The sequence below is a fragment of the Protopterus annectens genome, chromosome 3.part1 (genome assembly GCF_019279795.1).
Source record: "Protopterus annectens isolate FY-2018-M chromosome 3.part1, PAN1.0, whole genome shotgun sequence".
NCBI classification, from domain to species: domain Eukaryota; kingdom Metazoa; phylum Chordata; order Ceratodontiformes; family Protopteridae; genus Protopterus; species Protopterus annectens.
In genome coordinates this window covers 1,352,726,238-1,352,798,326 of record NC_056732.1, presented here as the reverse complement: position 1 = coordinate 1,352,798,326, position 72,089 = coordinate 1,352,726,238, and the positions used below count along the sequence as shown (strand labels likewise).

Sequence of the window (72,089 nt, the reverse complement as noted above, 5' to 3'; positions counted from 1 at the left end):
ACTGTTAACTAAACTTAAGCCCACCAAATTAGCAGCAGACAACCTCCCAAGTGAATACCTACAAATCACAGCTGATGCTCTGGCCTACCCAGTATCCATCTTGATTAACCAATCTCTGTCAAAGTTACATTCCCACACTGTGGAAAGTATCACATACAAGTCCCCTCCACAGAACTAACCAATTACCGCCCCATAGCTATTCTCTCTCCACTCTCCAAAATACTAGAGAGATGCATACACTCTCAGGTCTCAGACTACCTCCTTACTAACAACCTCCTTTCCAATACTCAGCATGGTTTCTGACCAAACCATACACCACCACTGCCTTACTCTCCTTTACTAACACTATCCTTCAGCATAAAAACAATGGCTATCTCTCCTCTGCTACTTTCCTAGACCTATCTAAAGCATTTGACATGGTCCCACACAAACAACTTATTTCTGTCCTCAATAACCTATCCTTCTCACAATCAGTCACCATCTGGTTTCAGAGTTACCTGTCTGACTGCCAACAATCCGTTGTATGGCAGAATGACATATCTCCCCAACTACCTGTCTCCATAGGGGTTCCCCAAGGATCCATCCTTGGACCCCTACTCTTCTCTGTTTTCACCAATAATCTAGCCTCTGCCACCAAACATGGCACACTCATACAATACGCAGATGACTCAACCATCATCTGCTCAGCCCAGTCCCTACCCAAACTGAAAATAGTCACACAGGAAAAGCCTTTTCCTCTGTTGAAACTTGGTTATCCGATGCCCAATTAATACTCAACCCAAACAAAACGAAACTACTCATCTTCCAACCCACCAAACATACTCAAAACAACATCATATCAAAAGACAACACCACTATATACCCAACTGAACACACCAAATTGCTAGGAGTGGAAATAGACAAACTAAAATTTGACATTCACATATCCATGACCATAAAAAAAGTCCACAAAAAACTAGGAGCGTTATACAGAAATAAGCAACTTCTCACCAAAGGAGCAAAGATTTCAACAGCAAATTCCCACCTTATCTCCACCCTACTTTATGCCTTTCCAATTTATACCAACCTAAGGCAATGCAATCTAAACAAGCTAGAGACCTGCTACAACAAAATCGCCAAATTCGCCACAGGGGCATCCTACCGTAGTCACCGCTATCTCTCACTTGCTGAACTGGGCTGGCTTGAACTCCCTCACCTCCTTCAATGGTATCAACTCTCACTCGCCCACAAACTAGTAAACCATCCACTAAATGTCCCATCCCTCCAGAATCTACTCCAACCCTATTGCACCACCAGACCACTAAGATCCAGCAACAAAAATCACTTGCAGATCACTAAAGCCAATAACTCTGCTGGTGAAGCACTATTCTCTTGCACCATAGCCAAATTATGGAACTCCCTCCACCCACAATTACCTCCATACCATCATGCACCCACTTCAAAACTTTACTAAAAGCGCACCTAAAAACATGCTGGCTATGTCCTTGCAACTCCCACTCTATCACCCACCCCATCCAACCACTACCTTTCTTTCCACTCCACTAACTACCTTGATTATAGCAAGCTCAGATGCTCATAAGCCTAGTACTTATTATACAGCAAGAACTTCTTATTGTAACTTTTGTTAATGTCTGTTATGTACTTCAGAGATAAAGATTCTAGTTGTCTACTGATGTACTATGTTCTTCATCTGTAAATATGTTGTAAGTATTTGCTATGTAAATTGCTAATCGCTATGTAATCCAATGCGACTACTGTCTGTTTATTTTAACTGTGGAGCTTTCCTCCCTGGGCCTCCGCTGAAAATGGACCTACATCCAGTCGGACACTCCCTGTCAACAATTATGAATAAATAAATAAATAAAATAAACAGTTTTTAAGACTGGGTTCATTTCAATATTAGATACAAAGCAGGAACCTCTGACAGATAAAGATGGGTGAAGTTCAAAGCTGTAAATATTTAGTATGCTGTTAGGAAGCTATAGAATTCTTAAACTTCTGTTTTGCATATCAGCAGCCCCAGAGGTCTTTTATAGAGGTGTTGCACAGGTAAGTAAAGTCTTGAAAATTGCTATGCACAAACCTGATCATCTACAAGTGTGATCTAAGACACAATATGTTCAAATGCCAAATCCACAAGACAAGCACGTATTACAAAGGTTACAAGAAAGAAAGCAGTATGTTGCAAAGTTTTAGCTTAATATGTCTGACATAGCTATACTTCTAAAACTTAAATATACTGATCCCAAGGATATTGCCAATATCATGGCATATAGATTCAGTGCCAACTTCACCCTCCTCTCACCCCCTAAATGGCCGATCTCAATAATGGAAGATTGCCAAATTCTGGTAATAACGGCCACACAGGTTAAAAAACGCACTCTCCAAAGCTAAGAATACAGCATCCATGAGACCAGATGACATCCCGGGATGTGCACTACATGAACTACAAAATGAACAGGCATCTCATCCAAGTGTCATGTTTAATCATACCCTCACCTCCAGATTCGTGCCCACTTGAGTGGCGCACAGCTAGTTATCCCACTCCACAAGGGGGGGATCCACCTTGGATCCCGGGAACTACCACCCCATCAGTCTGATGAGCCTGATCTGCAAGGCCATGGAACGTATTATCATGGAACTTATAAACAAAGACATTGGCAACCTTAAAACACTGGACCCCACCCAGTTTGGGTTCGTGAAGGGCCGATCTTGTCTCCTGAACCTTATTGACTTCTTTGAATCAGTCTCCAGAGCCATGGACGAGGGTAAGGCAGTCCACACAGCCTATATGGACCTCGCCAAGGCCTTTGACACCATCTCCCACTCTGGAATCATAGATAAACTTACTAAGCTGGGCATTAATTCCTACGTCACTTGATGGGTTGCCAACTGGCTAACTGACAGAACCCACATTGTAGAAGTAGCTGACTCCAAATCCATCTCCAGACAAGTGGAGTACCTCAGGGTTCAGTCCTGGGACCTCTCTTGTTTGGCATCTACTTCTCTGAAGTACAGGCCAACACTAAGGGACTCTGGCTAACAAAGTTTGCAGATGACTGCAAACTGCGAGCCATTATTGAATCCCAAAATGATGTGGATACTCTACAAAAGGACCTTACAGAAACAAATGCTTGGTGCCAGAGCCATGGGCTCAAGCTCTATGCCAAGAAATGTATAGTTATCCCCTTTGGGAAAAAAACATGTACCCGTGAATTATCACATAGGTGGCAGTACACTAAACACTGAAAGTGTGATAAGAGACTTGGGGACACAGGTGGACAGTGGTCTCACCTTCAATAACCACATCGCCACAACAGTCAAGAATTCCTTCTATGTGGCACACCTCATCACTAAGAGCTTTTCATCCAGAAAAAAGGAGGTCACTGTCCCACTGTACTCATCCCTCATTAGACCCATTATAGAATACAATGCCACATTTGGTATGTACCTCTCAAGATATCTACAACAACTGGAAAGGCCGCAGAAATACCTCACTACATGAATCACAGTCCTAAAGAAGATGCCCTATGCTGACAGCCTTAAAAAACTCCAGCTATACTCTGTCGCATATCGTCTACTCTGAGGCGAGCTCTGCTTAACATACAAGGCCATGTCAAACCCAGAGCGGATGGACATGCTACATTTAAAGAAATCCCAATCCCTCAAAGCCACACACTCCAGGGATCTAAATCTTGTCATCACAATAAACAAAACATGCTGGAGGGATAGGTTCCTGACCCAGAGACTCCCCAGACTCTGGAACAGACTGCCCGTACATGTCAAGCAGAGCACCTCTTTGGCCCTCTTCAAAAGGAACCTTGATGACTGGATGGGAGAAAGGAAATTCACCCCGGGGATCACGTCAGTCGCCCTGCTAGAAAGGGGTCCAGGGAAGTATTTAGTGTGGGATGAAATAGTCAGGGAATTGTTACGGCTAGGTTTGTATAGGCCCTAGGTCCGATAGCCTAGTACCAACCTATGAACCGTTATATGAACATTTTGTCTAGGAATGGGCATTTGAGCAGGGAAAAATAATTATTTATAAGGGCCATCTCCATGGCAGAAAGGGAAAAATCCATAAATATGCTCTAGGTGACTTGAATTTGATTTAGTGGACTGATGCCTGTAGAAGCCTACTGGGAATGTGCAAATCAGCAGACACTGTCAGGTCACCGATCCTCAGGGGACAAACTGGTGACAACAGCAAGACAGCTAAGTGTTTACCTAGTACATTTCCAAGCCAGCTGAAGACATTCTGGCATTATCCTTTTGCACTGCAGTCAAAGGAAAATTGAGATGCAGAGGCATGCTTCCATCTGGGAGGCAGCAACTGTGGTCACACAGGAAACACTGAGAAGGTAGGCCACTCCCAAGGACCAGAAAAAGCAGGACTGCTCTCTCTCACTAGACTTTTGACAGACAATGGAGGGTTCATAGGGATTCCTAGGCCATGTCTCTCACCAAGCTCCAAACACCTGTGTCTTATGCCCCCAGAACAAATTAGCCAACTGGGTGAAGGTGCTGGTGCTATCAGGCAATTTCCTGGATTGAAAAATACATAAGCCAATTCTGCAGAAAGCAGATGTCAGACAGGATGGTATAGGAGTTGTGCTACTACAAGAGAAGAGACTAGTTGCCTATAGATCAACAGCATTTAGACAGGCATGTAAGTAAATTACTCTCTCTCTATATATATATACATATATAACATTTATGTATAAAAAACTGTCAGCACTAGTGCACAGATGCAATAAATTCCAGGAGTACACACACACACTACATTAAATACACATAATATACATAAGGAAGTTTGGGTATAAAAAGACCATGCTTGCCTTGAGAATAAACTTTATCAATGGAAGTGTAAGGTAGGCACCACTCCTCTGAGACAAGTCATCACAGCATCTAAAATTCTGCACATCCAAGAAGGGAGATTAGGGAGACGTACTCACAACATCTGGTACTTGGAAGGCAGGCGTAAATAGGTCAAAAGTGGGCAGCACAAGGGGCATATCTTGGAACTTCATGTTATATGGTACACTTCTCTTTGCATGCAGAGGCAGAGTAAAGACTTCAGTGAGGCTAAAAACAGACCCACAAGTATACTCAGAAGCTCTCTGTAAAATGCAAATCTGAAATTGCAAAGGATTTTCTTTAATATCTGAAAGTGAAATGAAGCCTGAGCAGGGAACTACCCATAGCAGATATGCGGAGGTTTATAGATTATTATTTATTAGAAAAGAATGAAGAACTGATAGAAGAAAATATATAAATTATTTCCCCTCCCTGCAGCTGAACATCAGCTGTCGGCAGCTCCTCTTCTCATTCTTCAGGCCCACCAGACTTCCTTAGCCTCCTCTGGGCTGCAACTGACTGACACCCAGGACCAATGAGGATTTGGAGTATGCTGGTGCTGGGGAGTGTGGCTGAACTCCTACCATCTCTGTGATAGCACTGCAAGGTCCACAACTGCTGCCTGTGGGAGGTGTATGTGCGCTTTTGCACACGTGCAACCTACTGACTAAGCAGCTCACCCTTATGCAACATGGAGCTAGTCGGGCTTGTAACACTGCTTACTGCAGAAGGTCTAGGCTGTCTTTCACTGGCCAGGATGGGTAAGCTGACATTGGCCACTTACTCATTTCTCCTTTTGGCCTACCAGCACCCATGATGCTAATCAAACACAAGACATATGGAGTGCAGTAAAGGCTTTACCCCTCTGCTTCACAGTGCCAAATGAACTATAAATTATTTTTCTAATACCACAGTTATCACTGATGCAGAAAAAGACACTGATACAAGAAAAATAAAAATAATTTCAGAGATGTACTGGTATGGCCTTATAAATGCAATTACCGCAAGAGGTTACAATGAAAGCATGGCATGAACAAAAATCAGTGGTGAAGACAGAAAATCAGTACTGTTTTTATCTGGACAAAATTCTTCAGTAAGTAAAGAATCCAGTTTTTTTTTTTTATTTCAAGGAACACAAGTTGTGCCCAGGGTTGACAATATAGCAATTCTCAATCAACAGAAATGACAGATACTTGAGAGGATAGGTAAACATACCTAGGGATAGTAAAATGCAAACAGCAGGATATATAGTGCACTGACTAAGAATGCTACTTCAGAACACACAATGTAGAGTCGTGAGCTCTTCAATTCACATCAAAATAATAATTCACACAAAAATATGGCAGTAAACCCAGTACCAGGTCATCCATGGAGTCAACTTTAAGGAAACTAGGTATCTTATATACACAGATCATTATTCCAATTTCACTGAAATAGTCAAAGTGACAGACACAAGAGCAATTGTGACTAAAAACCTATATTTTCAAAATGCAGGGCACCTGACAAAGGCTCGAATTGTAAAAGTTAGGCACTTAGAAGATTTGTGCATAAGTGCAAATTCATACATAAAACATCCAGTCCACACTCTTGGCAATATAACAGACAAGTATGAAAACTATGCAAACAATGAAAATTTTCATGAGAAAAAGCTGTAGAAATAGATATTTGGATTATCATCTTGCAGTTCTAGAATACAGACATTCTGTTGCACTGGCTCAATCTTTCACCAGTTTAAAGTGTTTTGTCTCGAGCTACAACTCCATTGCGGAATCTGGTGAGTTAAATGCTGCGATGCATTTTACAAAAGCATAACCTTATTTATTTGGACAATTTTTTAAAATAAAAAACCTCAAACTTTTTATTAAAACCAAGGCCCAAATAAATTTACCGTTTCCCTGAGTGACATAATTTAAGGTGACAGTCCATAGACTTTAATGGATGCCTTTCTGTGCATGTGCAGCTTGCATCCATTAAAGTCTATGGACACTTTTCACATCTTCCCCTCAGTTGACGTCACTGAGGTTAAAGATAAACAAACTTCAGTGTCATCAGTGTGGTGAAATCAAATTTTATGAGGGTATTTTTCTTTTTTAAACAAGAAGCAATTCACTGTTATACCAGCGATACAGATTCTCTTTTGTATGCAAATGGTGGTTTAACAAGTCAGGTTGAAAAGCATACTACCTACCTTCTACTACATTACCATGACTAAAAATCAGTATACTGCAAAGAAACTACTGCCAAGAAATCAACACAAATAGAAATATTTTTACGACAGTAACTAACAGACTAGTAAATCTGAAGGTAGCAGATACACAAAAACTATAGGAAAGTTTGCAGTCTGAAGCTGACGTATTTGTTAAGTCAGCAGAATCAAGATCCTATGTATTTCTGAGGAAGATGGATGGAAAGCTGCATCCATCTTCTTAGCAAAACAAGATGCTACTCATGTCTGTTCTGAAATTATAATCACCCAGTAATCACTTCATTTTTTATATCCAGTTTAAAAGCCAGATGCCTGCAGCATGTCCCCTTCCTTAAAGTAAAAAAGTAAAAGTTAAAGTAAGGGGAAGTAAGACGGTAGTGCCTCGTGCGGCAGCTGCCTCTCCAGCTCCCGTTTTGCACTTTTATTTTCTTTTTATTTTCTTTTGTTTCTGTTGATCGGTTGGGTCAATTTATTTTCTGGTCGAGTGTTCTGGTGTCTGCAGCCATTGTGTCCATAATGTTTGTGGAGTGCTCAGTGTACGTTTTGCTCCTTTGGAACTGAATGCATGGAAGTTGGGCCTTCAGTGACGAGTCGGGGCTGGATGCAGAAACAGAGGATAAAACCTTATCTGCCGGTGCAATTTGGTGATTGGACTGTTTGTGTTCAATCAGAGTGAACCAAAATGGATTTGGGACACTACTGATGGTGTTGGAGTTCAAGATTGTGACTATAACGGTGTGGATGGTGAAGAATGAGGAAGGAAGGACTGGTTGCGGCTGTTTGGGTCTGCTGTGGACGGCAGTTGTGTGGTTTGTGGTGTTGGTGGGTCCAGACTGGGACTTGGATATTGCTGGTGCTAGAGTGGGGAGATGCAGTGGTTGAAGCTTCTGTGCCTTCAGTGGTTTCGAAAGGTCTGGACTGGGATTTTGGTTGTTGCTGGTGCTAGAGTGAGAGATGAGCAGGTTGAAGCTTCTGTACCTTCGGCTGGCACATTTACTGTGTGCGTTTCTTTTTTTGTTTCTTTGTTTATGTTTTGCGCTTGGAGGAACACAATTTCATTCATCTGTGCACTTGTGTTTGGGCTGAATGACAAAGTTACTTCTGATTCTGAAAAGAATCATAAACCTTTGTATGACTACTACTTCAAAGTCCAGTGAAGATGAGCAACCACAATAGTTACAAGTACTGTTGCAAGAAACACAGGCCTTCAGAATTGTATCCATGAAGAACTGCAGGTGAAAAGTGAGAAATAGACAGACAGACAGACAAAGAGAAGGAAAGGCTCCTCTAGACATCTCTCTCTAAAAAAAAAAGATCGAAAAGCTGCATCTACTAAATGTGAACAAAATCTGATCAAAAGTATATAAAAAGAGCAGCACATGAAATACTTAGTGTAAATGTAAAGCTGCGTAAAGCTTTTAAGGAGAATGAAAGCAGAGCCACAGTGACTCTGTTGTTCACTGCACATTCTGATGAACATGCACTTATTACAATGGGCAACTTCACCACCTGAATACCTTTTTGCACTTTGAAGAGCTTATTTGGGCTTGTACAGCACTTATAAGGTATATGATTACAGCTTCTCCAGCATAAGATTATAGCTTCTCCATCTGCTGTTTCCTGAAAATGAGTATTGTAGTCAGAAAATAGAAGTTATGTCCTTACCATAACGTTCCATGTGGAGTGTTCATCTCGCCTTGGTTATTACACATGGGTTCGGAGCCGATCCTCGGCTCCGGCATACAAGCTCTCATCGAGAAGAAGCTCGAGATCACCTAATACCCACAATCCCCTCTGCCTTTACCTCAGATCTAGTTTGCAAGCAAACCAGTCATAGAAACACACACATACCAAAATTACCTAATGATAGGATTATCTTTATACATATATATATATATATATATATATATACATATATACACAAGTGTATCATAAAATACAACTAATGCAACTGCAGAAGGAGAATACTCCAGACCAGGCACCAAATCGAACGTTCTTCCTAAGGGTGGGAAGGGTGGGAGTGTAATAACCAAGGCGAGATGAACACTCCACATGGAACGTTATGGTAAGGACATAACTTCTATATGTGAGAGTGTTCAATCTACTTTGTTCTTCCACATGGGTGGCGTCCTAGCTCCATGATCCTGAGGAACTCACGGAGAAGCGTTCTTGAGCACAGTGGAACCAAAGGTTGCCCTATCCCTAGAAACCTTGTCCACTTTGTAATGAGAGATAAATGTATGTGGTTTAGCCCAAGTAGCAGCCGCACAGATCGTATCTAATGGTAGCGAGCTCGTGAGCTAAGGATGTAGACACTGATCTGGTAGAATGTCCTTTGGGTTTGACTGATAATGTTTGATTAGAAGCCTCGTAAACATATGTGATACAATCAGTTAGCCATTTGGAAAGAGTTCGTTTCGTAACTGCTACACCCTTTCTGCTGTCAGCAAAAGCTACAAATAGTTGATCAGATTTCCTGTGATCTTTAGTCCTATCCAAATAAAATCTGAGTTGTCTATGGACATCCAATTTGTGCAACATATACTCCAATTTATTAGAGTGATTTTTGAAGAAGGTGGGTAATTCAATGGACTGATTAATATTATTAGTAGAGCAAACTTTGGGGAGAAAGGATGGATTAGTCTTGAAGGATACTCTGTCAGAGTGGAAAATTAAATAAGGGTGTTTAATAGAGAGCTTGAAGCTCAGACACTTTCGCCTAGCGGATGTAATGGCCACTAGGAATAGAGTTTTCCACGACAAAAATTTCAATGGGCAAATTGAGGCTGGTTCAAAGGGGCAACATCAATTTAGAAAGTAAAGGTTCAAATTCCACGGTGATGTGGGACTTCTAACTGGTGGTCTGATATGAAAGGATCCTTTCAAAAGGCTTTACAAAGTCTGTGAGCCATAATAGCGCACCACATTCTTCCACATGATAGTTAGAAATGGCAGCCAACTGCACTCTTAAAGTAGCAGGAGCTCCTTCATGAAACAATTCTGTCAAGAACTCCAATATCTTGTTCAGCGGAACTATAACAGGGTCCAAATGATGTGAATTAGCCCAGAAGCGAAGCGTTTCCATTTACTGGTGTAGGTCTTTGTAGTGAAAGCTTTATGAGAAGCCACTAAAATATTTTTGAACCCGCCGGTGTAAGGGAATCAGACCTGGCTAGAAAGCGGGCAGCCAAGCTGCTAGATGGAGTGATTCGAGAGATGGGTGAGGGACTCCTGGCAGGTGAGTCAGTAGATCCGGCTCTGGGTCCAACATCCAAGGTCCCGAATGCGGTGATGCAATAGAAAGGGAACCAAATCTGGTGAGGGGCCAGAATGGGGCAATGAGGATTATTGTCCTCTGAAGGTTGTTGGCTTTCTGCAGAAACTTTGCAATCAGGAAATGGAGGAAAAGCATACAGGAGACCGGGGGCCAATCGTGCACCAGCGCGTCCCTGGGGACTTCCCTGGAGGGTAATAGGGCAAAGTAGCTCCTGCATTTGGCGTTCATTGGAGGCATAAACAGATGCAGGAAGGCTGGCCCCACTTGCGAAAATATCATGTCCGCAATTGACTGTTTGAGGACCACTTTCGTGAGGCAACAGTATTGCTCTGCTCAGCCTGTCGGCTATGGCGTTGGATGACCCGGGATATGCGTTGCGATCAAGCGACCGTGGACTCCGCCCATTGCCAAATTCTCATGGCCTCTCTGCATAGTTGATAAGACCTGGTTCCCCTTGCTTGTTTATGTACCAGACTACGGACATGTTGTCTGTCTGAACTGCAATAGTTCCTAGAGGAAGAAGGGGAGCAAAGTGCTGCAACGCTAAAAACACTGCCCTCAACTCCAGAACATTGATGTGCAGATTGTACTCCAGATTGGTCCATTAGCCTTGGACTGTCTGTCCCTGAAAGATGCCCCCACCCTATCAGGGGAAGCGTCCGTGGTTATAAATGCTGACGGTGTGGGTAGCACAAATGGTCTTCCGCTGGAAAAGTTGCAAGTCTGTAGCCACCAAGTTAGGTGTGATTTGCATGTGTTTGTTATCAAAATTTAAGTGAGTCAGAGGTAGCTGTTGGAATGACCATTGTGCAAACAGGAGCCATTGTAGAACTCTCATGTGCAGTCTTCCCAATGGTATGCAATGAGAGAAGCTGCCATGAGACCCAAGACCTTCAGAACCAGCTTTGCGGGGACTTTTTGGGCGACAGCAGGAGAGAAATGTTGTTTTGAAGTCGACTATCCTTTCTGTAGGAAGCCTTAGAACTAAATGATGGGTATCTAATTCCGCTCCTATGAATAAGATATGCTGTGATGGCTGTAGCAAGATTTTTGAAATTTACAGAAATTCGAGGTGAATACAAAGTTGTAGGGTGTAATCCTGGCCTGTATCAGTTGGCCTGGTGGTGGCAGACAGGAGCCAGTCGTCCAGATCACGGAAACACGTGGAATCCTAGGCGCCTCAGATGAGGCGCTACCACTGCCATGCATTTGGTGAAAACCCTGGGGGCTGAGGTCAGACCAAAGGGCAGGGCCGAAACTGATAGTGACTGGCTCCCAGCCGGGCATAAATGATCCCTGGGCGCCCTGGCCATTTTGATGTGGTAGTATGCATCCTTCAGATCTATTGAGCACATCCAGTCGTCCTTCTGTAAGAATGGAAGGATCGATTGAGCGTGACCATTGAACTTTTCCTTCTTGACAAAGGTGTTGAGGTTGCTTAGGTCCAGAATCGGCCTCCAGTCCCCTGTCTTCTTTGGAACTAAAAGAACCTTGAGTAAGTCGAATCCTATTTGGTCCGCTGGGACTGGTTGGATGACTCTTTTTTCTAGCAGCTTTGAAACTTCTATAGCTGCTGGGTCTGCAGATGGGGTGGTACATCTGGGAGTTTTCTCTTTGGAATAGGGGTGGATAGGAATGGTATTTTGTAACCTCTGGTAACAGCATTTACCCAGTTGTCTGTAGTAATGTTTTGCCAGGCCTGAGGGTATAAAGCTAGCGACCCCGACTGCCTCAGAGCAGGACAGTCGGGCCTCCTCTCAGGAGTGCTGAAAAGGTTTACCAGGGGTATCCCTGTCACCTTGGTTTTGGGACCCCCTCTGCCGCCAGGCGGCGTCTTCCACCTCTGCCCCTCCTCTGCCTCTAGAGGCATCACCCTGTGTGTTTGGGAAAGATCCTTGGGGTTTTGAAACCACATTTTCCCTACGTTGCCCTTTGAGATGCGGTCTGGAAGGGTGGAAAAAGCAGGACTCCGACAGCAGACAGAGTCTTTCCCTCCTGTTCACACGGGTAAGGGTGCCTTTACTTTAGGGCCAAAAGTGTGGCACCATCAAATGGGGCGTTAGTAAAAGAAGACTTAAAGGCTTCCAAAGCGAACATAAGCGCATCCAGGATTGCCTCACGAAGAGCAATGCGCTGAAGCCGCTGCCCTACTCGATCCTTGACTGCGTATGATATCAGCCTCATGGATGAGTTAACAATGGATGTAAGGGTATTTAGATGTGCGAAACTTTCTCTGAGACAGCAGCATCTGTAGTACCCTGGAGGTATCTCCCAACTCTTTGACTAGATCCCTCTGTAAAGCGTGTAAAATGAGTCAAATAGTTCAGGAGCATAGAAAAAGCAGCTGAACTAAAAATCGCTTCCCGTATCATCCCATAGTCCTAGAATCTCTGTTAGGCGGATGGACAGATGAGGAAGACTCCGACATCTCCTTTTTCGTGGCCGCTGCCACCGCCATGGCGTCTACTGGGACTCCTTTAGTGAGGTAAGCCTTGTCCTGGGGTGCAGTGATGTACTTATTAGGCTTCCTAGGGACTGGTTCCACCGTGTCAGGTGTCTCCACGCCCTTGAGCAATCAACTCCATTAACTCATCGAAGGGCGGAGTGACCCAGGAGGAGGAAGGGCGAGCACCAAATGCCTTCAGCAGAACTGACTCATCCTCAGAAGGGGGGGAGGGACTGCCAATCACCTCTCTGCTTAAGGATCTCCAAGATGTCAGAGAAGGAGACATCTTCCGTAGGTGACTTTGGGGACCCTTCTGACTCATCCAAGTCAGTATCAGATGTTAAAGATTCCTGTGGAGAATGTAAGTGTCTCCTCTTACACAATCTTTTCCTAGGGACCTCTTCGGGGGGAGCATCCGAAGAAGCCTCCGAGGAAGAGGGGCACCCTCCAGGGGTGGCTGAGACACGGTGCTCGGCAGCTTGGATGTGGCCGTTGGTGCAGAGGAAGATAGCGGTCCTTTAAGGGGAGGAGAGGATGCTTCTACTGATGTGGTTGTCTGGGTAGACAACACCTTCCTCATAAGATCGAAGGCCCCGGGTCCCGAGTCGAAGAATCTCCGGTTCGAAGAAATGGGAAGAATCCCGAGACAGGCACGAAGGCATCGACCCGAGGCCGGGCCGAATCGATCTGCGCCGAGGCCCGAGGGGAGAGTCGGAACCGAAACATCGGTTCGACTCTCGGCCCGGAACCAAGGACAGATCGTCGGCTCCGAGACTCGATGCAGGATCCGACAGAGTCGAGGTGAAAGGAACAGACCGAGAAAGGGCGGTTCTGGACCGAGGGCTCCACAACCAGTAGATCAACCTCTTCCGGCTCCGAAGACTGGACAGGTCTCGGAGGAGGAACGGATGGAGACAATGGGAGGCCTTCAAGTTTCGACACCAACTGGGTGGAAACCGAAATAAGCTTGGATAGGGCCGAATGTTCCAATAACTTCTGCACCACACGGTCCACATCGACATCGGAAAGCTTAGAAGAGCGGGTCGGAAGGAACCGAAGACGGAGCCGACCTCAACAGTGTCGAAGGAGGGAGCTCCATCACCGGTTCCAAGACTCGAGGCTCGGAAACTGACACCAGTTGAACACTCGACCCCATAGTCTGTGGAACCGGTGATCTAACTTTAGTGGAAGAGCTCGGAGCCGATGACTTGGGCTCCGACGTCTTCGATTCCTTCGAGGACTTGGATGCCTGGTCAGAAGCATCCAGAGCCTCCTGAAAGGAAGGTTTCAATAAACCCCTGTCCATTAATTTCCTGCGCCTATCTGTCATGACCCTCCCACTGAAAGAATGACAAATAGAACAGTCTTCTTGCAGGTGGAGAGGGCCAAGACAGTAGACACAGGAACTATGGTTGTCAGTTACTGACATTTTTTGCCCACACTGACAACGCTTGAAACCTGATTTAGCCTTCTCAGACATGTCAAGTAAGTAGAAATAAAGTCAAATCCAGAAAAAAACAGTCAAGTCCGGTAAAATTGTCAAATCCAGTAATGAGTCAATCCAGTTGTCATGAGAAAAAACAAGAATAAAATTCTAATCTTATCTGAGGTGCTCGAGCTCGACCCAGTGATGCGAACGCTGCAGCGGCAAACTAGATCTGAGGTAAAGGCAGAGGGGGATTGTGGGTATTAGGTGATCTCGAGCTTCTTCTCGATGCAGAGCTTGCAGGCGGCCGACACGGAGCCGAGGATCGGCTCCGAACCCATGTATAAGAACAAAGGTGAGATTGAACACTCTCACATCATGTTATTCTTGATGGTCTACTCCAAAACATCAATAGCTTTACTTCACAATTGATAGAAATAAACCCACTGGTCTGCTGAAGTAGCATACTACCATCATATCTAAATGAATGGAGGCAAGGACTGCTGGAATCCACTCTCTTACAGAGCTCAGGGCATCAGGACGACTGATTTCATATTTAGGACTCTGATAATGAGTTTTACCTCTCATGTGGACCAGAACTGTTTCATCATATTATCCTCACAGTATCCTAATCATCAGTGGGATCCAGCATTCACAAACTGTGAGGCTGCTGGGAGGAACAGGAACACTATAATTATCTGAAAGTAGAAGATAAAGTCCAAAAACTAAAGTGGTTCCAGTGTGCAGCAAGAATACCTTAAGATCAAGGCAGCCAATGTACTGGGACCTTTGATGCCAAGACTAGTTGAAGGCAAAGGAACAGCAGAAGAGGTAGATTAATGAAAATAATCCTTGCTACTCTCTCTAGAGGTTAAAAATTTATAGTAAGACTTCCTAGATAGGAAAAGTCTGTAAAAGTCAAAAGTTATGCAAGGTGGTGGGATTTTGGAATGTTCAGTGACCCATAAAAAGTGAAAGATGTTGAGCATAGCCTTCCTTTACAAAAGGGTGATACCTATGCTGCCTGTCACTAGAAGCAACTTATCCAAAAAGAAAAAAAAATCTTTGTAGAAACACATAAGGGTGGCTACAAATGACATGCAGTTTGTGTACAGCACTTGCACAGATGAGATCAAAAGAGTGAAAGATTTTTAACAAGTGCCTTCAGTCTGGAGATTTAGCTCATATAGTCTTCTCTAGAAAATAAAAGAAGAAATGTTTACCATACAAAAAGACTGTTTTGGGATACAGGTTTTGGGGCTACTCAAGCCCAGAATGGGTTTTGGATCTGGTGTATTTTTCTGGCACCAAAAGGAATCTAGAATAATGTCAAAGTCAGACCTATGCTGCAGGACCTGATGGATGGAACCTATTCCTCAAGTTAGCACTATCCACAAATATGCTAAAATTTGTAACAAATCATTAATAGGGACTGCAGCCTACAGTGGAAGAGGGAAAGAAAATGGTAAAATAAGAAATGGTTAACTAGAGAGATTGCAGGGTGGCATCTTCACATGAACTGCAGTGCAGTAAGGTGGAAAAAAGGATTGATAGCACAGAATGAATTCAGTTATATACTTGGCTAAATGTATAAAGATGCTAACTCCAAATGCAATGGACACCTGGACTTGGCAGTCTTCTTAAATGCCAGCCTTAATTCTGACCTTCTTCATATTGCACATCAAATTTAAGTACATTCATACAGATAACATGCCCAAAAGGAACATAAATAGCCTTGAAAATGTAGTACCAATACACATTTTATCCCTGAAGTCTCAGTTGAACTAGGGCAAAATGTTTTGATTCTATTGTTAACAATGTTGAAACATTACAAAGTGTGAAAACCTTGTAACAGAACTTGTGCAACATTCACTCTGATAAGCAAGGTTATAACAGTAGTGTTTGGTTAGTCAGACTATGAACAGCAAAACAGCTTAAGATAAGGACCACAGGAGATAAAGAGCCAGAGCCATGCAGCATTGATTCTTTAGTTTAAATCTTGGCTGAAATGCCTTGTGTGTGGAGTCTGCATGTCCTCCCTGTAAAGTGGCTTTCTGTCAGATTCTCTGGTTTCCTCATATAGATGTGCAAATGGCGAACTGGTGAGCCACCAAACCACCAAAAGCAGTGCGCATAGCTCTTAACTGTCCCTTATTTTGGAGAATGTCTTCTATTTTGTCTCATATCTTTACCTGTTTCACATATGTTTGATTTTTCTGGTAACTCACTCAGTATTATAGTCCATCAATAATGGACAGAGTTTCACAGTTCTCATTTTTCAGAAAAAGCATATCAATGCAAATCCTGCATTAGGATTCATTAGTGAATTAGGCTAATATTTACAACTTGTTCCTGACTTTGAGCCTTTATCCCGCATTATGTTTGGCTTTGTCCAGAATTCTTAAGCAAAGTATGCGAATGTGTCCTGGATTAGTCCTTCATCTAGCAGCTAGAGAGAGTCATATCTCCCTGTGACTCTAAATGGATCCAGCAGGAATCAAAGAATAAAGAGATGAATGAATGAACTTGGAAACCCACTATGAAAAATTGTTCTTTATAATGATAAAACATGGTCATCGGGCCACTGCCAGATAGGTATATCAATTAGCTTTTAGTGGAGGTTAACAATGGCCACCCTCTAGTTGAGAACTGTCTGTATAGGTAAAACTTAAGCACAAATAAAACACTGAATTCATGTAAAGGCATCAGAGACATGTACGACATTAGAGAATAATGAGTTGCTGCATCTAGCCAGCTTATCATCTAATCTGGTAATGCTCTGATTGTCTCTCAAATAACTATACTGTATAATCTGCAGTGATATGGTGAAAGTCAGAGGAAATAGTCCATGCAAAGCATAATAGTTAAGGTCTTTATCTGGAAGATACAAGGTACAGGCTTTGATTCTGCCTTCTGATTATTGGTGAGACCTATAACAGTCTGTAGACTAATAACCTAGTATTTTAACCTATGAAATGTTCGGTAGAACTGGAAAATAAGTGCCTGAAAATACTGCCTGAGATAGATGTCTGACATCTGTAAGGCAAACATAGGGTTGGGTTAGAGATGGATGTAAGAAATGGCATTGGTAATCTCTAAAAATTACTCTTATGGAACTAGTGCCTTTTAATAATGCATAGGTAGAGAACTGATGTCTTTAAGGGTAATCTTGGAAATAAAGATTGCAGACTAGCGTTGGTGAACAGACATGTGTACAACTGATTCTAGTGAACAAGCTCCAGTAGTTAATCAGGAACAAACGCAATACCTGTTGCTACCACATTTGTGTAGGAATGTCAGTAAGATTTGCATGGGGGGCACTTAAACTGTCTCTCTCAGCAAAATCTCTTTCAGCATGTGCTACCTCATTCAGAATATGAGAGCTTCAATCAAAAAATGGACTGAGTGAACCAACACTGGCCAGATCTACATCCTGTAGGATAAAAAGGAACAAATAGAAACATAGTAAACAAAAGCTTAGTCATGAAAAAAGACCAACTATAAAATGTAATGGCATAGACAGACTGGCCCTGGTTATTTGTAGGAACTATTAGGAGCACTCAATAAACCCCCCCCCCCCGTCATTTCGAAATCTAAAACAAGAGTAAGCTGTAACAACGTCTAGACAACAGAAACAATAGAAAAGCAGTGGGATGGAAAGAGAACTGATTTTGTGCAGATAAGAGATCTACTCACAGGTCTATCACCAAGTACTCAACTCTCAGAAGTGATTCTGCAGATCTCCAAATGTAGCTACTGCTACTACAGAGTAGCCATATTAAACAACTGGATACCTGCCTTAAAGAAACACTACTCCTGGTACCTAGAACTTCAGGAAGATGAAATATTGATAGGATATATAACATTTAAGGAAAGCCACTTATGACCAACTACATAGCATTTTGCATAATAAGCTACATGCAACTAAGAACACTATCATGTGAAAACTGCTTACAGAGGAAGCTGTATTGGAGCACATGACCGTTTTAGGAAATTTCCATGCATTTTTGTTTTGTACATTAGCTGTAGAAAGTCAAACAGTAACACACAAATACTCATGATAAATGAAAGAACTAACTGAGCTGTTTAGAGAGTACTCTGGTCTGTTTTACAAGATAATTTTTTGTAGGAAAAGGAGTTGAGCTGGAATCACAGAACCAAGTCATCAGGCAAGAGGACAGAAGACAATGGCAACAATTCAGATAATGTACTGAAACCAGAAAGCCACATAGAAAATAAGGTCTTCTTACAAAAGGTTAGCCTTGCCATTGCAAAGGAATTCAGATGTGTAGGATAGGTTCCTAGTATAAACAAAAGTGCCTGACCTATAGGGCAATCTACAACCCTGCCCTAATGGAAATGCTGTATATCTGTAAGTCAAATGGCACAAGAGTCATGGGCTCTAGGGATCTCAACTTAGCCTGACATTAACAGAATATGCTGGAGACACAGATATGTCTTTCAGAGACCGACGCTTCTCTGGAAAAGACTTCCTATTCACATAAAATAGAGCTCCTCACTGACCGTATTTAAACGCAACATAGGCAACTGAATAGGAGACTGCAAATTTGACCCTGGGGTGGCACCCATCTCCCCAATGGACAGCGGTAGCCAGTGTTGATCACAGACCTGCTCTGTTCATAATTTTGTTCTGTGAACTACCCAAAAAGAACAAATAGGAATACTTGGGCTTAACATAGCTAGGCTTGCAAAGGCTCTAAAGGCCACTATTCTAGTAACTTCCTATGAACCTATAAAATGGAACTAAAAAAGAAGCACAGATAACAGCATAGAAAGGACAGTACATGCATAGACCTCAAAGAGACAGGATAAGTTAGACATGAGGAGTGCCATAACAAAGTTATAATGGAGATGTGGCTACAGTCCAGTGCCATAAACTGTTGATATTTTTAGATAGTGGACATGGGACGTGGTAAAGGCGTGGATACAGAGTTACCATTAGAAAAGAGCAGTAGGAGTAATATGGAAGGAAACTGCATATATGATCATATGCCATAGAAAGTTAAATTGATAGGACTTGCCATATGTAAACATTTGACACACAATTAAAAATCCACATAACTGGCCACAGATGTAATCGAATCCTAGGGTATGCCAAGTGCCTGAGTAATGGAAAACTGAATGAGGTGAAGGTCAAGTTTAATATGAGGATGTCCAGCAGGAAAATGGAACTCTATACCTTCTAGGCCTGTTGGGAGGACAGGCATTACAGTAAGCAATAAACAGAATCTGCAATGGCAAACAAGGAAGAAGGGACCGCCAAAAAAGGGTGTCTTATATGTTTCTAGTTTAAGGGTCATGCAAACTGAATATCATGGTCTTCAGATCATAGGTTCATAGGTTGGTACTGGGCTATCTGCCTGAAGGCATATATTAAGTCAGCCACATTGTGCGGTATTCACCGCCCCTTTAGTAGTACCCTAGACCCTTGTACTAGCAGCTAGTACCCTTGGCCCCTATCTAGTAGTGCTGTTGGTGTGACCCCTGGTGTGAACTTTCTGTTACCCATCCACTCATCAAGGTTCCTCTTGAAGAGTGATAGTGAGGGGCTCTATCTTATGTAGATCGGGACACTGTTCCACAGTAAGGGAAGTCTCTGCGAAGGCAATCTATCCCTCCAGCATGTTCTATTCATTGTTGTATTGAGGTTTATATCCCTAGAGCGTGTAGCTCGAGTAGATTTGGTTTTGCTAAGATGGAGCATGTTCAACAATTCTGGGTTGGACATGGCTCTGTACGTTAGACAGAGATCGCCTCTGAGAAAGCGGTATGCAAAAGAGAACAGTCTTAGCTTTTTCAATCGTGCTGCATAGGGCAACTGTTTGAGGCCAGTAATCCTCTTGGTTAAGTACCTCTGTGGTCTCTCCAGCTGCTGGAAATGTCTAGCCAGGTACATTCCAATTGGTGCATTGTACTCAATAATGGGTCTGACGAGGGAAGAGTAGAGGGGCACCATTACATCCTTAGATCTTGATGCGAACCCTTTCGTGATCGGATGGGTCACATAGAAGGATTTTCTAACCACTTTGGCAACATGGTTATCAAAGGAAAGCTGACTATCTACTTGGGTCCCTAGATCCCTTATTTCTTCAACCCCTAAAGCCACCAAAACATATTCTCATGCATAACCCGGCAAGAAGCCCAGTAGGAGGCAGACAGAAATTATATGCTCAACACAGTAACATGGATAATGTTGCCCTGAGTACAGAAACAGGCAAAAGCCAGGAAGGGTACATCACATAGGGATACAAACACTGAACAAAGAGGCCAACTATGAATGGAGACAGAGGAAGTAAAAGTATCTTAAAAGAAAACAGGTATTTATCAACTCAAATGTGCCATTCTAGGTTCCCTTAGGATAGTCAAATAGCAAATGTATTTGTATGTAATTTATTTATTTATTGACATTTGTTGACCGGGAAAGTCCACTGGGCTTGAGATCCATTTTCAGTGGAGGCCCAGGGAGAAAAGCTCCAAGTTACATGAAAATTGTTACATGCATTTGTAAGGAAACAAAATTATAATTATAAAGCAAGTGAAATAATGCAGAAAACTAAACAGCAAATATGTTGTAAAAAGGCACAATACAGTAACAATGGAACATTAGCATGTAGGAAAATTATACAGTTAGAAATATTTAACAATACGGCTCAATTTTTTTTTGGGGGGGGGGCATAGGAAAAGGGAAAGATAGAATTAGAGTGTTAAACTTAAAGGTAAGACAGATATAGTTAGAATCTTATCGTTGGAAGTGGGAATAAGTAGATTATAGGTGGCATATACTTAACGGTAGTATTAAAAGTAGAAAGTGACAGAGAAAAGAAAATGTGTTAAGATGGTTGCACTGATGTGTGGACTAATACTAAAGATTAGGGATAACTCATGGTATAACAGTATGACATATACACAAGTATATTTTCTATGTGAAACAGTTTTGCTAGATTAAGGAGGCTGTGGATATGTGTTGCATGTGCAACTGGGGTTATCAGTGAGATGTTGTTTTAGTTTTCTTTTACAGGAGATTATGTTGTCTAATTCTGCAACTGATGATGGGAGGGTGTTCCACAGCTTAGTTATGGAATGGGAATAGAGGCAGCTACCTACTCTTTTACTAGGTTTTGATACTTTAAGTTGGTGTTTGTTGTTAGAGTGTAGATATTTGGATGGGACATAAGGTTCAATGATATTTTTCAGGGAAGGGCAACACTCGGGTTTATAAATGAGTTTATGGGCAAAGGTAAGCTGTGTGTAATGTAGGTAATGTCCAAATTCTAGCCAGTTTATTTAGTGGCCTGGCAATGAAGCAGCAAGTGTACTTGAAAGAAGTTTAAATACAAAAACTTTGAAGGAAAGGTCAGTTGAGTCATGAGCAGAAATCCTTACCTAACTATGAGGACAAAGTGCATCTAGCACAAAAGAACTGAGCTATGGGTCTAAATTAGGAATGCTAGACCTCATTCTCATTGATACAGCTCATCTCTGATCAACTGCTATACAGATCTCTGGAGGAAACCGTTATTGTGAGCAGAACCACTAAACTAAATGACAGAATTTAAAAAAGTGTAACAAACAGTATAGGCAGTCTAAACAAAAAGCAAATGGCAGCAGTGTACAAAAACATAGACATGAATCTGCTTCATAGAAGGAGCAAGCAAGTAGCTTGAACCCCAGAAAAGGAAAATGGTTAGAGGAACTGCTCATCGTTACTATGTAACGGCTAATGATGTGAGCATCCACTCACTGGTCTACATACAGGATGAAAGTTAAGTACAGTCATAGGGAAAATGAGCAGTATAACCCACTGAAAATATCTGAATGAATTACACAGCCAATTGCATATAGTGCTGAAGAAATGCTTCTAGCCTACAAAGAAATACGAAGTACAGAAATTAAGCCACAGAAAAAGGTGAAAGAAAGTGTGTTCTTGCAGTGACTGACTGACAGGCTCTAAAAGTTATTATGATGGATCAGCAGCTGCTCGTAACATCAAAATATACGTGAAAACAGTAACATTTACTCCACATCTCCTAAATGATCTGTAAGACTGAGTGTGCCAAATGAATCTCTCCTCTGTCTTCAGCTACCTGAAAATGAAGTTAAAATTTTAAACCACATCCATTCATGTTCTCTTAAGGTAATCTGGAGGCTACAAAAACACTACCCTTTGCTGCAACAATATGCTTTCCCTGCCTATGTCCCTCCTACCCACTTTATAATGTTATCTCTTTTTGGAACTGCCTCTTTTGTTTTGTACGGTCAGCCCTATTTTTCTTTCTATAAAACAAATATTGTTTGGTCAAACAGTTCTTGAATACATTAGAAAGAGACTAAGAAATATTTGCAGACTGTATAGTTTTAACTTTTCCTCTAACACTTGGAACACCTCTTGGGAGGGATGATCAAAGAGAAACTCATCATCAAGGGGAGAGACATCACCCAGAAGCAGCTGGATTCTGAGCCAGGCATGACTCATTAGAATTGTGAATGAGACAGCAGACCTAGCACAGGTACCCACAACATTATCACTACACCTTCCCCCTTTTATTGACTTTCTGAGTCAGCCTTATTACTCTGTCTCTGGTACAATCATTTGAACGCTGCTGTGTTCTCTCCTGTTTCAAAATATTCCCCCAATAACAGATCACGTGAGATTGACAGTTGATGGCTCTAATACCCAGGGTAGCCAATGTGAATTTGCTTTTCACAACTCTTTCAATCACTCTGACTTTTATGTCAGTGCTGACAGTTAGGTGCTAGACGGGATTACTATGAAGCATCTATACAGGTACCACTGCAGGCTCTTGTGATATATCTGTTTTTTGTACGGCTGGCTGTACTTCTCCTGAATCCTACAAAACCCATCAATTTTGTGTGTGTGTGTGTGTGTGGGGGGGGGGGTCTGGTTCCAGAAGAGCACTCTAAAAATGTCTTTAAATTATAGGTGAAATGGCTCCAAAATCTCAAAAAATATCTTTCTGTGCTTTAGATAATTTCTTCATCTCCATATACAGCATCCTCCACTGAGGTTCAAAGGTTTAGTGAATGAAAAAGCCTCAAGTGAACATACAGAGGAGAGGGAATTCTCTTCATCTGCATCATAACCAACAGAGGACTACAGCTGGTTTGTGTACACTAAAGCCTCCTTCCTTCAACCCTAACTCGGAGAACAACTCAAGCAAAGTCTCCCTCTTTCTTTGTAATATGGATACACCAGGATGGGTACAGATAAAGAAAGGGTTGTTTGCCAAGCTGATGTGCATTCTTCAACAAAAAGGAACAAGGGTGAGATCTCATAGTGCATCACAAAACTGGTCATCCTCCTTAAGCTGTTCTACCAAGTATAATGAATAAAAAGGTATATTTGGATTATAAAGTGCATTTCTCAATATAATTTTGGTACAACAGGTATGCTAAGTTGCTATGTTCAGTATAATGGCATTAGTTTTAAGAAAAAGTAGAGGAGAATTTTCATGACAGTCTAAACAGGAGGAGCACCCTGCCCCACTGTTCCAATCCAAACAAAGTCAGTGAATGGAAATGAAATAATGGGAAGCAGATGTGGAAAGTGTTCTGGAAGTTGTCAGGCAGCAGATAAAAGTGGTGTTTGGACTTCTAAATTATGTTAAGCAACACGAGTCATCATAGGACGATTCCAGGGATTTTCTGAGAGATACATATGATACTACAGTATTGTTGTTATAACCAACGATTTCATATATATATATATATATATATATATATATATATATATATATATATATATATATATATGTATATAAAAGCTATGTATAAAAGTCTTTTCCTAACATCTAAACATTTGAATTCCATTTGTTTTCTTTTGTGATAAAGCACAATAATAAAAGTTAAGTTAATGTGCAATACAAATCACTGGAACTAAGCAGAAATATTCTACAATGAACTGAGACTGGTTACAGTGGCATATGAGGCAAGGTAGAAAAACTTGTGCTTCAGTGGAATTTGAGGGTGAAGAAGGATTTCATTGTTAGGAGTTTGTGAAAATCATGAGGACAGGTGGGATTTTTCTAGAGATCACTAGGTACTGAAAGACAACCATGAAGCAGCAGATACAGTTTTCAGCTGCTATAAAATACATGTCAGTGGTATAAGCTAAGACAAAATTAATGGAAACAATTAATTGCAAGTGTTTTTCCCAAAACTACAATGGTTCACCTCAGCTTGGTCAATGATGGGCAGGCTACAAGGGCTTCCTTTAGATTTTATCAGCAAGAAACCTATAGGGTCTAAGAAGACAAGAGGAAAGAATGCTAAGTCATTGCTAAATAAGAACAAGACGAACAGCAGCCTAATCAAGGGGAAGGTGAAACAGCTGTTAGGTATACAATGAGATGCATGCAATGGGAAGAGTAATTTTTTGTCTTTGGCACCTACTTCTCAGAGGTCCAGGCAAACAGTAGGGGTCCCAGGACAGATCCCTGGAGAACTCCGCTAGTGACAGATCTGCTATCAGAGGTGGATGTGCTTATTTTGACTCTGAGGGCCCTGTTGGTGAGCCAGTTGGCCATCCACCTGATGAGATACGGATTTACGCCAAGTTGTGTTAGCTGTACAATGATGCCCGCGTGGGGAATTGTGTCAAAGGTCTTGGCCAAGTCAAGGTAAGCAGTATGTACTGACTTTCCTTCATCCAAGGCCTTGCTGACAGTCTCAAAGAAGTCAACCAGGTTCAACAGGCAAGATCTGCCCTTGACGAATCCGAACTGGGTGGGGTGAAGTACTTGGAGACTGCCTATGTCCTTGTTTATGAGATTCATAATAATACACTCCATGGCTTTACAGATTAGACTTGTCAAATTGGTGAGTTTAACTACTCCACCATAGACTGGGTGAACTATTCCTGCACTTATGCACTCAATGATTCCTTGTCTTCATCAATTCTAATGCACTAGACCAGCTCGTCTCATCTCCCACAAGGGGAGATAACATTCTGGACTTGGTTCTCACCAACATGTGTGACCACTGCACCACTCCCATAGTATAATTCTTCCTTGGTGAGATTAGATCAGACTGTGTCATTCAAAGTTTCTATCTCATCCAACCATAATCAAGCTAAAAAACTTCTCAAAAGCTGACTACAATCTCTTAAGGGAGGGTATCTGTAGCTTCACCCCCCCCCTCAAAGGATGCAGACAACTATGCTGAACAGTACACCAATGCAGTATACAAGCACCTGTACAATTGCATCGACTCAGCCATACCCAACAGAACTAAAACCTGCTCCTCAAGGAAACACAAACCTGTTTGGCAGACATCCTCTAGCAACAGGATTTATAACAAAAGGAAAACACTGTAGTCCAAGGGTGAAAAGGAACAAATTCCAAATTGTACAAACTCCCTCTTTACCTTCAACAAGCAAATTAGATCACTAGTGAAAATATCCAAAGCCAATTATGAATCAAAACTAGCCTCTGAAACAAAGGGAAACCACAAAGCCTTCTTCAATTATATCAGCAACCTCCATGGCATAGCCCAGGTTTGTTCCAAATTAGTACTTAACAGTATCACTTACACTGATCCTGTTTACTTAGTCAACCTGCTAGCAGACAGGATCAGTGCAAACCTCACCCCCCCCCATCCTCCCCCAAAGGCCCTTTCAACATCCCCAATACTAGCTCCGCACCTCACATCTCCATAGATTAAGTGTTAAAGGCCCTATCCAAGACAAAGAACACAGCTTCCATGGGACATGATAGTATCCCAGGCTGTATTCTGCACCATCTCCAGCAAGAACGAGCTTTGCCATTCAGCACCCTATTCAACCAAAGCCTAAGTACAGGCTTCATTCCAGCAGAGTGGAGCACTGCCATTGTCACCCCCCTGCACAAAGGCGGTACCACCACTGACCAAGTTTGCAGACAACTAAGTTGGGTGCTGTCATTGACTCCCCAAATGATGTTAACATAATGCAAGAGGGTTTCACAGCAACTAATGACTGATGCCAAAGTCATAGCCTCAAGCTAAATGCAAAAAAAAGAAGTTATGTACTCACCATAACGTTCCATCTGAGTAGGTAACTTCATTTGTCAGCAACCTGTGGGTATCGGATCCGAGCCGGCAGCTTTCCAAGTTAAAAGATCAGAGCTCTCAGCTCCTCCCCATTACCCATAATACCCTGCTACCTCCCTCCAGTCCTCAGATTGTGTTTGCCAATTATGCACCCGAAAAAAAAAAACAATTAAGACACTCGAAAGAGGAACACTAGCCTGATGCATGACAAAGGGAAACCTTCCGTCATAGATATAACCATGAAACAGGCTAGGGGGAAGGAGGGGGGTCGGTTGCTGACAAATGAAGTTACCTACGTTATGGTGAGTACATAACTTCTTTATCTGAAGTAGTTAACTTCATTTGATCAGCAACCTGTGGGACAGAGTCCCCAGCTACTGAAAACATTGGGTGGTCCTCAAGGAAGGATATTCCGGAGCACTGCGGAGCCAAATGCTGCCCTACTTCTGGATATCAGATCCAACTTATAATGAGAAATGAAGGTATGAGAAGAGGACCAAGTAGCCGCTGAGCAGATGTCATCTAGAGGAACTTTTGACCAGAATGCTGTAGAAGTAGCCATAGAATGGGTAGAATGGGCATGCACCCTAAGGGTTCAGGCCGGCTGGAAGCTAAATAGGCGTGCACGATGCAGTGGGATATCCATCTAGCTAAGTTAACTTTCGTAATAGGCTTTCCCAAAGATGGCTTAGCGAAAGACACAAAGAGCTGATCTGATTTCTGAGTAGTCGCTGTCCTGTGCAAGTAAAAACGCAATCGTCTGTGCACATCCAATAAGTGCAATCTGTATTCCCCTTTGTTCTGAAAGTTGGGAAAGAAAACTGGCAAGTTAATGGTTTGGTTGATACTGGATTCGGAGGCCACCTTAGGCAAGAATGAAGGGTTAGTCCTGAGAGACTCTCTGTAGACCAGATATGGGGGTTTCATACAAAGGGCTTGAAGTTCAGATACCCTTCTAGCTGAAGTAATTGCAATCAGGAAGGCCATTTTCCAAGATAAGAATTTTAACTCAACAGAAGATGCCGGTTCAAAGGGTGGGCCAGTCAGTGCCTGAAGCACCAAGGTTAAGTCCCATGGGGGAACCGCATTCTTGACCGGAGGTCTCAACAGAAAGGTGCCTTTCAAAAAGGTTTTGCATATCTTAGGGGACGTTAAGGGACCAAGGTTATCCCCTATGTGGAAATGGGAAATGGCTGCCATTTGGACTTTGACTGTAGAAGCTCTGGCTCCTTGGTAGAAAATATGGGACAGGAATTCAAGAACCGTTGGAATGGGAGCAGTAAAGGGGTCTAAATCCCTATGTTTGCCCAGATGGAAAAACGCTTCCATTTACTTCTGTAGATCTTCCTGGTAGAAGGTTTATGTGCTGCCACCAGAATAGATTTTACAGGAGACGAGATACCGGGAGTCCTAGCTATTAGTGGAACTGGATCAACCAAGCCGTGAGCTTGAGGTCGTCCAGGTTTGGAGGTTGTAATCCCGCAGGATGAGAGATCAGATCCGGAATGGGATCTAAGATCCAAGGAGGAGCTACGCTGTGAGACCGCAGGTAAGGGAACCTGATCTGGCGTGGCCAGAATGGGGCTATGATGATTATCTTGCTCCCCAACCGATGAGCTTTCTGCAGAAATGTTGTCATTAGTGGAAGAGGAGGATAAACATAAAGAAGACCGGGGGGGGGCAAGCATGAACCAGAGCATCCCTGGGGCTCTCCCCTGTTGGGGGAATTACAGCGAAAACCTCGCTGCATTTTGCGTTTGAAGGAGAAGAGAAAAGATCACAGCAAGGTTGACCCCATCTGAGGAAGATCTGATTCGCTACTGATGGGTTTAGAGACAGCTCGTACGGTGTGAGGATCGAGCGACTCTGCTTGTCTGTTAGAATGTTAGACCGACTCGGAATGTGCGTTGCTATCAGAAAGCGTTTGGTGGAAATCGCCCATTCCCAAACTCTCATAGCCTCTCAACAAAGAAGGTAAGATCTGGTTCCTCCCTGTTTGTTGATGTACCAGACTACTGCCATATTGTCTGTCTGAATTGCAATAGTCCCCAGAGGAAGAAGGGCTTGAAGAGCTTGCAACGCTAGAAGCACCGTCCTCATCTCCAGGACATTGATATGCAGAACGGTCTCTAAAGGGGTCCACATGCCTTGGACGGTTCTGCCCATGGAATGTCCCCCCCACCCGAGGCGAGAAGCATCCGTGGTCAGCGTGGCTTAGGGTTGAGGCATAACAAACAGTCTCCCTTCCCGCAGCTCTCGGGAACGGAGCCACCAAAGAAGGGAGTTCCTGCAAACCCTGCTTAGAGGAATCGGAGAATCCAATGGGTGAAGGAGGAAAGACCATTGAACCTGAAGAGTCCATTGAAGGACTCTCATGTGCAATCGTGCCAGAGGTGAAAGGCTGATGGCCGCCGCCATGGAACCTAGGGCTCTCAAGACCAACTCTGCAGGCGGGGCTGGGGACTGTAGAAGCACTATTACATGGAGTGACAAGTTGCGCAACCTGTCCGCTGTTAGAAGGGCTTTGGACTGGAGCGTATTTATCCTGGCCCCTATGAAATCCAGAACTTGCACAGGATGAAGAGACTACTTCTGAAAATTTATGGTAATGCCTAGATGCTGGACCAAGGATAAGGAATAATCCCTGGTGGAGCAGAGCAGATGCCTGGTGGGGGCGGTGAGGAGCCAGTCGTCTAGGTACGGAAAGACCTGAATTCCCTGAAGTCTCAGGTGGGCTGCTACAACTGCCATGACCTTGGTGAACACCCTGGGGGCTGTGGTGAGGCCGAACGGGAGAACCCTGAACTGAAAATGACTGGCTCCTAGTCAAAAGTGAAAAAACCTCCTGGACTATCTTGTCCATAAGAATGTGGTGGTACGCATCCTTGAGGTCTATGGAGCACATCCAGTCATTCTCCTGTAGAAGAGGGAGAATAGATTGCAGAGTGACCATCCGGAATTTCTCTTTGGCAATGAACAGGTTTAGAGTTGACACCTCGAGAATTGGCCTTAAGTCCCCCGTCTTTTTTGGCACAAAAAATAACCTGGAGTAATTGCCCAACCCGGACTGCTCTGGGGGGACGTGCTGGATGGCCTTTTTTCTAGCAACTTCTTTATTTCTGAAGCCGCCGCCTCCCTCTGATTGGGTGGGATATCGGGAAGGCACTTTGTTAGTGGGGGAAGATTCAGAAAGGGGATAGTGTAACTTCTGGATATTATTCGGAGCACCCAACGAGCTGTAGTAATGGACTCCCAACTTTGTAGATGCTCCGAAAACCACCCCCCAAACTGCCTCCAGAGAAGGACAGCCGGGCAAGCCCTCAGGGCTGCTGCGCGGGTTGGTCCGAAAAAGGTTCTCTGGACCTGAAATTCTTCAGCCCCCCTCTGCCCCTGGGCCGGCGTCCACCTTGTCCTCCTCTGCCTCTGAAGGACGAAGGGTCCAGAGCAGGACGGGACTGCTGGGACTTCCGGAACCACATCTTCTTTTGTCCTCTCTGGCTCCTTGAGAAGGACCTTTGAGGATTCGACAAACGGATCCCGACGGCAGACAGCATCTTCCCGTCTTTCTTGCTCTGGAGCAGAGTGTCGCGGATGGTTTTGCCGAATAGCGTAGAACCGTCAAAGGGAGCGTTCGCGAAGGACGCCTTGAAGGGTTCCGCAAAGGCGAAGCCAGGCGTGGCGCCGCAAGGCGACCCCTGCTCCACTGGCTCTAGCCGCTCCCTCGTGGCATGGGAGAGAAGCCGCATGGAAGTGTTAGAAATTGACCTTAGAGTGGCCATGCCAGCCGAGAAGGTCCATGGACTCTGGGAGAGCTCCAGCATATTCTTTTATCAGATCCCGCTGGAGTCTAATGACGTGCCAGATAATTCAGCGCCCTTATAGAAAAGGTGGCTGAAGCAAACATCCACTTTCCAATACGGTCCATTGTCTGAGACTCCTCATCAGGAGGATGGACAGAGGAACTTTCTTGCGCTAGTTCCTTCTTGGTGGCAGCCGCCACCACCATGGCATCTACTGGGGAACCTTTATTCCACGCCGGTTTGTCAGGGGGAGGACTAAGTATCTTGTCCAGTCTTCTAGGGATTGGCTCCACGGTGTCCGGCTCCTTCCAAGCCCTGGTAGTAATCAAGTCTACCAGGGGATCAGCCGAGGGGACACCCAAGAGGTAGACGGGCCTGCGTTGAATGCATCCAGAAACACAGACTCATCCGAGGAAGGTTTTTGGGCTGACCACCCCCTCTAATATGCATTCCATAAAGTCTCCAAAGGAGACGTCTTCAGGGGGTGACCTTGGGGAACCTTCCCCTTCCTCTAAGTCCGTGTCCTCTGTGAGGGACTCGGGGAGTCCAAGTGCCTCCTCTTGTACTTTTGTTTGTGAGTTACCTCTTCGGCGGGGCTGTCCAAGGAGGGCTCACCAATGGGGTCCTGTTCCCCTATGGGAACCAACTGGAGCGCCGGCGCAGGCTGTCCCTGGGGCCGGACAATGGAAGACAGGCCCAAATGCGAGGGAGTGAGGGGTGGATCCGCAGCCCGGACCGGGAAACTGGAACTCCTCGACAGCACCCTCTCCACCACGTCAAAAGCCGAGGGCGAACCACTCTCCCCTGGCTCCGAGAGTAGCCCCTTCAGCTCAGAAGTGAGGACCGGTGTCGGAGCCGATGCGATCGGACCCGAAAGGGGAGTGTGCTCCGACCGAAATGGAGCCGAAGACACACACACACCCCTGCAGATCCGAAGCTCTGCCCTCAGCCCCAAGAGCTCAGATCCGACACGCTCGAGGGCACGGTCGGCGAAGTAGCCACCACTGTCAGCGCCGACTCCCCGGCTCCGTGATGGCTTGGATCCAAAGACTCTGAAACCAGATAGTGAATCAGAGAAGGAGCAATTGGGGCAAAGAAAGGGGCCGAGCTCCCCCCCGGAGGGGGGAGGCAAGAACACCCCATCTGCATTTGGGCCTGCAGGAATCGACGCATCATCCGGTCCATATCAGCGTCAGACATACTCCTAGCAGACCTTGAAAAGGTTGTCGAGGTGGGCGGAACAGCCGCCTAGACGACCTCGAGGGAGACCGGGACTCCTCCTCTGGCTCCGGAGAAAAGCGAGGAGAACGGAGCCAAGAGAGGGAAGAAGCGGAGACCCTGCTGGGAGAGCCAACTAATTTAGCAGGCGGAGCAGAAGGATGACATTCTGCCCTCCGCTTGTGGCTCTTACGCCGGTCCTTATCCCTATGCCTCTTCTCTTTGCTAGAAGAGTCCCCCTCTCCCTGGGACACAGAGGGAGGTTGAGTCCCTGCCAGGGAGCTGCAACTGGTGCCTCTGAGGGAGAGGAGGAAGAAGAATCCGCGGGCAAGAGTCCAGCCAGGATTAACTTATTCCTCCTATCCCTCACAGCCCGGGGGTTAAAGGATGTGCACACTTGGCAGCCCGAAGACAAGTGGGTCACTCCCAGGCAGAGAATGCACTGAGTGTGGCCATCCGCTGGGGACAGCTTATGACCACACTCAGTGCATTTAGAAAAAATGGCCTTAGGCCCCTCAGCTATCGCACGTTGAAAAGCGCCCACACACACAGAGAAAGGGGAGGGGAAAAAAAACTAAATTTACACATTAAGTACCACAAAAAAACACCGAAAAATACAGAGACAGAAAACTAAGGGCCTACTACACTCATACACACCGAAAAAAAACACTAAAACTTTGAAGAAAATAGTTTTAAATAGTTTTAAATACTCTCACCAATGCCTAGAGCTCGTCATTTAAGCTGTCAGATGCCGCGGCAAATGAGATCTGGGAGGTAGCAGGGTATTATGGGTAAGGGGGAGGAGCTGAGAGCTCAGATCTTTTAGCTTGGAAAGCTGCCGGCTCGGATCCGAGGTCGGATCCGATACCCACAGGTTGCTGATCAAATGAAGTTAACTACTTCAGATAAAGTATTATATCATATGGCAGAAACACAGCCCCTACTGATTACCATATCAATGGCAACCCTCTAAACATACAACCTGAGACGTGGGTATTCTGGTTGAAAATTATTTCACATTCAACCATCATGCAGCGCGGCAGTGGTCAGAAAAGCCTTTTATTTGGTTAATCTGATAAGTAAAGGTATTGCATCCAGAAAAAAAAAGGAGGTTATTACCTCTCTATACTCATCCCTCATTAGGCTAATAACTTGAGTATAACGCCCAGTTTGGTATGTACCTCTCCAGACATCTGCACTAACTGGAAAGGCCACAGAAACACCTCATATAGAGAATCCATGGCCTCCAACACCTGTCCTATATGGACAGGCTCAAATCACTATCACTCTACTCGGTATCGTACAGATTGCTCAGAGGTGATCTGTGTCTCGCCTACAAGGCAGTCTCGGACCCTGCCTTACTAGAGATGCTACATATCCTAAGTTTAATTCCTCATGCATTATCTGCTTGAAAGGCCTAAATCTAATGTGCGACATCAACAAAATCTGCTGGAGAGACAGGTTTGTCTCCCAGAGGCTGTCCCGTCTCTGGAATAGACTTCCCATACACATCAAACAGAATACCTTGCTGACCCTCTTCAAGTGCAACCTTGATGAGTGGATGGGAAACCACAAATCTGTCCCAGGGGTTCCACCTGTGTCCCTCACTGATGGGGCGACAAGTGCTCACTGAGGTTTCTTTTTGGGATGAACTCTTGGCTAGGCTTGTAAGGGCCCAGGGCCATTAGCCTAGTAACTTCTTATGATCCTAATGTTACTTGGTCACTTGAACGGACATGAATTTGACAGGGAGCACTGGTTATAGCATCCAAGTGCTCTGTGTTATACTGATGGGAGGGCTACATTCTGGCGACTACATGCTTAAACAGTACTTGATACTATCCTTGCCACAAGAAACACATCTTCAATTATACTGGTGTTTCACAGAAAGGAGTCTCGACAATAAATACATGCGACTTAAAGTAATTGAGACTATCTATGTCTGTTTTTTATTTTTTTGTGTGAGCACCTCACTGCCAATTTTGAACTGGATCAGAGATCACACTTAGCTCTCTAAACAAAGTACAGTTTTGTACCTACCATAAATGTAGATGTTCGAGTGCTAATACAGCTGCAGTAATCACAGATGGGTTCTCTGCCGTCAGGCGGGTCCTCGGTCGGCCGAATTCCAAAGGGCAATGCATAAAAAAATATATATATATGTATATATATATATATATATATATATATATATATATATATATAATGCAATGTAATCAAAAAACAGTAGTTGCAAGCAAATACACCATAGGAGGATAACCCAAATTAGGTAGTATGAGGAGGTGTTAGCCACTAGTCCTTTACCAAGAGGGGAAGGAGGGAGGGAAACCTGTACTGCAGCTGTATTAGCACTCGAACATCTACATTTATGGTAGGTACAAAACTGTACTATGTTCATCGTGCATACAGCTGCAGTAATCACACATGGGTCGAATCCCAAAGCTACGCACAGGATGGTAGGCACTAGGTGGAACTGGGAGCAGCCAGAATGCCCTGCAGCACAGCAGTGGAAAAGCCTGCTCTAGTCCTGGAATATAAAGGCAGGTGGTAGTGTTTTGTGAAATTATGCACAGAACTCCAAGTGGCTGCCTCCAAAATATCTTTGGTAAGAACACCTCTGAGGAAGGCTGTAGAGGTAAATGTGGCCCTGGTGGAGTGGGATCTGATGCTTGTAGGGACAGATTTTCCATGATAGGAGTAACAAAACCGTATGCAGTGGCCTATCCATTTTGAAATTGTCTGTTTGGTAACTGGATTCCCCTGAGCTCCTACAGCATAGGACACAAAAAGTTGTTCTGATTTCCTGAAAGGCTTTGTTCTGTCCAAGTAATAATGTGGCTGTCTATGGATGTCTAAGGAGTGTAGCAGCCTTTCCCCTTTGTTTTGAGGATTGGGGTAAAAGGTAGGTAAGTGTATGGCTTGATTTAAAGCTACCCCGGATACCACTTTAGGCATAAATGACGGGTTGGTTCAAAGGGAAACCCTGTCTTGATGGAATATGAGAAAAGGCTGCACAGCCATGAGGGCTTGTAGTTCCGAGACCCTATGAGCTGAGGTAATGGCTAGTAGGAAAGCCGTTTTCCAGGACAAATATTGCAAATCTGTTGAGGCAGCTGGTTCAAAGGGAGGCAATGTTAATTTTTCTAAAATGTAATTAAGATCCCAGGCTGGCACTGGTTGTTTCCTTGGTGGTCTTATATTCTTAGCCCCTCTGAGGAACTGTCTTAAAAGTGGGTGAGAGAATAAGGGTGGATCTGTGTTGAATTCTGCAGAAATGGCTGAGGCATGGATTTTTATGGAGGAGAATGAAAGTCCACTGTTCAGCAGCTCAGCTAGATACTGTAGTACCTGAGGCAAATTCAGTTTTCTAGGGTCCTGGCCTTTTTTCTCATTCCAAGAGCAAAACCGTTTCCATTTTGCGGAGTAAGCCTTTCTAATAGATGGCCTTCTGGCCTCCAAAATGACATCCTGCACCTCTTTGGAGAGCAGGGTCTGTTGTGGTGTTAAGGAATTTTCCATGCAGCGAGATTGAGTGTTTTCAGCTGACTGTGAAGAGTTTTGTAGCTGTGCTGAGTCAGCAGAAGAGGCATTAGAGGTAGTGGCCAGGGAGGAGTATGCGTTAGGCTCCTCAGGAGTGGGTACCAGTGTTGTCTTGGCCAGTCTGGAGCAATAAGTATCATCTTCGGTCTGTCTGCTCTTGCTTTCAAGAGCACCTTGGGCAGAAGAGGCAGAGGTGGGAAAGCGTAAACTGTCCATGCTGTCCAACTGAATGAAAGGGCGTCCACTCTCCAGGCCTTTGGGTGAAAGGTCCTTGAACAAAACTTTTCCAATTGATGATTCCTGTGGGAGGCGAAGAGATCTATGTCTGGCCTCCCCCACGCTTGGATTATCTTTGTAAACACTTGAGGATGCAACTTCCATTCGTGTGGATCTGTCATATTTCTGCTTAGATTGTCTGCCAGTGTGTTTTCCAAACCTGGCAAGTACTGTGCTTGAAGTTCTATTTGCCATTCCAGAGCCAAGTTCCAAAGTGTCATGGCTAGTCTGCACAGGGGGTATGAATGTGTTCCTCCTTGTTTGTTTATATACCACATTGCTGTGGTGTTGTCTGTTCTTATCAATAATTGTCCTGGATGCAGGAGGTCCTTGAAAGCTGTAATTGCATTTATCACTGCTAGCATTTATTTTTGATTGATGTGAAGGTGCTTTTCCTTTTGGGACCATTTGCCCTGAATGCACCTGTCTGTCATGTGCGCCCCCCAGGCATAATCTGAGGTGTCTGTTGTGATGACTTGATTTGCTTGAGGCTTGCAGAATGGGAGGCCTGTGTTTGTTTGACATGCTTGAGCCCACCATAGAAATTCCTTTTGCAAACATGGAATTATTGGTATTATTGTTTCCAAACTGTGGCTGTGTTGAGACCATAGGTTTTTTAGGTACCATTGAAGTTTCCTCATATGCAACTTTGCACATGGGATTAAAAGAATGCAAGATGCCATGAAGCCCAGAGCCTGCAGGATTTTCCTTGCAGTAAGCCTGGTACAATTTGCTAGTATTTTGAAGTACTGAGTTAGTTGCCCCTGTTTTTCTGGCGTAAGATAGGCCATCTGGGTGTTTGTGTCCAAGTTGGCACCCAGGAAAGTTATTTTCTGAGATGGTGTTAGCCTGGATTTCTCTTTGTTGATTGTGTATCCCAGAGAATTCAGTAACCGTGTTGCATAAGCCAGATGATCCAGAAGTATGTGCTTGCTGTCCGCTTGGATCAGGCAGTCGTCCAAATAAGGGTAAATTTGTATCCCTTGAAGTCTGCAGTAGGCAATTACTGATGCCAGGCATTTCGTGAATACTCTGGGCGCAGTAGATAAGCCAAAGGGCAATGCAGAGAATTGATAGTGGATTGAACCTGCAAGAAATCTGAGGTATCTTCTGCAGCTTAGTCTGACTGGGACATGCAGGTATGCCTCCTTGAGGTCCAATGTTACCAGCCAAAACTCCTTGCCCAGCATGGGAAGAAGCTGCTGTAATGTGAGCTTCTTGAATTTTGGTACGAGTAAGAATGTGTTTAGGATGGATAAGTCCAAAATGGGTCTCCAGTCGGTTCCTTTCCTTGGTACCAGAAATAGCCTGGAATAAAAACCTTGACCTTGTTCGTGAGTAGGTACCTCTTGAATAGCTTTCATGTCTATGAGCTTTGAAATTTGTAGTTGTGCCTCTGCCCTTTGATTGTGTGGCAGGTTTGGCATGCCTCACATTTTTGGAAGAGTGTGAAAATGAAATCTGTAGCCTCTGTCTATAACGTCCAGGATCCATTTTTCCAATTTTTCGTAAATTCAGGAGCTGGCCGACCGGCACTTGCGAACTGCTTCTGCTTCGGGTGCCGCGCGGCAAAAAAGACTGAAGAATATGGCGTTGGCTGTGTCTTATATACCCCTGTCGCACTGACGTCAGGAAAGAGAGCGACGACAACCGACGCCGGACCTAGACTTTGAAATTCGGCCGACTGAGGACCCGCCTGATGGCAGAGAACCCATCTGTGATTACTGCAGCTGTATGCACGATGAACATCAGTAATTATAAGACTCCATATAAGCTGGTATTTAGGATGCAGACAATAATATTCCCTAGGATTCATAAAGGCTTAGTGAGATGCAGAAGCCTTAGGCCAGAAAGTTTCCACACGGTGCTAAGCCTTTCAAGTTCAACTGCTCTACCTCTGAGGTTTTCCCCTTGCTGGGTTCCTCAGTGTGGAGAGTGGTCTTACAAACAATGTAGCATGCTAATGCTGCAGTCCAGTACAGTGGCTATTGCTAATTAGCCATGTGCTCCACCTCAGGAGCTTTTCTCTAGGAGGAAAGCTGACATCCATAAAATCACAGTGGGTCACACCTTTACTCCTATGGGAACACTCATGGTTCAGGCAAGTTCAGCAGAGATGTAGGGGTGGGGGTAATTTGTGTCTGTGTGTGTGTGTTTGTGTGTCTGTATGTGTGTGTGTGTGTGTGTGTGTGTGTGTGTGTGTGTGTGTGTGTGTGTCTATATGTGTCTGTGTGTGTGTGTCTATATGTGTGTGTGTCTGTGTGTGTGTGTGTGTGTGTATATGAGCGAGTGCATGCCTGGGTGGTTACCCTAGAAGGATTAGGTAAGGAATCAACAGACAGATGGACATGTGTCTGTGTTGGTTTGTGAGCTTGAGTGCATGGCTGAGTGTTTCCAAGAGTGTGACTGAGTGTGGTGGGGAAAGGGGGACTGTTGATGTGCGAATGGGTTTTTATGTGGGAGTGTGTGTGTGTGTCTTGTGTAGGGGAGATGCCTTTGCTAACATGATGCATAGGCAAAAAGGGAGAACATTTTTAATCACCTTTATTGAATTATCACTTATGACACAGGCAATCATACATTTTTATAAATGAAAACAAACCATATTGACATTCTCAGTTATAAACATTACACATCACATATAATCTTCTGTGCAGTCATTTTCAATCCAGCATTACATAGCTTACTCAATTTCTGTCTCCCCTTAAACCTCATTCCTCCTCCAAAACATTATTCTGCATATACTGTTCCCACAATTCCCATTTTTGTTCTACGGGATTTATTCATACACTTTTCTAAAGATCCCACTTCCAGTTCGTTTATCTATGTTACTATATTTGGTACTACAGTTATTGTTGATTTAAAACTTGATTTCTATTTTCTAGTAATTGTTTTGTTTTTGACAGTCACCAGAATTAAACTTTACGAGGCCTTACTATGTCTAGGCAATTCTGATCCTGTATCCCAGCTCAAAAATATAATTTCCCTAGTTATATCAATTTGTTCACCCAGTATTTCTGAAAGAGTAGTGTGTAGGGAATTTTTATAGCTTGCCAACTCATTACACTCAGCAAAAATATGTTTCCAACTACCTCTCTCTTCACCATCACACCTCCAACATTTTCAGTCTACATGGGGATAACTCATTGGAGTCTGCCTGGGGTATAAAAATACCAATGCAAACACTTCCAAGCAAAATCTCGGCAACTGGGGAGAATATTACCCACTGTTAGGTCTGACCGTGCCAGCTTTCAGTTCAGAGACATGGTAATAAGCCGATAATGAGCTCTTTCTCATTGCAGCCATATTTTTCTCAATCACGCTAACTAACCAACATGTTCCGTATAATCAGTGAGAACAGTGAGGATTTTTTTTAAGTCCTACCCATTGTGTGTCTATTATTTCATGATCTGCTATAATCTTGAATCAATAAAATTAGAATAAAACTTTGTTAAAATTAAATTTGCATAACATACATTCCAATGTTTATTTTCCCAAAATGTTACATTTGTGTTTAATCCTAAACCACTCTTACTTAAAAAAAGCATTGTTAAAATTGGTTTTGCTTGGAAAAAAGTTTCAAAATGTTATTTATACTCATATTCATCTGTTTAAAAGGTTATATGTATATGTACTACATAAGCACGGGGTCTAAAATATATGGAGATGAAGACAAAACGAAGAACACAAAATATATGTATGCTTTTTCTGCATTGTGCACTTTACAATTTTCCCGAACCCATATCTGCATTATTTATACTGAATACAGAGAAGAAAAAAGTGCACCTAAAACAAAAAAAGAATGATCAGACTTTTTAGGCTTTGTATACTTGTGACCAGATGCAACACAAAAATGATTCTTTTGATCAATCCAATTGTCTACTAATGGTCAAAATTCATACTTAACAAAATGCTAGTTAAGGAAAACAAAATACTATTTTGACAACACAACTTTAATGCAAATAGGAAATCCCAAGTGAAACAGTAAACAGCTTAGGAAAATAAGGTGTTAACTCTCAGAATAACTCCTAATACCCAACATGTACTTGCCAAAACTGGATTTCCTGACAGAAACCCTGATTTCCTGACTGTCAGGTAAAAAGTGTGACAGGCGACAAACCTTGTCAAGTATGTGATAACTGATTCTGAACTGTGTACAGTGTGACAAAAATGAGCTTAAAGATGGAGTTCTTGAAGCAACAGTGATGAACTGCTAGTGACTAATAGGTGTTATGAACTGTGAGGCAAGCTGCAATATGCTTAGTTAAGAATACAGTGCTGCTGACAACAAAAGTTGAACATTTTGGGGAAGTTTTCCACAAATCACCAATACGAAGGTTGTAAGTTGAAAAAGCTACTTGGGTTAAGTTTGTGTGTAACGTGGAATTTTATTTTATGGGGGCACCTGATGAGGGTGTAAATGTATAATGCATGGGAAGCTAAGAAATTGCACAAACTATCTAATAGTAGTAGTAGTAATAATATAAAAATAATCATAAGATATGAATGGATGTTAAATAATTACTGAAGTCAGGCTAGAAAGACACTGGGTGCAGCTTGCAGGGTGGTTGCCTGTTAAACTCAACAATTCTAGTATTTATACAGATGGCTCTAGTAAGATAAATTAAGTCACATTTTCAATGGACTACAGAGTATAATCAAGTGAGAAAACTGTGGATACCGTGGTAAGATTATGCAACATGTTCCTTCAAGTATCTTCTCTGGTTGCTTTGCTAATACACCTAGCTCTGATAGACACAATTTCCTGTTGCAAAGAAAGAGAGAATCAAAAGGAATCATTATGAACATTGTTATGTGGCCAAGGATTTGGTTATGCAGCATCCCAAGTTGAAAGCAGAGTTATCCAAGAAAGCAATTACTAAGCTAGTTAACAAAACTGGTACAGGTGCTGACACAGTGACATACAATTCACTTCCTAATGAGGGAGAGCCTGAAGACATACATAGATGTGTGCAAACTGATACTAGGCTATGCAACAGTAAGCAAGAGACCAGAATTCTGTATATTTGTTGGGGCTGGTTTACATCCAGAGAGGTTGACAAAGGCAAGGCAGAAGAAACAGCAATGTGTAAGGTAGAGGGGCAGATGAACATGTGCCTCAGATGACCCAATACCTTAACGCACTGGCAGTAGTGTCACTAAGGCTTCATGCACCAAGGGAATCTCCTTAACAGTTAAGCACGTTTTAATCTATCTTCTTTAACTTACGTAACTATTTTCAGAGACCATGTCCTTGAAGCACTGTTGGTCGAAGGACTACTTGGGTTTGAGAAGAGGGACACTTCAGCAAGGGGGACCCAACCATATGTGATCTAAGAAAGTCCTGCGTTTAGTCCCCTCCCCAGTCTCTTTTTATCGAATGTTTTACAAAAAAAATGCAGCTCAAAGCATTGTGATTCACATCAAGGCAAAATAAACACTGCAGGTAATAATCTTCAAGGGGAATCCATTTTCCACAGGCACATTTATTACTGACATTCTCTCAGGATGTCATGGTACACATATATGACGAAAGAATATATAGTCACTACTAGAAAAAAGGAAAAAGCCAAAAGAGGTACTTTCCCAAATCAAATAGTGCATCAACTACATACCTCTTACAGCAGGAAATCTGGACAAAATCATACATAATGGGGGGAACAAAGGCCCAAAAATAGGGACACATATTATATATTGCTGTTATAAACTTAGAAAGTTGATAGAATAACAGGTTTTGCATGAGCAAAATGAAGGGTATGAAGTCTGAAACTCAAATGTCTGTCATTATTTTCTGACTTCAGCTCTCAATAACTTACCAAGGGTTTGTCAGAAAACCACAATTTTATAAGAAACAGACCAAAAATATGAGGCAAAAATCTGGATAGTCTGCGAAAATTTGTACAGTTGAGACGTATAGCCAACTGTCACATTCTGAGATCATTCTAACCTTTTTGGCCCCTATCTATCCAAGGCTTAATCAAGTAAATGTTTTGCTATTTTATCGTATAACTACTTCAGATGCTTGAAAACATCACTTTTAACGACATGCAAGAATTGGTTTTAAATTCTTATAATATAGAAAATTTATAATAGTGTATATCTGCTGTAATCCAAATCTAATGGAAGTATTTTGGTCTTTTTTTCCACAGACATTTGGGACTCTACAATGCAAGTCTCCAGATGTCAACAGGGAACCAATTTAATCTGTGACAAGCCTGATACATTGTAATTTCACCTGTATTTGTAGGTCTTGCTCTTGATGCTACATGATTATGTGATGCAACATCACAACAAAAAGCCTTTAATGTTACTATACTATTCCTCCTCTGAATCTCACCATCACCAGCATCACTTGTCATTTACCATAAGACCTGACAATCTGGTCCATGGCCTACATGAAATAACACCAGAAGGACTTTTCAAACTTCTAATTGACCTACTTCTGAAAGCATGAAGATATGACTCCTTTTGTCACTATCTTGGCTTTACTGATATGAATGGATGGCTTACTCTTGTCAAAAGCCTGTATAAAAGTCATAACACTATGCTGTCTTTATAATGTGTAATGATAACATCTTGACCATCATGTGGGTCAGGTGATGAAGGAAGTGACTCACTGTGTGTGTCAAAATTGAGGGAGTCAGCACATTTCTCCTCCGTACCATGGGCTGCTGTGATTTTATCAGAAAAGGTGAATTAATGTTTCAGGTTTAAGAAAACTTTGGAAGGAAAAGTAAAAATAATGCAATCTTTCAGCGTACAAAAAGCCCTCCAAAGTAACAAGCCTGCCACTAAGGATCAATTCCTTTGATGGCAAACAAGTCGAAGAAACTATCTGCAAATAAAATGTACAAAACTTACTTTTTCTATACAAAACATTTCAATTCCTTTCAAACACAAATGGTCTCCTTCCTACGCCCAAGAATGACCACTGTCAGGTTACCTCTACTTGGCCTGTAAACGTGACAAAATGTTTGCAAATAAAATTTGAATCACTAAAAGATGTTTTACAGCTTTCAAAAGCACACTCTCAGAATAACATCTGACAGAGTACACAATTCTCTGAATGTGAACAAGTAACATAAATGGACAACAAAATGGCTCAGTACTTATTTAATTCTGTGAAGTATTCCAGAATTCATATATAAGCTGTCCCTTTATAATGATATGTGACATCCCTTCCTTTGGCACTGAACTAGTGAAAGACAGAGTCTGAATATAAAATATGGAAGGCTTACTTTTTTCAGGGAAGTATTTCAGCTCACATAAAGACCAACATCAGCATCAACTCCACTTTTTTCCCATTTTGTACACAGGGTTGAGGTGTCACATTAATAATGACCATCACCTACAGCCAGTGTTCACACCACCGGATGGCTAGCCCTGCTACAGTTACTCACACACACACACACACACACACACACACACACACACACACACACACACACACACACACACACACACACACACACACTACATGAACCCCTAATGCCCTAATGCCAATTTAGTGTGTCCAATCTACCTACTGCATTATCACTCCCCATAATAATGCTAAGTGTATTTCCTTTTCTTACTTATTTTTCTGGTGACTGCAAATGTATGTTTTTCTGATAAATCACTGAGGACAGAAATCACTAAATAATTACAGCCATTTTGAGTTTCAGGCTTCATGTTCTTCAGTAAACACATGCTAACACAAAACCTATTATTCTGGCAATTTTCTAAGTTTAAAAGGAAATACTTAATCTGTCCTTGATTTTGCAAATTGTCTAGATTTTTTTGAGCTTAGAGGCTGATAGGTATTGTCATGTCAGAAAATGGTTCAAGATAGACAAGTTTACTTACCAGTTAATAAATAAAAATATCTTCTATGATACAGACTCCATATTTTGGTAATAACAGTTGTGTATTCCTGACTGTTTTTGTCCTCAGGGTGAAGCTCGTACCATGTGGACAACCATCTAAACCGTGTTCCAGGATAACGCCAAAAAGAAAATAGTATTGACAGTCCTTATGAGGGCTCTGTTTGCCACAACCTATGCAAAAGTTAATTTTAACACCAATTTTCACATCTTAATCACTATCAGATATTAGTCTACTAAAAGCTAACAAACACAAGGTAGAAAAATAGGTAGGTAGGTATATAGGTAAGTACTAGGCTATCGGCCCAAGGGCCTAAGTAAGCCAAGCCAACAAGGTTTCCTGGCTTATGCCACCCAAGAAGGTTAATTTCCTGTGCCAAGTGATCCCCAGGGTGTATTTCCCATTTCCCATCCACTCATCAAGATTTTTCTTGACGAGTGCTAATGAGGAACATTGCTTGGCATAGATGGGTAGCTTGTTACAGAGTATAGGAAGTCTTTGGGACAGGAATCTATCCCTCCAGCATGTCCTGTTTATTGTGATGACAAGGTTTAGGTCCCTAGAACGTGTAGCTCGGAGGGATTGGGATTTCTTAAGGAGTAGCATGTAAAACAGCTCTGGGTTTAACATAGCTTTATATGTTAGGCAGAGATCTCCTCGGAGTAGGCGATATGCTGCAGAGTAAAGCTGGAGTTTTTTGAGACAGTCAGTGTAGGGCATCTGTTTGAGGCCAGTAATCCTCTTTGTGAGGTACTTCTGTGGCCTTTCCAGCTGCTGCAGATGTCTCGTGAGGTACATTACAAAAGGGGCATCGTACTCTATAATGAGTCTAATGAGTGCCGAGTAGAGGGGAACAATGACCTCTTTTTTCCTGGATGAGAACCCTTTTGTGATGAGGTGTGCCACATAGAAGGATTTCCTGACTACTGTGGCGATGTGATTATCAAAGGAGAGACTACTGTCCACCTGGGTCCCAAGTTCTCTTATCACACATTGGGCGTTAAGTAAACTGCCATTTATGTGGTAGTTCATGGGTACAGAGTTTTTACCAAAGGGGATGACAATGCACTTTTTGGCACTGAGTTTGAGGCCATGCCTCTGACACCAGGCATCTGTCTCAGTGAGGCCCTTCTGTAGGATGTCATCATCATTTGGGGACTCGACTATGGCTCCTAGTTTGCAGTCATCTGCGAACTTCATTAGCCAGAGGCCTTCTGTGTTAGCCTGTACATCAGAGAAGTAGATATCAAACAGGAGAGGTCCCAGGACTGAACCCTGTGGTACTCCACTTGTCACTGGCTTGAAGTCAGATTTGGAGCGAGTTGGCAACCCATATTGTGACGTAGGGATTTATATCTCGTTTAGTGAGTTTAGCTATAACTCCAGAATGGGGGATGGTGTCGAAAGCATTGGCGAGGTCAAGATAGCTACCCTTGTCTACGGCTTTGGTGACTGCCTCAAAGTCGTCGATCAGGTTCAGAAGGCATGATCTGCCTTTCACAAACCCGAACTGGGTGGGGTCCAGAGTTTGGAGGTTACCAATGTCTTTATGAGTTCCACAATATGTTCCATTGCCTTGTAGACCAGGCTCGTCAGGCTAATAGGGCGATAGTTCCCAGGATCAGTGGTGGCTCCCCCTTTGTGGAGTGGGATAACTGTTGCTGTGTGCCATTCAGTGGGCACAAAGCCCTCTATGGGGTGCATATTCTTCTGGCAACAGATCAAACTGCAACAATGGCAATATTCTTGACTAGCATGCAACCACAGTGGACATAGCAGCAAGAAAGGTACAAAGATTATCAGATGATGCCCTTTTTGTACTATCTATATCCTGTATGTCCTGACATCAAAGCGGAAGGGAGTCACCCAAAGCCACTGGTGGAAATGACAGCTCTGGAAGTCAAGCTGAGTGTCAGGTAACTAGCAATCAGGATATCCCTTTGATGAGGGGTACAACAGTGTATAGCATTCTTTTACCAACTTATCATATTTACAACTAAAATATGTTATATACCTGGTACCATTAGCAAAAAAAAAAAAAAAAAAAAAAAAAAACTTTGAAACTCATTTAGAATAAAGTGATTAAAAAATTAGAAGAGGTAATTAAAGGACATGCCCAGCTTGCCACTTTCCATACTCCTATCAATCTGACTTATTCAGATTTCTGTTATAGAGATGTATTTCTTACTGTATAGCAGCTCACTCTTCAAGCAGTTCTCTGACTGTTCACCTGTAACCAGTGCATGGATGACACACCTCGGACTGCAGGGGCCCTCTACTTCACCACCATTAAATTTACTACATACTACCCACCACTGCAGAGAATAGGCATGTCACTAAAATGCTCTTCTATTGACTTAACCAGTATTAAAAGTCCATTTAGCATGAATCACATAACCCCTGAAGATCTATTAACAGCATCTAACTCTGTCCTCACTTCTGAGTGGTTTCTGTAGTTATTACTGATCACCGTGAGTTCTTTCTCAAATAGTGGTCCATTATTTTGCATAATGTACTGAAAGCAGTAACAAATTATTAAAAAATAACTTCTGCTTATTTTAATATATCACCCTTCCCCTTTTTCTGCTCTGAACATTTTTCTTTAATGTTCAGTTTATGGTTTTGAATTTTTTTTATTTTATTTATTAACCAGGAAAACCCACTGGAGAAAAGCAGCCCTTTTCAGGGGTGACCCAGGAGCACTGTTTAAGTGACTTGCTCAGAGTCAAACAGCAAGCTAGTTGAATTTGAGGTAATAAACCTTTGGACTACATGAAGCAGCTCTTAGCCCTAATCCCTAATATGGTAACAGACAGACTTCTCAGGCATATTTCTTCTCAGTATGCCTGAAAATACTCTCCATCATTTAATCATAGGAGGTTAATAGGCTAATGACCCTAAGGCCCTTACAAGCCTAGCCAAGTTTTGCCCTTATTTCCACGATCAGCACCTATCACCCCTGTCCAAGAGGGACATAGGCAGAACCCCTGGGGAGAATTTACGGTTACTCATCCAATCATCCAGACTGCGTTTGAAGAGGGCCAGTGAGGTGCTCTGCCTGACATGAAGCGGAAGTCTGTTCCAAAGGTGTGGTAACCTCTGGGAGACTAATCTGTCCCTCCAGCAGGTTCGATTAATGTCACATACCAGGTTAAGGTAATTAGAGCAAGTAACCAGTGTACCATTTGACTTACGGATATGCAGCATTTCCAATAAAGCAGGGTCAAAGATTGATTTATATGTAAAGCAGAGATAGCCTCGGAGTAGTCTGTATGAAACAGAATAAAGTGGCAGTGATTTCAGACAATCCTCATAGGACAGATGCTGAAGATCTTGAATTTTTCTTGTGAGGAACCTTTGTGGTCTCTCCAACTGCTGCAGATGCTTGGAAAGGTACATACAAAAAGGGGCACTATACTTAGTTATTGGCCTGATGAGGGAAGAGTACAGGGAGGTTATAACTTACTTTTTTCTGGAGGCCATGCTCTAACGTATGAGATGAGCAATACAGAATGCCCTTCTTACCACTGTGGAGACATGGTGATCAAAGGTAAGGTTGCGGTCAACCTGTGTGCCCAGGTATCTCACTACTGAGTGCGTACTTAGGGTGGTGTTACTGATGTGGTAGTTAAAAGGAATATCAGTCTTACTGAAAAACATGATAATGCAATTTTTTACAGGAGTTTAAGGCCACGACTTTGGCACCAGTTATTTGTTTGTGTAAGACCCTCATGTAGGATGTTGACATTGTTTGAAGAGTCTATGACCACTCCCAGTTTGCAATCATCAGCAAACTCTTGTCAGCCACAGACCTTTAGTTTTAGCTTGCAGTTCAGAGAACTAGACTCCAAAGAGTAAAGTTCCCAGGACTGATCCCTGTGGAACACCACTGGTTACAAGTCTGCTGTGGAAATGGATTCCCCTATTTTGACTAAATGTGTTCCATCAGTGAGCCAGTTAGTGACCCCATCTAATGGCATATGAGTTGACACCCAGCTGGGTGAGTTTGTCAATTATGCCTGAGTGGGGGATAGTGTTGAAAGCCTGAATTAAGTCTAGGTAGGCTGTATGCACAAACTTCCCCTCATCAATGGGCTTTGGTGACTTGTCTCAAAGAAGTCCAACAGGTTTAACAGGAATGATCTCCCTTTGACAAATCCAAATTGAGTAGGGTCAAGTGTTGGAGGTTACCAATATCTTAATACCAGAGATATAGCTAGCCAGGCGGCAGTATAAACCTTGGCTCAAGATGATGATCACTGTTGATGTGACACCCCATGTGCAAAATGGGAAAAACAGAGTTGTGGATAAATGGATGAATATAAACACATTTGTTTTTCCACTTTACAGTCACCATTTTTTGCCGAACATTATACACCTTTCTGTTTTTTCTCCAAATTATACTTTTTATGTCACACAATATGAAGGAGGACCATTAAACCTTATTCCCTCCCATACTACTTTTGAACACCACAGCAACATTCTACATTTATTGCTTACGGCTTTCCTTATGTAAATCATCTATGCCACCTGTCTATTCCCCCTTGTTTAAATTAAAACTTTTGATCCCCTACACACAAACTACTTTTTTCTGCCATCCTTTATGCTTAAAAAATGACAATTTTCATTCTTATATTCACAGCAAGTGGAAGGTGCACACATTGTCAACCACTAGTCTGCTACAGAAGGAATCATGTGTTATTTCTTTTTCACTTATGCAAATTGCTATACATAAAAAGGATGTGTTTGTATGACTTCAGATACAAAATGAGCTAATGCAGAAGATGTATTCTCACATTCATAATACGCATGATGTCTCTCTCCTTCCTTGAGGTGAATTTGTTGATGTCTTCTTAGATTGCTTAGCCGACTAAAACTCCTTTCACATTCTGAGCATGTATACGGCCTCTCCCCTGTATGAACTCGCTGATGAATAACAAGGTCATGAAACTGAATGAATCTCTTCCCACACTCCTTACACTGAATAGGTTTGTCTCCTGAGTGAACTTTTTGATGCCTTCTTAAATTACTTGGGTTGCTAAATCGTCTCTCACATTCTGTACACTTATAGCGTTTTTCTCCCGTGTGAACTTGTTGGTGAATAATTAGGTCATGCAGCTGGATGAATCGTCTATCACAGTCCTTGCATTTAATGGGTTTGTCACCAGTGTGGATTTGTCGGTGTCTTCTGAGATTACTTGGATTTCCAAAACTCCTCTGGCACTCATTACACTTGTAGCGCTTTTCACCTGTGTGAATTTGTTCATGAATACTTAGCTCATGTAGATGGTAGAATCGTTTTCCACAATCTTTGCACTGATGTGGTCTTTGGCCTGTATGAATCCGTTCATGCCTTCGAAGGTTACTAAGTATACTAAATCGTTTTTCACAACCCATACATTTATATGGCCTTTCTCCTGTGTGAATTCTATGGTGTATATTGAGTTTGTATAAATGACTGAAGCTCTTTTCACATTCCTTACATTTGTAAGGTTTTCCTATAGCATGCATTTGTTCATGTCTTTTTAAGTTACTTAGGCTGATAAAACTCATTTCACAATGAGTACATTTGTAGGCCATCTCTCTCTTTTGCATCTGCTTGGGTACTAGCAGACTGTCAGAATATTTAAAAAGCTTTTCATAATCTTCATCACTAAAAGGTCTTTCATTGGTATAATATTCCCACATTTGTAATTGCCTGGATCTAAAATGACTCTCCTGGTGCACAGTCAGATCTTGTAACTGATGGAAATTCATCCCACATTCAATGCACATGTACAGTGGAACACATTCATGGGATTCCTTAAGAGACTCCTCCTGACTAAGATTGCAGTCCTCTGACCTCTGGCAACCTAAAAGAGAGGAAAATCAATGCATCAAACACAGTTAGTAAAAACACACACTGTAAGTTTGAATATTTAAAACTATGCACCAATTTTCTGTGCTATATTGACACATTCCTTAACATCTGCTTACTATTTTTCCAAGAGAACATTTTATTTAAAACTCAGCTTTGAGCATACAAAACAATAAGGCAGAACTACGGCACAACATTTGCTTACTACATTTAGCAGAATGATCACTCATTATGAAGGCAGTACAGAAAATGAAAAAGTTTGGTTTGAATGGACTTCTAGGGATGCCACCACCCAAGTAGCATCTCAGTCACAGATCTGAGATCTCGGTACCAAAATGCTCCTCTCCATTAATACATGTCAAATAAAATAATTTAATTTCACATGGAGATTAAATAAGCCATCAAAATCTATGAAAGGATATTCCTCAAAGTCTCAGAAAACTCGGTATGCAACCTATACTGTTTTTTTTTTGCCCTTCCACTTGGAAGCTCCTACGATCAGAGCAGTACCCCAAGGCTCTCCCTTGCGTGCATCTTTGTACTGATACCACCAAACCGATTTAGATGCATCTCCAAATAGCTTCAAGCTAATCAAACCAGCAGGCTAAGTTCCGAGCTAAACACAGCTCTTAAAAGAGATTTTTATTTTTCAAAATGTTGTAAGAGATTCTCCTGTACAGTCAAAAAACGTGTATATGCATCTATGTGCATTTTGAACAATTAGAAGTATAAAACTGCAGCAAGTGGAATTACTGACTTATTGTAATTCTCAGTGATTTTAATAGAAAATCTAACAAAATTAGGAGGACTGGGCAAAATCAAGGATATACTTAAGAAGGAAAAAAAACATTCAATATCCAAACTGAAACATGTCAATAATTAAAAAAAAAAAGGTCTAGAATAATGGAAAAACATGAGAAAACTTTTTAAAGCAAATACAGAGTGACTTCCTTTAACATTTCTCTACACAGAGACTTCAGACTGACAATGTCTACAGTGAGATGCAAGACTAAAACACTTGCTGGTTCTTTTAACAAGTGCACTCACCTAACCTCTGAAAAGATTGCACAATAAAGGAGAATCTCATTTGAAGAAGATTCAAAAGTCACCTTGTCATTTTTTGATTGTGCAGGAGAATCTTTTGCAGCATTTTGAAAAATAAAAATCTCTTAAGATCTATGTTTTGCTCGGAGCTCGACCTGCTGGTTCGATTAAAGTTGATTGGACAAGCAACCTATATCGAGCAAAAACAAAACTAAAAAGAAACTTCATAGTGTGGAGGGTGTGAAGTTTACTCTTTAAATTATGTTATGCACCTTGTTCACTAATAAAAATTGAACTGTAAAATATGTACCACAAAATAATAAAATAGAAAACCGTAGGTAGTCCATGGTTGAGTTAAAAATGGAATATCCTTTACTGAAACACAAGCAAGTGATGAGCCACTGCATTATGTTTGCACTTACCTCTAATTTCGGAAAGATGGTCAGAAAGGGTCTATATTATGACGTCAAAAGATAAAAAGAGCTAATGCTCTTTTATCAAACACTAAAAGTCAAAAGCAATGAATGCCGAACACACAGAACAGCGATTTTTTTCCCCAGGGGAAAAAAATTACTGGGCCGTTTTTGTGACTTTGCCATTTCCTCCACTGTGGTGCGATCTCAGAGTTGGTATATTTAAGTAGGGGGATGTGGGGTGGCGAAGCCCCTCGCTTTATTTTGTGTTTGGATTATTTTTGCGGAGCAGAAATTTTTTTTCCCTGGGACATTGACATTTACTTTCGGTTTTCAGTGTTTGCTAAAAGAGCATTTGCTCTTTTTATCGTTCAATGTCATAATACAGACCCTGCCAGAAATCCTTCTTTTAAGTCGGTGGAGTGTTTTCCCAAACACAAAATGCTTGGCAGTCACTGCAGCATGCACTGTAAACCACCTGCATTCAGTTAGTCACCTCCTGCATTGGTTTTAATCAGTTTCTTTAAATAAGGGCAGAAAAACATGTCACCCTCCTGTATGTGCTGACAAAGGACACAGTTGGCTCCACACTTCTTGGTGCATGCATTCAATGGTCCGGACCTACCTAATTAAGATTTGATTCAGAGGCAATCTTAGACATAAAGGAAGGGTTAGCATATAAAGACCCTCTGTCCTTGTAGAAAATTATATAAGGGAGCTTCAAAGACGAGACCTGTATTGTAGAGAGACTTTTTGCTGATGTCAGTGCTACCATGAGAACAGTTTCCAGGAAAGAAACTTTAAATCGGAAGTCCCTGATGGTTCAAAATTCTTTTGTGTTAGCCCTTGTAACATCACCAGGAGCTCTCATGGTGGACAAGATTCTTTGATAGGAGGTCGACGGAGAAAAAACCCTTTCAAGAAGGCTTTGCATAATTTAGAGAACCATAAGGATGCATGTACATGACCTGCATGAACATTTGAAATTGTTGCAAGTTGTATTTTTATTGTAGAAAAAGTAGCTCCTTAATCAAATAAAAGACTAAGGAAAAGCAAAATTCTGAAAAGGGGTCAATGTTCTCTTTGCTGGCCCACACAGAAAACCTCTTCCACCTACTTTTGCAAACCTTCTTGGTGGAAGACTTTTGAGAGGCCAGAACAATACTCTTGACTGGGAAGGAGAGTCTGGACTGTGCCATGCAGTCAGTCTGACAGTGTGGAGATTGGGGTGTTGAAATTCTGATGAATGATACAGGAGGTCCTGGCTGGCTCCAGAATCTAAGGAGTATACTTGAGATGAGACCATAGGATGGGGAACCGTACTTGAGAGGCCAGAAGGGGGCAATGAGTATGACTGAACATTTCAACCTTCTTGTCTTCTGGAGAAATGTTGGGATTAGGAAAAGAGGGGGGCAAGCATAAAGGAGACCCAGGGGCCAAATGTGGACTAGAGCATCCCTCCAGGACTGCTTCTGAGAAGGTAATCAGAGAGAAGAACTCACTGCACTTGTTGTTCAAGGAAGAGGCATAAAGATCGCAGTGAGGCTGGCCCCAATGGATGAAAATCATATTCGCTACTGATGATTGACGGACTACTCATTAGGAGCCAGACTGGCCCTAATGAGTCTGTCTGCCAACACAGTGGTTTTCCCTGGTATGTGTGTTACTACTAGAAAGCAGTCCGAAGAGATTGCCCATTCCCAGACCCTTATGGCCTCCCTGCACAACGGGTATGAATGGGTCCCTCCTTGCTTGCTGAAATACCAAACTACTGACATGCTGTCTGTGTGAATAGCAACAGTCCCTAGAGGAAGATTGTCCTGGAAGGCTTGCAACAATAGAAGGACTGCTCTCATCTCTAGGATGTTTATGTGCAATGTGGTCTCTGTAAAGGACCACATGCCTTGGACCATCTTTCCCATGTAATGCTCCCCTCCACCCTAGCTGGGAAGCATCAGTGGTTGCTGTGGCTGTTGGAGGGGGGAGAGAAGACTGCCTAGCTGCAGGTCTTGGCACTGAAGCCACCCTTCCATGTGGCGCTTACAGATCAGTGTAAGTTTCACTCGCGTGGAGAAGGGATAGTGTAGAATAGACCACTGAATCACAAAGGTCCACTGTAGAACTCTAATGAAGAACTGGACTAAAGGGACGAAGACTGTAGTTGCCGTCATGGATCCCAATACTTGTAGGACCAGTCTTCCTGGAGGAGAAGGGTGAGACATGTCCTGTATCTGGTTTTGTAAGGTCATTATCGTCTGTAATGGAAGGTATGCCACCGTCCTTTGAGTGTCCAACTGAGTCCCAATGAACTCTGCTTTGCATTGGGTCTAGTTTTGATTTTTGCTAAATTTATAGAAATCCCTAAGGATCTGGAGATACCTATCAGATAGTCTATGGCTTGTAGCAGTTGCCTGGTTGGAGCAGTCAGGAGCCAGATGTCTAAGTATGGAAACATCTGGAATCCTTGGAGCTGCAGATGAGCTGCCACCACTGCCATGCACTTGGTAAACTCCTGGGGGGCTGTGCTGAGTCCAAAGGGCAGTGCTCTAAACTGATAATGACTGGATCCCAGACGGAAGTGCAGAAACTTCCTGGAGTACCTGTGTAGCTTTATGTGGTAAGTGACAGAATGGACTGTACGATAATCATCTGGAACTTGAACTACTTTACAAACCAGAAAAACGACAAAGGCAAGGGTATACTCCAAACACTATGCAAATAAAGTAAGCGCTTTCGAACACTGCCAATGAGTGAACTTCTTCAGACAAACAAAAATTACAAATGCTACAAAAAAATAAAAACTCTCTCAGTGACATCATCAGCTCATTAAACATTTAAAGGTACATTCAACATATTAACATTTTTTTTTTAAATTCTGCAACAACTTTATAAACATAAATAAACAAATTCACCCCTATTTGAAATCTATCCTGAATTAATATATATGCATGTATATAAAATACATATAAAACCAAGAAAATATATATATATATATATAAAAGTATATATTTATATATAATGCATCAAGTCAGTATCATCTCTCAAGAGATTTCTTTCTCAAAACACATTTAATAAAACAGTAATCATTGAGTCCTGGATAAACAAAGGCGTTAAGTCTAAGTTGCCAAAAAAAGTTCCTTCTCTTCAGGTAATAGCTGCCATGGTCCACCCCGAGATTTTCTCTTAACTTGATCAATAATGAAGTATTGAAAGTGATGCCCGGGATTATCAAGCACATGCTTAGCTAAGGCATTGTTGGAATTAGATTTTGTAATAGCATATTGATGTTCATACACTCTTTGCTTAAAGTCTCTCTCTGTTTTGCCTATATAAAATCCTGGGCATACCTGACATTTAGCAACATAGACCACCACGGCAGATTCAAAATTAAACTTTTCCTTAATTTTAAAATTACTATTAAGGAAAAACAAATTAGTAACTGTAATGAATTTACAAAAACTACATATTCCACATTTCCACATATCTGCATTCAAGGGTGGACAACATAATTTGTCTAAAATATTCTTTAAGTTCCTACCCCTTCTAAACACTACTGCCATCTTATCAGGTATCATAAGGCGGATTATAGGGTCCTCCATCAAGACAAACCAGAACTTCTCCATAATCTCCTTCAAATAATAAACATCCAAAGAAAATGTGGTGATAAATTTTAAAGGAAAGGGATCAATATCGGATGCTACTAGTTCCTGAATTCATGGTGTCAACATGCTGCTCATCCAGCAGTCCTACACAATCATTACTTAGATCTAACGAAACAGATCCATCAAGAATGGGCTTAAACCAACCATTATATCTTTTGTTAGTAACTTCACCAATAATATCATCGACTAATGAGGTGGGGTATCCTCTTTTAATGAACATATCCCTTAATAAATCGATTTCAGCAATAAAATCTGTATCTAAGGTAGTCATCCTAGCAGCTCTAACCATTTGTCCTTTCACTACCCCTCTTTTCACATGTAGGGGGTGAGAGCTGCCAAAATGTAAAAATGCATTTGAACATGTGGGTTTACGATAAATCTTTGCTATATATCTATTTACAATTCTATCCTTTCTTAACATAAAATCAAGGTAAGAAATTGCCTCAGTGTCAAATTCAAAAGTAAACCTTAAAAAAAGATGTGGAAGTTGACATAAAATTCACTAAGGTTAAAGCGATCTCATAGTTTCCATCCAAAACAATGAAAATATGATCCAAACACCGGGTATACCAGACAACTTTTTCTTTATATAGGGAAAAATGAGATAATTATTGAATAATACTATGTCTAGCAAATATTCAATAAGGTTGATTTCTTAACTGGGTGCACCTTTGTAAAGCAAAAATGATCTTACCCATTCAACACCCAATGTCTGTGGAATCACAGAGTACAAGTCTTTAACATCAATTGTTAAAAAATGATAAGATTCATTAAAGTTAACATTGCTCAAGGAACTCAAGAAATCCCACGAATCCTGACAAATATTGTTTTTCAGTACCCAAAAATGTCCTTAATTTGAAACCAACCATCTTTGCACACCCATATGTCATACATTTTCTGCCATCCACAATGGGACAAAACGGTGGATTTTCTAAGTCCTTACGGATTTTGGGTAATCCAAACATAACAGGGTTCACCGGAGAAACCATGCTCAAATAGTTACACATATCAATGTCAATCCTGCCTTCAGTGAACAATTCATTAATGAGATACTGTACTTTTCTTATTGCTCCATTAAATTCGTTAACCTTATTGAATATTTGCTAGACATAATATTATTCAAAAATTATCTCATTTTTTAATGGTGAATATTATATCTCCAAAAGATCGGAGTTGCCATGGGTTCACCTTGTGGGTGGGAACTTTTCAAACTGTGTTATGGCATGGTGGGAGAAAGTTATTCTCTTTAAGCTACCCCTATATAAAGAAAAAGTCTGGTATACCCGGTTTTTGGATGACATTTCATCATTTTGGATGGAAATTATGAGATAGCTTTAACCTTAGTGAATTTTATGTCAACTTCCACATCATTTTTAAGGTTTACTTTTGAATTTGACACTGGGGCAATTTCTTACCTTGACGTTATGTTAAGAAAGGACAGAATTGGAACTAGATATATAGCAAAGATTTATCGTAAACCCACATATTCAAATGCATTTTTACATTTTGGCAGCTCTCACCCCCTACATGTGAAAAGAGGGGTAGTGAATGGACAAATGGTTAGAGCTGCTAGGATGATTACCTTAGATACAGATTTTATTTCTGAAATTGATTTATTAAGGGATATGTTCATTAAAAGAGGATACTCCATCTCATTAGTCGATGATATTATTGGTGAAGTCACTAACAAAAGATATAATGGTTGGTTTTAAGCCCATTCTTGATGGATCCGTTACGTTAGATCTAAGTAATGATTGTGTAGGATTGCTGGATAAGCAGTATATTGACACCATGAATTCAGGAACTAGTAACATAGATATTGATCCCTTTCCTTTAAAATTTATCACCACGTTTTCTTTGGATGCTTATTATTTGAAGGAGATTATGGAGAAGTTCTGGTTTGTCTTGATGGAGGACCCTGCAATTCGCCTTAAGATACCTGATAAGATGGCAATAGTGTTTAAAAGGGGTAGGAACTTAAAGAATATTTTAGACAAATTATGTTGTCCACCCTTGCATGCAGGTATGTGGAAATGTGGAAGATGTAGTTTTTGTAAATTCATTACAGTTACTAATTTGTTTTTCCTTAATAATAGTAAATTTAAAATTAAAGAAAAGTTTAATTGTGAAGCTGACGTGGTGGTCTATGTTGCTAAATGTCAGGTATGCCCAGGATTTTATATAGGCAAAACAGAGAGGCACTTAGTGTATGAACACCAATATGCTATTACAAAATCTAATTCCAACAATGCCTTAGCTAAGCATGTGCTTGATAATCCCGGGCATCACTTTCAATACTTCATTATTGATCAAGTTAAGAGAACATCTCGGGGTGGACCATGGCAGCTATTTGAAGAGAAGGAACTTTTTTGGCAACTTAGACTTAATGCCTTTGTTTATTCAGGACTCAATGATTCTTGCTGTATTAAATGTGTTTTGAGAAAGAAATCTCTTGAGAGATGATATTGACTTATAAATAGATGCATTATATAAAAATATATACTCTTATATATATATATATATATATATATATATTATTGGTTTTATACGTATTTTATATACATGCATATATATTAATTCAGGATAGATTTTAAATAGGGGTGAATTTGTTTATTTATGTTTACAAAGTTGTTACAGAATTTTTTTTTAAAATGTTAATATGTTGAATGTACCTTTAAATGTTTAATGAGTTGATGATGTCACTGGGAGAGTTTTTTATATATTGTAGCATTTGTAACTTTTGTTTGTCTGAAGAAGTTCACTCATTGGCAGTGTTCGAAAGCGTTTACTTTATTTGCATAAAGTATTTGGAGTATACCCTTGCATTTGTCGTTTTTCCAGTTTGTCGTGGTTTTCGTTTTTTCTTTACAAACCAGTTCAGTTTGCTTAGATCCAAGATTGGTCTTTGGTCCCCCAAGTTTCGAATCAATCCTATTTGTTTGGCTGGGGCCTTTTGGATAACTCTTTCTGAAGCAGCTTCTGAATCTCTAGAGCTGCCAAAGCCCTCTGATTGGGTGGAACATCGGGGAACTTCTTGTTTTTTACTGTAGGAGGAAGGGAAAAGGGAATGTAACCATCCTCTTGGATATGATGTTTAGCACCCAGTTGTTTTTTGTGATTTTTTGTCCAGCCCTCCGAGTGCAATGCAAAATGTCCCCAGACTGCCTCCAGAGAAGAGCAGCTGGGCATCGGTTCAGGAACAATGACAGGGTCTATTGGGAAAGGAATCTCGAAAAGCTGCAAGACAGGTGCCTTCCGCAGCATGGAAAATTAACCTTATCGATGAAAGAGTGGCCAGCAGTAGAGAAACATTCCTTAGGTCCTCCGCCATCATGGACTCAGCAAAATAATTTGACAATTCCTTAACCAAATCCCTTTGCAGGCATGTGAAATGTGTCATGTAGTTTTAATGAATTCAGAGCAAAAGTTGCAGAGGCATGCTTCCCAATCCTATCCATCGCTCTGGACTCTGTTCAAAGGATGGACAGAGGAGCTCTGTTGTGCTAACTCCTTTTTCATTGTTGCTGTCACAACAATGGCATCAAATGCTATGCCTTTGCTCCAATACTGATGATCAGCAGGCAGGGATAGAATCTTGTCAGGTCATTTTGGGATATGTTCAACAGTAAACAGTCCTTTCCAGGACCGGTGGGAAACTAGGTCAATGAGGTCCATCCACTGGGGGAATCACCCAAGATGTAAATGGGCCAAGTCCCAAGGGCATAAAAAAGCACAGACTCTTCCAGCAAAGGGTTTTGAGCTGACCAACCACCCCTCTATCTAAACCTTTCCATGATGTCCAAGAAACAAGAGGAACCAGGGTAACCACCATCTCCTCTGTTCGGGTCATAAAAGAGGAGGAAATAAACCTGCGGACATCCCCAGATCTGTGCTTCCCAAATAGGATCGGACCTGTGCTGTCTGGGGCTGAGGCTCCTAAAGGAAAGGATGTCTCCGAGCGAATTGGAGTACAGCCCCACCCCTCAGAGGCACAGACCTCTCTAATCCAAGAACCACTCTGACGCGAAGAGAAAGGAGCCAAGCTGGTCAGGGTAGCCACTGGATGAGAGACATGATGAGACTTCGGAATGGACGCCATACCTCTCTGGGATCTTGGATCCCTGGACTCCAATGCTGAGGGTTGGATCGGAAAAGGAGAAAGCCTTTTTCTGGATGGCAGGCTCACAGATCCAAAACAGGAGATGGAGTTGAAGTATCCCCAACTGAATGTGAGCTCAAAGAAACTTCTGCACCATTCTGTCCATGTTGACTTCGGACAAACTCTGGGAAGATATGGAAGTAGTAGTAGTAGGTGGTCTGGATGACTTACAGGGAGTTTGGAAGATCTTTTTGGGCAAAGTCTGTGAGACTGTCTGAATATAAGATCCATAACAGAAAGCTTAGCTCCCAGATCTAAAACTATGAGAGCAGGGGAACTGGTTGATGGATCCGGAGCAGTCTGATAAGAGGAACGAACAGGATCTGAGACAGGTCGCACAGGAGTCCCGATCCAAACTCTTGGATCTCTTTGAAGAAGGTTCTGACAGGGAGGACAGAGACTTCAGAGGTCTCTTCTTAGGATCATCGAAAGTTGGAGCAGGGCAGGGTTGAGCCCGTACAGGAAGCAGACCTCTCAAAATTAATTTCTCTGATCCGAGAGATCTCAGAAAAAAAGGTGGCACAAATCTGACAGATCTTCAAGATGTGTGGCACCCAAACAAACACACTTCTTGTTGCATGGCATTTGAACTGGATATCTTATGCCCACAAGAAGTGCATTTCTTGAATCCGGTAGGTTTATCATCTTTTTCTGCCATGTCTCAGTATCAAGATGAAAAGACAAGAAAAGCAAGGCCATTAGGGAACTCGACACAGACACACACACACACAGTCCCTGATGCCAGTGAAAACTATAAATCCTAATAGCACCAAGCGAAAAAATATAACTTCTACTATTTCAAGTATCCTACTTTTTACAAATGTTAACCAACAACTACCTATCCCAAAAAAAAATGGAACACTATGTACATTAAAAATATCCAAAAAACTATTCAAACTAGCTAAGCTATTAAAACTATTTAAATTATTTAAACTATCATCTAAAGCTAGATCAAACACCACACAAACCACTAACAAGGGAGGAGCACTGAGTTTAAGAGAAAAAACAATTATCAGAAAAGGCTATCGCTAGGCAAGGATCACTCATCTGATTTTGAATGCGGCAAATGAGATCTGATGGCTTGGAGGAAGCGTTGGGAGATGACGGGTAAAGGGAGGAGCTAAAGGCTTGGATCGGAAGTCTGGAAGAGGAGTGGCCGATTTGGATCCATGGGTCAGATCCTAAATCCAGTGGTGAGGATGAATGAAAGAGACATCAAATCAGGAAATTATTATCAGCAATTGTCAAGAGCAGCAGCAAACTTCTGATGGCCTCTCAACTAAAAAGTACCACCTCATGGAAAATATCACATATTATTCCACTGCACAAAGGAGGCAACTCCCTAGAACTCACCAACTATCATCCAATCACAATTTTATCTCCTTTATCCAAAATATTAGAAAGAGTTGTTCATTCTCAACTAATGCAGTACCTGCAAAAAAAACTACCAACTTTCCAAATCTCAACACGGCTTTAGACCTTCCCACAGCACTACTATCTTTGACCAACTTAGTCAACCATCATAGAAACAAGGGTCTATTCGTATCTTCAATATTCTTAGACTTATCAAAAGCCTTTGACATGGTAAACCACAGTATGCTTCTTGAAACTCTATCTACCCTAAATATATGCACTTCCTCTATATCATGGTTCAATAACTAATCAGGCCGTCAGCAAGCAGTTCTATGGCAAGACCAGCTGTCCCCCCTACTACCAGCATCCATAGGAGTCCCACAAGGGTCCATCCTCGGCCCATTGCTCTTCTCTTTACTTACCAACCATATCTCTTCAGGCCTACCCACTGCCTCAGTCATGCAATATGCTGATGACGCACCATTATACCTGCTGCCCCCACCCTAAAGGAACTATACACCCTAACACAAACTAACTTTACTCTAGCCGAAACATGTTTTATAAACATCAAACTTATTCTTAATCCCCCCCCAAAAAATAATTCCCTCTAATTAATTTTACCATAAACTCCAAAGATAAAATCCAAATCACTCCAACCACACACACCAAACTACAATGTGTAGAAATCGACAATCATCTGAAATTTGACATTCACATAGCACAAACCATTAAAGTAAACAAAAAACTTGGATTCCTCTATAGGAACAAACAGTTCATCACTACACATATCAAAGCCATAAATGCAAGGACCCATCTCTTATCCATCCTCCTCTATGCTTCCCCTATCTTAACTAATCTCCATCACACAGCACTAAAGAAAATGGAATTTTCTTACAACAAGGCAGCCAAGTTTGCTAGTGAAGCCTTATACAGGACCCATCACTGTACTTCCCTTAAGCAGATCAACTGCCTTGAGCAATCTCAACTACTGCTACTTAATCAACTCTCAATAGCCCACAATCTCTATTACCTTCTAGAGAAAACACCAGCACTCCAGCATCTTATTCAACCACACACTACTACAAGAGCCTTAAGATCTAGTAACCAGAACCTCATAACGGTCATCAAATATAAAAATGATGCTGGTAAATCTCTCTCTGCCTTCACCACAGCCAGAATCTATTATTCACTACCAAGTTATATAACCTCTACCATCCAATTTAAAAGAATCCTGAAAACCCACTATCTTCAAAATTGGCTTTGCTCATGCTATACCCCCGGTTAAGCAATATGAATGCACCATTGCAAGGATTCTGCTAAGGGTCACCAGTTGTTCACTTGAAAACTTATGTCAATATTTACTCTATAGTACTAATATCTGTCTTCTATAACAAATGGAAACTTCACCTTTTCCCTACACCTAACATCCTACAGTAACAAACTTTACTCTTACCTCTACCTAGCATCCTACAGTAACGAACTTTACTCTTACCTAACTCTACCCTTCACATCTACTACTCCCACTCCTGCATTCAGGTTAAAAAAAAAAAAAACATTTTTGCATATCTGATTTATGTACTTTATGAATTGCCAACTTTTATTGTTATTTACTTTCTGATATGTATTCTATTCTCATTTTTCTCCCATGTATTACATTGTATTGTTTTATTATTATACGGCCTTGTATTGTATTTCCGTGCTTAGCATTTTGGAGCTTTTCTCCCCGGGACTCCGCTGAAAATGGACCTGTGTCCAGTCGGACCTTCCCGGTAAACAAATGTAAAATAAATAAATAAATAAAAAAGGCATACGGAAGGCAACATCCAAAGAAGCACTGGTGGGCACTTGCCTAAAAAGGACCAATAACCCTTGATATTTTATTACTTATTTATTTATTTGTTTTATTTACATTTTTTTAGGACAAATTAAATAATTAAGTGATTGTGTTTATGGCTCTTCAGTAGATCTTATTTTCTCCTTTGTTCAATAAGCTAATGGCTCTGTATAATATGCAGGGTGAAGACTGAGGGGGAAGAATGTTGCAGGAGACTTGTTTCTGATCTGAACTGATTTTTCAGTGCCTGAATTCTGGAGTTTGAGGTATTAGAGTAAGGCTTCTCTCATCAGAAGTGTTTTGGACTGTACATTTTTAATAAGCAGTTGGTTGATTTCTTTGAAACAGTCACCAAGGCCATTGACGAGGGGAAGGTGGTCCACACAGCCTACCTGGACCTCGCAAAAGCCTTCGATACAATACCCCACTGGAGCATTATAGATAAGCTCACCAGCTTAAATATAAACCTATGTCATTAGATGGATTGCAAACTGGCTCAAGGACAGAACCCACATGGTTAGAATTGCTGGAGCCATGTCAGACTCCAAACCAGTTACAAGTGGTGTCCCACAAGGCTCAGTCCTGGGACCTCTCTTGTTCGGTATATATTTCTTGGAGGTACAGGCCAACACGGAAGGACTGTGGCTGACCCAAGTTCGCAGATGACTGCAAACTGGGCGCCATAATCGACTCTCCAGCTGACACAAGCATCCTCCAAAAGGGCCTCATAGAAACAAACTGGTGCCAGAGCCATGGCCTCAAGCTAAATGCCAAAAAGTGTACAGTCATTCCCTGTGGCAAAAACAAAGTGCCCACAAATTACCACATAGATGGTAATCCATTAAGTACAGAAGAAGTAATTAGGGACCTGGGGACCCAAGTTGATAGCAATCTCTCATTTGACAACCACGTGGCCAAAGTGGTTAGAAAAACATTTTATATAGCCCACCTAATCATGAAGGGATTCACATCTAGATCAGGGGAGGTCATCGTGCCTCTTTACTCATCCCTCATCAGGCCCATAATTGAGTACAATGCCCATTTTGGGATGTACCTTACCAGACACCTGCAGCAACTGGAAAGACCCCAAAAGTACCTCACCAAGAGGATCAAAGGGCTCAAACAGATGCCATATGCTGCCCGGTTAAGGAAACTCCAGCTCTACTCAGTGGCATGCCTGTTCAGAGGCGATCTGTGCCTGACGTATAAAGCCATGTCCAACCCGGTATTAATGGACATGCTGCACCTCAGAAAATCCAAACCCCATCGAGCACGCTCGAGAGACTTGAACCTCAGCACTGAAATAAATAGGACATGCTGGAGGGACAGATTCATAACCCAGAGGCTCCCTTCACTCTGGAATAAAATCCCAGTCCAGGTAAGGCAGAGTCCCTCATTGACTCTCTTCAAGAGGAATCTTGATGAGTGGATGGGAGATCGTAGGTTTACCCCGGCTATCACTTCTGTGTCACTGTTAGACAGAGGCACAGTATACTAACCTCGAAAAAGGGCATAGCAAAATAAATTTAAAATGGGTGGCGAAAGCCAAACACATTTTAGCTAGGCTTATAAATGCCCTAGGGCAGATAGCCTAGTATGAACCTATGAACCTATAAGAAAAAGGTTTCTAATTATGAACTGCCTCTTTTTTTGTGCCTTTTCCTTGATGCTTGCTAGTCATCAACCCTCCCACGACCCGACCATCTAATTAGGAAGTGCCTCCCTTTTTGTATTTTTTCCTCCTGACATCTACAAGAGTGTCTTTCAAAGAACTAAAAGACAATAGAGAGAATTGGGAAACACTCCAACATAATACTATTTTCAGAAAAGCCTCTAAAATACAAAGAAATTTTTGTTGCTGAGCACCTGGGGCCACTCCACTTCATGCATACATTGTCCATGGAATAAATGGCTAGTTAGTTGTATCAGTGGACTAGAAAAGGAAGCTAAATGAAACATAACCCACAAACTAAACCACAGAACTTTCAAGTTAAGGAATAGAGGAGTTGTGTAGTCAGCAACTACAACAAAAATACCAGAGAAAATTGATCAGAATAAATCCAACCATCCATCCTCACCACCTTTCCCGGTTTTGCACATGGGGCCGGGGTGTCACTTCAGCAGTGACAGTCATCGCGAGCCAAAGTTTACACTGCCGGATGGCTAGCCCTGGGGCAGTAGTTCATTCATACCACCCACTCACACACACACACTGTGAACTATGGCCAATTTAGAGTGTCCAATCCACCTACAACACGTCTTTGGAATGTGGGAGGAAACCAGTGCGCCTGGAGGAAACCTACTTGACTGCAGGCGTAGGACACGCAGAGTCCGCGCAGAAGGCACCCCAGGCAACACTTGAACCAGAGAACCTCTTGCTTTGAAATGCCAGACTGAAACAAAGCTGCTTCCAGCAAATATTCATATTTTACTCAAAAAGACGTATTTGAAAACAGCCGGAGCTGTGTAGACATGAAAATAAAAGCAGAAATGTTTAAAACTTCCAGTTAAACTTGAACTAAGTTCAGGATGTCATTGTGTTAACATCCTTGATTACAAAAATTAAAACAGCCCAGATGAAAATGAAATGGTGATACTCAGAGAAGCCATGATAAAAGGAGAAGCAAAAGATACAATGGAATAGGTACAGCAGGGCCAGCCTAGTTAGCAAAATGTAAAACGAACAAAAACCAAGAAAACAAAACAAATTTCAAATACAGTTTGGATACTTCTTTGTTGACAAACTGCAAAAAATGCTGATTAGCTTAAGTAATATGTGTGCCAAATGCATATCTAGAGTGCAGAAGAGAGAAAACTATTTTGAGACATGATAAATTACAGCAAATCTAAGCCTAGAGACCAGCTCTCGGACCACCATTAGCTGCAAGACGTAATGAAAGCATCAATATAGACTTGTATGAAACGAGAATCAAATGCATGGTACTTTACTCAGTGCAGGAATCACTGCAATCAAAAAGAAACAGTATGAAAATGCAAGAAAAACAAAACTTTATGCACTCAGAGCAAGTGCTCATGGGTGACACCAAAGGTTACACCGTAACAACAGGTCACACATTGATAACAGAAGATGATGCAAGAGTGAAGAGTTGAGAAATATCACAAAATGTCAAAGCTTAAATAAGACAACAGCAGTCTACAATGGAATAATGGAGTGTTAGAAAGATGTAACTACATGTTCACAGAAATTTGATTAATGTAAAACAAAACAAAACAAATGCATAAAGCTGGAAAATGTCTTTAAAATGGCCCCTAGAGGCAAAGAACTATATGCATGATGTGATAGTTACAGCCCATACCAACTGATGTATTGGCAAAACTCCCAATTTTCCATCAGTGTTAAGTGATGCACATGCCCACCTTTGAGGGTAGTATAATGAGTGTTTTACTTGGAAAGCACATACTTGCAATGCATGAGGTGCACACAGCATTTACTGACACAGAATGCTCAGGTAGAATTCACAGATCCTTACGTAGGTCATTATGATCTACAGATGAAAGTTACAAGACTAGGGACAAGGTGTACTAAAATGAGCAAACTGCACACTGGAAGAGCCCTGTTAGTTGTCATTGGACTAGATGGCATGCAAACTTTGTAAGACATGGATGAATACATCCACATGTTCATCATTCATGACACAGAAAAGTGCATGGACAAGACAATAAGGGGTAATTTTCTGGAAGGCAGTGACCCATAGCAGACACCACTGCATTACATATACAGACTCAATAGCCAAAGGTTACATAACAGGCACACAAGCAGAGAAGAAATACATTTGTGTAAGCAAACTCATAACAGCAGACAACTGATTACCAGAATGACTGATGCAGCATAATTCATGTACTTATGAATTAGCTGCAGGAAGTTGTCTGTTCTTTCAGTCACTGTCACTGGTGCAGTATCATTCATTATATTTGTGAATTAAAGTCAGTAAATAATAACAAGAACTGAGTGACAGTGAGAAAACCAAAATAATCAAAACAATGCAGAAATTAAAATCTTCACTTTTAATATAAAAATAATAGGATAAACGCTTTCGCAAGTAGCTTCATCAGATCCATAAGAAACCAGATACTGAATATATAAATATATATATATATATATATATATATATATATATATATATGTATATATACCTGCAGGTAATGACTCATACTCCTAATTAGATAACATACAAGCTACTACCCATCATTTTTAAAGTAACAGATGATATATAATGCAACAAAAATATGTATAGGATTCATCATACAACACTACTGAAAAATAAATTACAAAAGAACACCAAATTACATTCATACTATCTAAAAATTTTAACTAGGAGATTTTTTAAAATTACACAAAGCTACATATATATTATAGATTAATACCTATTATGTAAAAATGTAGATGTGTCAGTATGTGATGTTTCATTTAATATTTCTGCGTTGTTTTAATTTTGGCTTTATAGAGGCTCTCTCATTCAGACCAAAACCTTTATCAGCCCTTAGTAGAATAATCCATTGCATCTCCTTGCTTTCTGTGTAAGTTCTAATATCACCTCCCCTCACATTCGGAAAAATAGCTTCTAGCACCTTAAATAGAAAGTGATGTTTATTGTTATGTGATACAATATGTTTAGCTAGAGCATTATGCAATGTACCTCTCTTCATGTGGTATACATGCTCCCTCATCCTCTCTCTTAAGGGGCGGTTGGTCTTGCCTACATAGAATGATGGGCAGGACTGACACGTAGCCAAATAAACCACATCTGATGTCATACAATTGGCATCAACTTGTATCTCAAAAACTTTCCGTAAGTCTGGTTGAAAAAACTGAGTATTACTGTCAATAAAATGGCAAAAGTTACAATGCCCACATGGCTTGGTACATCCACCCTTGTTATTACTTTTTATAATTTTGGGATAACAGAGCATCCTTTTCAAATTGTGCTTATTCCTATAAAGGAAATTAGGTGTCTCACCTACAATCCGTTTCAAATCACTGTCAACATGTAAAATACCCCAATGTTTATTGACGACTTCCTTAATTTTATAATAATCAGAAGAGAACTGTGCTGAAAATCTAATACTTTGATTATTGCAGTTGCCACCTACAGGATTGTGAAATTCTCTAGGACCAAAATAAGGAGCCACTGTGGTAGAGCGCAATTCGTGTATTTCATCCAAATGAGAGTTAATTTCAGTATAGATATAGCCCCTATATTAACCAATCTATTTTTCAGACTGGTTAACTCAATTTCAAAACCATCGTTCATAGGATTTAATCTTGAAGCCCTAATAGCCTGTCCTCTTATAATATTTTTAAAAACATAAGGGGAATGCATGCTAGATCTAGAAAGTAAAGTATTACTGTAACAAACCTTGCGATGCACCCGTTATTAATTATATCATTAGGTAATCTCTCAATGAATAAATCTAAGAACTCTATCCTACGTGAGGAATGGTGCATGGTGAACTTGAGGCAAGTCGTCAAGTTGTTCATCATGGAATACATGGATTCTAGTTGTTCAATTGATCCATTCCATAAAATGAAAAGATCATTGACAAAGCGTCGATAAAACACTACATGCTGCCTAAATAATTCCTCACGAAAAAGAAAGTACAGTTTTGTACCTACCATAAATGTAGATGTCCGATACGTATGCATCTGCAGTCATCACATATGGGTTGTCCTGCCTCAGGCAGCCCTTCGGTCGGCCGGATTCCAAAGTCTGGGCCCGGCGTCGGCTGATGTCGCCCCTTCCCCGACGTCAGAGCGTCTGGGGTATAAAAGCGTCAGCCGACGCCATCTTCCTCAGTTTTTCTTGCCCCAGATGCCAGGTGCTCTCCAAGGAAGGCTAAATTTGGAGAAATGCAATAAAAATCCAAACATGTACAATAATATATATATATATATATATATATATATATATATATAAAAACAAATACACCACAATAGATTCCCCCAGCTAGCTATTAGAGGGGTAAGTACCCAAGAATACCACAGAGGGGAAGGAGGGAGGGTAAACCTGACTGCAGATGCATACCTATCAGACATCTACATTTATGGTAGGTACAAAACTGTACTATGTCCTTCAAGGATGCATCTGCAGTCATCACATATGGGTAGAATACCATAGCCAATCTGGGGGTGGAGGAACTAAGAAAAGGATGGTGTAGCTAAGATACCCTGCAGGACAGCCGTAGCAAAGCCTGCTCTGGATCTGGAATATAAAGGTATATTGTAATGCTTGGCAAATGTATGCACGGAGCTCCATGTGGCAGCTTCTAAAATGTCCTTGGTAGCCACCCCTCTTAAAAAGGCTGTGGTGGTGGCTGTGGCTCTCGTGGAATGAGGTCTAATGTTAGCTGGTACAGTCTTTCCATGAAAGGAGTAACAGAAGCGAATGCAATTTCCTATCCATTTTGAAATTGTCTGTTTGGAAATTGCTTTTCCTTGAGTACTAGCAGCATATGCTACCAACAGCTGGTCAGCTTTTCTGAAACCTTTAGTTCTGTCCAAGTAGTAGCGCAACTGTCTGTGAATGTCCATGGTGTGCAGAAGTTTCTCCCATATATTTTGTGGATTTGGGAAGAAGGTAGGCAAGTGAATGGCTTGATTTAATGAAACCCTGGATACCACCTTTGGCATAAATGTAGGATTAGTTCTCAATGAAACTCTGTCCTGATGAAAAATAATGAATGGCTGTACTGCCATCAGGGCCTGCAACTCCGAAACTCTTCTTGCTGAGGTTATGGCCAGAATGAAGGCAGTCTTCCATGAAAGGTACTGTAGATCTGCAGATGCTGCTGGTTCAAATGGAGGCAGCGTTAGTTTTTCCAACACGAAATTAAGGTCCCAAGCAGGTAGAGGTGGTTTCCGAGGAGGTCTGATGTTTTTGATTCCTCTTAGAAACTGTCTTAGGAGAGGATGAGAGAAGACAGGTGGATCAGTATTGTACTCTGCTGAAATTGCTGAAGCATGAATTTTAATAGAAGAGTAAGACAGAACATTGTGGAACATTTCTGCCAAATATTCCAGGATATGTGCCATGTTCATCACTGTCGCATCTAGGCCCTTTGTGGTGTTCCAAATGAGAAATCTTTTCCATTTTGCTGAATATGCCTTTCTTGTGGAAGGGCGGCGAGCTTCCATAATAATATCCTTCACTCTCTGGGATAGCTTATCCTGAGGAGGAGTCAAGGTATTCTCCAGGCTGTTAGTTGCAAGGTTTTCAGGTTGGAATGTAGAGTTTTGTATCTGTGCTGTGTCAGTAGAAGTGGCCATAGAGGAAGAGGCCATGGTTTCGTACGTGACATGCTCCTTAGCAGTGGGTACCAGTGCTGTCTTGGCCAGTCCGGAGCTATCAGAATCACTTTTGGCTGCTCTGCCCTGATCTTCAGTAACACCTTAGTCATTAATGGGATAGGTGGAAATGCATACACTGTTAGATTTCTCCAGCTGAAAGAGAGGGCGTCCACTTTCCACGCTTGTGGGTGGTATGTCCTCGAGCAGAATTTCTTCAGTTGATGATTGTGGGGGGATGCAAATAGATCTATGTCCGGCCTCCCCCAAGACTGTGTTGTCTGTAGGAAGATGTCTGGGTGCAGCATCCATTCGTGCGCATCCATGATATTTCTGCTTAAGCTGTCCGCCAGTGTATTGTCTTTCCCTGGCACAAACTGAGCTTGCAGCTGTATGTTGAGTTTCAAGGAAAGATCCCATAGTTTCATTGCCAGTCTGCAAAGAGGGTAGGAATGGGTACCTCCTTGCTTGTTTATGTACCACATGACTGTGGTGTTGTCTGTCCTTATTAGTAGGTGGCCTTGATGCAGAAAGAGTTTGAAGGCCTCGATTGCATGTATCTCTGCTAGCATTTCTTTTTGATTTATGTGCATGCGTAGCTCCTTTTGTGACCACTGTCCTTGGATAACTCTGCCCTCCATGTGTGCTCCCCAACCTAGGTCTGAAGCGTCCGTTGTAATAGTTTGGGAGGTTTTTGGCTTTGTGAAGGGCAACCCCCTGTTGGACTGGCTGGCCTGAGCCCACCACAGAAATTCCTTTTGAAGGCATGGAATGAGTGGGATTAAAGTTTCTAAACTGTGACTGTGCTGAGTCCATAAACTCCTTAGGTACCACTGTAGCTTTCTCATATGCAGCCTTGCTTGTGGAATCAAAAGAATACAGGATGCCATGTAACCCAGGGCCTGCAGGATTTTCCTTGCCGTCAGTTGAGTTTGTCTTGTCAGATTCTTGAAGTAATCCGGTAGTTGCCTTTGTTTTTCTTCTGTGAGATAAGCCATTTGGGTGGTTGTATCTAGATCCGCACCCAGAAAGGTTATTCTTTGGGATGGAACAAGCCTTGATTTGTGCATGTTGACTGTGTATCCCAAGGCCTGCAGAAGATTGATGGCATAATTTAAGTCCTTTACCAAAGTTTGTTGGCTGTCCGCTTGTATAAGGCAGTCGTCCAGATATGGGTATATTTGAATCCCCTGAAGTCTGCAGTGTACTATTACTGATGCCAGGCATTTTGTGAATACTCTGGGCGCAGTAGATAAGCCAAAGGGTAATGCTGAGAATTGATAATGCTCTGACCCTGCAAGAAATCTGAGGTGTCTTCTGCAACGTTGTCTGATAGGGACATGCAGGTATGCCTCCTTGAGGTCTAGAGTCACCAGCCAAGACCCCTTGCCCAGCATGGGAAGGAGTTGCTGTAGAGTCAACATTTTGAATTTTGGCACAATGAGATAAGTATTCAGTGCGGACAAGTCGAGAATTGGTCTCCATTGATTTTCTTTTCTTGGAACAAGGAATAGTCTGGAGTAAAATCCTTGGCCTTGTTCTGAAAGAGGAACTTTTTCTATGGCTTTCATTTGTAGTAAGTTTGAGATTTGTTTCAAAGCCTCTGCCCTTTGATTTGGTGGCAGACCTGGCATGCCTTTTCTTTTTTGCAATGTGTGGAAATGGAACCTGTATCCGTTGCCTATTATTTGCAGTGTCCATTTGTCTCTTGTAATGCTGTGCCAATTTTTTGAGAATAAAGAAAGCTTTCCGCCCAAAGGTGCTTCTAATTGAGCCCTGGTTGGGGGAGTCAAAGCAAAGTCATTGAGTTTGTCCTTGTGCAGCAGTTGCAGGTCCTGCACTACCTGTCTGGTTTGGAGGTTGCCATTGACGGCCTCTGTAGGAGCCCCTAGCTTGCCCTCTACCTCTGGCATGCCTGTTCCTGCCTCTCTGAAATCTTTCTGTGTCCGGAAAGGACCAATTCTTGGAAGGCCAATTTCTGCTGAATCTTGGAGGTTGGACTTGAAGAAAATCCTTAACTGTTTGTACAGATTTTGCCTTTTCCTCAAATTTCTTTAGGACCTCTTGAGCAGTGGAACCAAATAACTTTTGCTTTTCCAGTGGAGCATCCAAAAGCTTAGCTTTAACATGGTCTGGCAGAGATTGTTCCTTCAGCCAAGCATGCCTACGTATGACTACACCTGTCATTGCTGACCTACATGAAGCTTCCAATGCATCATAACCACACTGCAAGAAATGGTTGCTAACCTGCTGGGAGTTATGTACCAGATCCTGAAGGGATTTGCAATCAAGGGGTTCAGTAGAAGACAGTTTCTTATGCATTTCTTCTAACAAATACTCTTGGTACTGTATCATATGAAATTGACAATTTAATGCCCTCATGAAAAGAGTGGCAGAAGTATACACTTTTTTACCCCATCTCTCTAAAGCCCTGGACTCTTTTGCAGAGGGGAGTGGGTTCTTAGTAGTAACAGCTGCGACCCCTTTAGGGCCCTGGGAAATAGTTTCAGGATCAGCAGAGTGGGCCTTGTAAAGAAAATGATGCGAGTCCGGGACCCTGTAATACCTATTGGGTTTAACAGGAGCCGGAGGCAGAGTGTCAGGGGTCATACTAGAGACAGAGTACACATCATCAATGACATTTAAAACAGGAGGAATAGCCAAAGGTCTATGCTGAGGTAAATGAAGAAAAGTAGTTAGTCTTTTCCTGGAATCAGAATATTCCTGGCCCTGCCATTTGAAATGCTCTCTCATTGAGTGAAGGGTCTCCCCAAAGGAAAGCTCTTCAGGAGGGGAGGCTGAGGGGATAGGTTCCTCTGCATCCGAATCCTCGTAGGCCGAAAAAGCCTCCTCCTGGTAGTCCGAGTGATCCGAGCCATCAGAGGCCTCCTCTGAGGAGAGGGGATCAGGGGGATCTACCCTGGGCCTTTTGTCTAGAGGAGGTTGGGAGCCCCTGTCCGGATGGGGCTGAGAGCCCCTGATTAAAAAGATAAGGTCCTCTGCCAAGGTTAGGATCTGGGAACTAGAAGAGGGTCCCTGAGGAATAACCCTGTGAGGCATGGCTTTAGTGTGTTTAGCAGCTTTAGCCCTGGTGAAGGCCTTAATGGACATGGATGCAGGAGGCCTGGCTGCACCACGTGCTGGAGTAGCTTTGTCTAGTGGTATGGTGTCAGAAGCTTCCAAAACACCAGTTTCTGAAGGCAATTCCATAACCGACTCAGCAGGAGCCTCCGGGGCCGAGGCTGTCGGTTGCACTGTTTCAGGGTTCGGAAGTTCCAAGGACTCAGTATCAGCCGAGACACTCGCGATAGGCCTAGCCTGGGTTTCAGCCGAAACCGCGGCCCGCGTGTCGGTCCTTGCCTCCGACGACATTTTATAAGAAAAACTAGCCCCAAAAAACTCCTCTGCGAACTCCGACCGACGTCTAAGAGTACGTCGGTTGAAGGAAGCACAGGCTGAACAGGCCGAGACGTCGTGGTCTGGGCCTAA

At 42.0% G+C, this 72,089-nt stretch overlaps 1 protein-coding gene across 1 annotated transcript; it reads right to left on the bottom strand.

Annotated features, from left to right (window-relative positions):
• Positions 1–47,700: 47,700 nt before the first annotated feature.
• Positions 47,701–53,912, bottom strand: LOC122797771 (zinc finger protein 664-like). The gene is made up of 2 exons (XM_044066293.1): positions 53,828–53,912; positions 47,701–48,827 (listed from the first exon to the last, which is right to left on the bottom strand). The coding sequence occupies exons 1-2, from the start codon at positions 53,910–53,912 to the stop codon at positions 47,701–47,703; spliced, it is 1,212 nt and encodes a 403-aa protein (XP_043922228.1).
• Between the last annotated feature and the right edge of the window lie 18,177 nt (positions 53,913–72,089).

What these genes read in the sequence shown, in the direction of transcription:
- LOC122797771 (XM_044066293.1), bottom strand. Translation starts at nt 53,912, where the DNA reads ATGGAGAAGTTCTGGTTTGTCTTGATGGAGGACCCTATAATCCGCCTT. An exon ending in GGCAGTAGTGTTTAGAAGGG is followed by an intron (nt 48,828 to 53,827) that starts GTAGGAACTTAA and finishes CCTCTCTTTTAG; the next exon opens with GTTGCCAGAGGTCAGAGGAC.